The following is a 72,089-nucleotide window of genomic DNA, read 5'->3' as shown; positions in this document are numbered from 1 at the left end:
TCAAACCTAGATTTGTCTAACCATAACACTTTTTTCCAATCTTCCTCTGTCCAATGTCTGTATTCTTTTGCCCATCCTAATCTTTTCCTTTTATTGGGCAGTCTCAGATATGGCTTTTTCTTTGCCACTCTGCCTAGAAATCCAGCATCCCGGAGTCGCCTTTTCAATGTGGATGTTGAGACTGGCATTGTGTGGGTACCATTTAATGAAGCTGCCAGTTGAGGACCTGTGAGGTGTCTATTTCTCAAACTAGAGACTCTAATGTACTTGTTCTCTTGCTTAGTTGGTCACCGGGGCCTCCCACTTCTCTTTCTATTCTGGTTAGAGCCCGTTTGTGTTCTCTGAAGGGAGTAGTACACACCGTTGTAGGAAATCTTCAGTGTCTTGGCAATTTCTCGCATGGAAAAGCCCTCATTTCTCAGAACAAGAATAGACTGTCGAGTTTAAGAAGAAAGTTCTCTTTTTCTGGCTATTTTGAGAGTAGAATCGAACCCACAAATGCTGATGCTCCAGATATTCAACTAGCTCAGAGGAAGGCCAGTGCTGTGCTAACATAATTGTACAAGGGTTTTGTAATCATCATTTAGCCTTTTAACATGATTAGCTAACACAATGTACCATTAGAACACAGAAGTGATGGTTGTTGGAAATATTATCTTTAATGTTATCTTCATTGAAAAAAACAGTGCTTTTCTTTAACCAGTTGCCGATTGCTCACATTGACAGTACTGCGGCAAAGTGTCTCGTTAAGATCTGGCGACGTAGACCTACGTCACCAGATTCTCCCCTCTCTGCGGCGCGCATGCGCCGCCAGAGGCTCACTCCCACTGTATTCAGACACAGCAGGAGTCGGGCCAGGGGAGGAGAGGCAGTGATCACCGCCACTCTTCCCGATTGTCGGGGATCGAGTGAGGAAATCCGCCCGCTTGTGTAAACAAAGCGGGCGGATCTCCTCTGTGACAGACAGTGACAGATTACAGGATTCCGTATAGCTGAACCTGCGATCTGCGTCTCTGTCACACAACCCCCTCCCCCCACACATGTAAGTAAGCATTAAGGCATACATTTAACCCCTTGATCACCAACAGTGTTAACCCCTTCCTTGCCAGTGTCATTATTACAGTAACAGTGCATATTTATAGCACTGATTACTGTATTAAGGTCACTGGTACCCCCAAAAGTGTCAAAATTGTCAGTTAGGGGTCCGATCTGTCCGCCGCAATGTCGCAGTCCCACAAAAAAAAACGCAGATTGCCGCCATTACTAGTAAAAAAAAAAAATAAACAATAAAAATGACAAATCTTTCCCGTAGTTAGTAAACGCAATAATGTTTGCGCAACCCAATCAAAATACGCTTATTGTGATTTTTTTTACTAAAAATATGTAGTAGAAAACAAATTGGCCTAAAATGTTAAAAAATTTTGATTTATACATTTTTTTTGGGAATGTTATATATCAGAATGTAAAAAAATATTGTTTTTTTTTTTAAATTGTCGCTCTTTTTTTCAAAAATTACAAATCGCAGAGGTGATCAAATACCATCAAAAGAAAGCGCTATTTGTGGGGAAAAAAGGACATAAATTGAATTTGGGTACAGCGTCGCACGACCGCGCAATTGTGAGTTAAAATAACACAGTGCCGAATCGCAAAATATAGCCTGGTGAGGAATGGAGTAAAATCTTCCAGTCTTAAAGCGGTTAAAAATATGGTTATTGAGAATTTTTTTTGTCAAGGACATGTAGCTAAATACATTTTGGCCTAAATATATGACAAAAATTGAATATATTGGATATTTTTTAACTGTCAAATTAGAAAATGTCAATTTTTGCACAAAATTTTCGCTCTTTTTTTATTAATATCGCAAAAAATGAAAAGCGCAGAGGTGATCAAATACCACCAAAAGAAATCTCTGTTTGTGTGGAAAAAAAAGGACGTAAATTTTGTTTCGGTACGGCTTTGCATGCCCGCGCAATTGTCAGTTAAAGTCGTGCAGTGCCAAGTTGCAAAAAGTGGTTAAAAAAAAAGGACATTTCTAAGTGACCCCAAACCTTTGAACAGTGGTGTATATATATATATATATATATATATATATATATATATATATACACACTAATTTTTTAACAAATAAAGTGCAACACTGACTTCAGTACAACCAGTCTGCCGATAGATGGATTGAAATTTCTCCAGTTCCTGCTGAACTGGCCCAATTTCAATCCATCTGTGGCCGGCCTTATAAATAAATAAATAAATAAATAAAAGAGGGATGAAGGGAGAGAGAAAGGGATGGAGGGAGAGAGAAAAAGAAAGAAAGAAAGAAAGAAAGAAAGAAAGAAAGAAAGAAAAAAAGAAAGAAAGAAAGAAAGAAAGAAAGAAAGAAAGAAAGAAAGAAAGAAAGAAAGAAAGAAAGAAAGAAAGAAAGAAAGAAAGAAAGAAAGAAGGATGGAGGGATAGAGAAATGGAGGGAGAGAGAAAGAGGGATGGAGGGAGAGAGAGAAAGAGGGATGGAGGGAGAGAGAAAGAAAGAGAGAGAGAGAGAAAGGGGGGTGGAAGGATAGAGAAATGGAGGGAGAAAGAAAGAGGCAGGGAGGAAGGAAGGAAGGCATTTTTAGCAGCTTTTAATTACTGTGGGGTCAAAACACACTTTCTTCTTGCTCAACTCAATCAGTTTGCAGAGCAGCTCCATGCCACAACACCACAGGAAGCCCACGGAAAGTAATGGACAGTGCACTGTGCACCCATTGACTGTGAGACAATAGAAGGTGGTGCAGCCAGCTTCCTGCTACCTCCTCAGCCAATAGGTAGCTGACTCCCAGACCAGCTAGCTTAGTATGTGGGCGGGCCAAGATGAAACCTTTGCGGGCCCAAAGTTTAGGAGCAACTAGAATGCAAAGCCTGCCTGTGGCACAGACCTTATGGTAGCCGGCTTATGCAGAAATTGGCTCTCCCCTGGCCCAGTCTGCACCTGCAAGTCCTGCAGGACATGGTTGCTAACGGGAATGGCGTTCCTGCTCTGGAAAAAGTAAAGGATTGCCGTTTCCATGCATTCCTGCAGGATTTGAGTCCTGGTACAGGCGTGTGCCATCCTACTGCCCCTCCCCTACACGTTACGCCATAGGGACACTTGGATTTCTCAGGGCGATAGTGTTGCCAACTGTCAGTATTTTTACTGAAATCCAGTAAAAAAAATGGGCACTTTTCTCCTGTCAGTAAATGCCAGGAAAAGGTTGCCAGTAAAAGATATAGCTGTGATGCTTGGCTGGCCAAGACCATCAGAGTGCCTGCTACAGAGTGTTTGGGCAGCGTCAGCGGGGGGTGGTTTGGTGGAGGTGATGCCTGAGCGTTTCATGTGATGTCATGGTGCAAGGGAGCCTCATGTGCGGGTCTGCAGGACGGGAGCAAGGTGACCCGGGAGCGGGACTGTCAGTGCTGTTTGGACTGGAGTAGACTGGAGGGACCACCTGGTGTGGAGAAAGGCTGTCCATGTGACTCAGGAGGGGACGTGTCATGTCGCTGAGGTGTCATCATCATTTGCGCTGCTGTCAGTGTCACTATGAGAGTCAACTTCATGTGTGTGTGCCTGCTCATTCTAATTTATTGCCCTTTTGAGTCCTGCCCATGAGCCACTTGCTTACTATATCGGAAATAAAAAATGAATATGTTTTTTGCCTTAATATCTACCTTAAATCACATTGCTAATTGCATATTGTATTTGTTTGTAGCCTAAATACTGAAATTTGCACTGAAAACGAATTTTGTAACTTTTGGAAATGCCAGTAAAAACTTGGCTGTGCTAGTAGATTTTGGGTGTTGTGTCAGTAAATTTCAATCTGGTTGGTAGGCAACACTTGTGGGATTCCTATTGAACAGGTTGGCATTCACTCTATATATTCATCTGGGCCATTGCCTTTTTTTGGAGTCAGAGGTATAAAAGCCCAGGTTAATCCAAATGTTATCAGTCTTATGTTGCTATGCCTTGGAGCTATAGAAAAATGTTTAGCACCGAGTATTTTAAGCAGCAGATAGATTAAAATATCACAGGTGTGAGTGGTGGATGGCAATATAGCGACATTCAACAGACTGATCACCGAATTCACTATATAGACTGCACTTATATTTGATTAAAATGTATTTTAGTTGTATATGGACTTTTTTGAGCACATTAATTGCATGAATTAATTTATGGTTGTCACTTGGACATATGTGTGTGATGATATATGGTATGTATCTGGTGGAATATGTTTAATTCCCTTTTGAACATAAAGGTAATATAAAGATTTTAATTGTTTAGGGGAACCCAGCGCGGAACAGTGATTTATTTGTTATTCCCATAGACACACTCCTAAACCTTGTGGACAGCCTTCCCAGAAGAGTTGAAGCTGTTATAGCTGCAAAGGGTGGGCCAACTCAATATTAACCGCTTCCGATACGCGCTATAGCCAAAGTACGGCTGCAGCGCGGACTCGAATTTCCGGGAGGCCGTCTTTAAACGGCCTCCCAGAAACAGGCTCCCCGCGCGCTCCCGCGAGCGCGCGTCGGGGAAAATCTGTGTAGGCCGTGTCCCTTGGATACAGCCAATCACAGATCATGGTAAATGGCCAATCACAGTGGCCATTTACCACGTGATCGGACCATGCAATGAGAGATGATCTCATATGTAAACATATGAGATCATCTCTCATCGCCAGCTCTCCTTCCTCACACAGAGACTGCGTGTGAGGAAGGAGCAGAGCCGATCACCGGTAAGGGGACAAAGAAAAAATGTAATTAGGGCACTGATAACCAGTGCCTTGATTACAAAAGAGGTAAATAAAATAACACAAGTGCCCACAACCAGTGCCCATAGTGCTGCCAGTCAGTGTCCATCAGTGCCTGCTCATCTAGGCACTGATTAGCAGCACTATGGGCACTGAGTGTGGGCACTGATGGTGCTGGCCATCAGTGCTCATCAGTGCCACCCATCAGTGTCCAGCAGTGCCGCCTCTCAGTGCCCAGCAGTGCCGCCTCTCAGTGCCCAGCAGTGCCACCTCTCAGTGCCCAGCAGTGCCACCTCTCAGTGCACAGCAGTGCCACCTATCAGTGCTCATCAGTGCCGCCTATCAGTGCCGCCTATCAGTGCTCATCAGTGCGGCATATTAGTACCTCCTCATCAGTGCCCATAAGTGCCACCTCATGAGTGCCCATAAGTGCCACCTCATCAGTGCCCATCAGTGCAGCCTATCAGTGCCCATCAGTGCCGCCTCATCAGCCAGCGCACATCAGTGAAGGAGAAACATTTATTTATTTTCAAAATGTACACAATGAAAATTAGAAAAACTTTTATTTTTTCAAAATTTTCTGTCTTTTTTCTTTTTTTTTTTTGTAAGAAATAAAAAACCCAGAGATGATTAAATACCACCAAAAGAAAGCTCTATTTGTGTGAAAAAAATAATAAAAATTTCATATGGGTATAGTGTAGCATGACCGCGCAATTGTCATTCAAAGCGTGAGAGCGCTGAAAGCTGAAAATTGGCCTGGATAGGAAGGGGGTGAAAGTGCCCGGTAGGCAAGTGGTTAAACCCTGCTAACTAAGACTGGAATGCCATTAAAGTTCAAGTGTGTGTAAAGGCAGGCACCCCAATACTTTTGACAATACAGTGTATGTGCATTTATACGGGGCCCACTTGTGTAGATATCTAAAAGCCCAAAGACTGCTGCTGGGCAATTATAAGGGTAGGGTGGTAGTTGTTTGTCACGCCCTCCATGTTTCTCTCCTCATTGGTCGCCAAGTGTGGGTCACATAGGAGGCCTACCCCAGGTTGGTTCTTCAAGGCTAGACTAGGCACCTGTAACAGGATCACTCTACTACACACCTTTACTTCCGTGCCATTTTCATCAATGCCCTGGGACAAGGCTGAGGCTGCCGTGGTGGAATACTCGACTTTAAGGCAGGCCTCCACTTTTAGCAATGCACACCATGTACACTTGCACCATAACGGTTCTCCAGTTATCTCTCAGGTCCCCGTGACAACGTACACCTTCTCTGTAACTTGCATTTAGGAATGACACGCTTAGCCTTGTCCACATCCACCTGTTCAGCCTATCACTGATACCTTGCTCCCAGTAATGGTAAGGGGTCCTCCCGTGCTCCCAGCACGGACTCCTTGCGTGCACTAGACTCCACTTGACTGTTCCTTCTCTGTATAAAAGCTGGGGACCTCTGCAGAACAAAGTCTGCTCCTGTAGCTATGGGAGACGGCCATTCACAGAGTCAACAATAACCCCCTCTTGCAATAGGCTATCCCACCTGTCTCAGGCACACGCCTAACTGCTTAATAGACTTTTGTTACCCTAGGGAACCACTTGCATCTTCACACTGTATTAACTTTTACACTGATGTCTTCATACCCCACAGTACCTTAGTGACCTGAACTGTAGAAAATTGCCAGTTGCTTGCATTACACCCCTTTAGTAACTTCAGATAAGGCAGGAACAACGTTTCAAAAGCTTTACTCAGAAAAGTGAAAAAACATAGCAAAGTCTAGTATGCAAAATCAGCATTTCTCCCTACATCTCTAATCCTAACCCTGGCTATGTGCTGCCCTGGTATACCTGCAAAGGTAAAGCCCATTTACACTGCTCAAAAAAATTAAAGGAACACTTTGAAAACACAACAGATCTTAATGGGGAAAAATATCATGCTGGATATTTATACTAATATAAACTGGGTAATGTGTTAGGAATAAAAGGATGCCACATCGTTTGATGGACATTAAAATGATCAACCTACAGAGGGCTGAATTCAAAGACCCCCCGAAAATCAAAGTGAAAAAATTATGCAGCAGGCTAATTCATTTTGCTTAAATTTTATTGCAGCAACTCAAAATGGTACTCAGTTATCTGTATGACCCTCACGTGTTTGTATGCATGCCTGACAACATCGGAGGATGCTCCTAATGAGATGACAAATGGTGTCCTGGGGATTTTGCTCCCAGATCTGGACCAGGGCATCACTGAGCACAGACTGAGGTGCAACCTGGTTGCATCTGATAGACTGAAACATATTTTCCCAGGGGGTGTTCTGTTGGATTTAGGTCAGGCGATTGTGGTGGCCATTCAATGGTATCAATTCCCCCATCCTGCAGGAACTGGTTGCATACTCTCGCCACAAGGCCAGGGCATTGCTGTGCACCAGGAGGAACCTAGGACCCACTGCACCAGCATAGGGTCTGACGATGGTTTCAAGGATTTCATCCAGATACCTAAAGGCAGTCAGGGTCTATTGTCTAGCCTGTAGAGGTCTGTGTGTCCCTCCATGGATATGCTTCTCCAGACCATCACTGACCCACCACCAAACCAGTCATGCTGAACGATGTTACAGGCAGCATAATGTTCTCGATGGCTTCTCCAGACCTTTTCACGTCTGTCACATGTGCTTAGGGTGAACCTGCTCTCGTCTGTGAAAAGCACAGGGCGCCAGTGGTGGACCTGCCAATTCTGGGGTTCAATGGCAAAATGCCATTTGAGCTCCACAGTGCCAGGCAGTGAGCACAAGGCACACCAGAGGACATTAGGCCCCAGGCCACCCTCATAAAGTCTGTTTCGGATTGTTTGGTTGGAGACATTCACACCAGTGGCCTGCTGGAGGTAATTTTGTAGAGCTCGGGCAGTGCTCATCCTGTTCCTCCTTGCACAAAGGAGCAGATAACAGTCCTGCTGATGGGTTAAGGACCTTCTACGGCCCTGTCCAGCTTTACTAGAGTAACTGCTTGTCTCCTCGAATCTCCTCCATGCTCTTGAGACTGTGCTGGGAGACACAGCAAACCTTCAAGCAATGGCACGTATTGATGTGCCATCCTGGAGGAGTTGGACTGCCTGTGCAACCTCTATAGGGTCCAGGTATCGCCTCATGCTACCAGTAGTGACACTGACCCTAGCCAAATGCAAAACTAGTGAAAAAAAGTAAAAAAAGATGAATAGGGAAAAAAATGTCAGTGGCCTCCACATGTTTTGGAGGCTGTTTCATTGTTGCCCATCGAGTGCACCTGTTGTTAATGTAATTAACACAAAAGCAGCTGAAACTGTTTAATAACCCCCTCTGCTACTTAACTGACCAGATCAATATTCCATGAGTTTCATTGACTTTATGTTATACTCTGATTAGGAAATGTTCCTTTAATTTTTTTGAGCTGTGTATAATCAGGGGATTGATAAGGGGCATTTCCCTGTGCTAGAGTCTTTGGGGAGGAAACCCTGATGACCTTCTACATGACAGCAGTAGCAGACAACAATCCTTCACTCCTCATGGGTGCGATTCACTAACTCTCTCCCCTCCAGGCTTGAGAGCTCGGGACTCTCCATTCAGGGGATCTCTGCTCCGGAGCACTGTCCTTCTTCTATAACACACGATCGGTGGGTCGGACCCAAAGCAAAACCTACCAATGCCAAAGAATCAGGCAATGCATTAACCCCTACCCTTCTGTCCAGGGCAGCTCCAAACTTGCCTAAATTCAACCTGCTTACAGGCTGGCTTCCATAGGGGTTATGTCAGCAGCCCTACACATAATTGACAATCTATAGTATTTCCATTCGCTCCTCCCTGGCTGCTACATATAGGCCTCATGGATTTAGGAATTGGGGGCTGTACGAAGTAAAATTCTGACATATTTCCCAGCCTGAGAGCCACATGTGCTGGTTACAGCAACCTATGGAAATCAGTAGATGTATGCAGAATGTCTGCATGTCCAAAGTTTAAGTAGGGAGGCGAGGGGTGGGATGGAGATGCTGGACCAACACAGACAGTAATTCCCAAAAGAGGAGGGGACTGTGCTAGAGAATTGGCTTTTCTGGATGTAGCCAAATTTACTAACAAGTTCTGAGGCACATTGTGGCAAAAAAAAAAAAAAAAAAACATTTTTGGAAAGGAAAAACCGAAGCAAGCCGGCACTCCTGGCTTCTCCCTCTTGAATAGTGACTCGTAAAAGCCCCCAAAAGCAAGCCGCTTGCAATAGGGACACTGGTAAGTGCTCACCACTGAGCCCTGCTCTATGCATCCAGAAGTCCCCTGCTCTCTCCTCATTGGCTCTGATTGACAGCAGTGGGAGCTAATACCTACCACCGCTGTCTCACCCAATGAGGAAAGACAGTCCCAGGACAGCCGAGGCTCTCGTGCACATCGCTAGATTGAGAGGGGGATCAGGTGAGTGTGAGGGGGGCTGGGAGGGGGGGTAGACCAGACCCAAAAAAATTTTTTTACCTTCATGCATTCTATGTTGGGGACAGGATCTCTATTTTAGATCTTTAGGTTACCTAGGAAATTAGATTGTAAGTTCCTTTGTGGAAAAGAGACTGTTGTGAATGGTTCTCTCTAAAGAATTCCAAAAAGAGTAGCAGTTTTAAATAGAACAAATATAAGATAAAAAGCCTATGTGTAGCAGCCTCCCCAGCACCCCCTAATACTTACCTGAGCTCCATCTCAATCCAGCAATATCCACGAGTCCCGCGGCCGTCCGGGACTCTCTCTCTTGATCGACTGTGACACAGCAGTGGTGTCATTGGCTCCTGCTGCTGTCTATCAGAGTCAGTTAGCCAATCAGGAGACAGAGGGGTGGGGCCAAAAGGCAGCTCCATGTCTGAATGGACACATGGAGCTGCAGCTCGGCTTGGGTGCCTCCATCGCAAGCTGCTTGCTGTGGGGGCCCTCGACAGGGCCAAAAAGGGGGGATTTGGTCTGCTCTGTGCAAAACAAACTGCACAGAGGAGGTAAGTATAACATGTTTGTTATTTTAGAAAAAACTTTAAGTCTTGACATTTACACCGCTCTGCCACACAGCACAGCCCTGTCTAGCAGAAGAGGGAACTTGATTGTTCTCTGCTGCAGTTTTGCTTACATGTTCCCTTTTTACCTCACCCTGTTACTGGGCAGTGAAAAGAAAATCAGCACAATGCTGCTCTGCTCTGTCTCCTTCTATCAGCATGCTCTGTACACTGCAGCACACCTGATTGGCTCCTTATGCTGCTTCTGCCTCTCCCAGTCTAAGTCTCTTTCATACAGGGGATTCTCTTAGCGGTGTACTCACTTTTGTTGCCAGCGGTTTAGACATTAACCACTTTTGGACTGAAAGGATTTGCCCCCTTAATGACCAGGCCATTTTTTGCGATTCGGCACTGCGTTATTTTAATGGAAAATTGCACGGCCATGCGACACTGTACCAAAATAAAATTGATATTCTTTTTTTCCCACAAATAGAGCTTTCTTTTGGTGGTATTTGATTACCTGTGCAATTTTTATTTTTTGTGCTATAAACAAACAAAAAAAAAAAAAGCGACCATTCTGAAAAAAAAACAAGCAATATTTTTCACATTCTTCTATATAACATTCCAAAAAAAACAAAATTAAAAATGTTCTTCCTGTTTGGCCAATTTGTATTCTGCTACATATTTTTGGTAAAAAAAAAAAAAAATAAATCGCAATAAGCTTATTTTGATTGGTTTGCGCACAAGTTATCGCGTCTACAAACTAGAGGAAAGATTTATGTAATTTTTATTTATTTTTTACTAGTAATGGCGGCAATCTGCGATTTTTGCAGGACTGTAACAATGCGGCGGACAGATTGGACCCCTAACTGACATTTTTGACACTTTTTGAGGGACCAGTGACATGACTACAGTAATCAGTACTAATCATATGCACTGTTACTGTAATAATGACACTGGCAGGGAAGGGGTTAACCTAGTGGGTGATCAAAGGGTTAAATGTGAGCCTAGGGAAGTGTTTACTAACTGTGGGGGGAGGGGCTTGTGAAATGACCATAGAGACCTTTGATCCTAAATAGAAGGATCACAGGCGCTCTGTGATCATTTCAGAGAGAAGAAGAGGCTGTGTTTACAACAGCTGCCCGTCCTCTGTCAGCGGGGAGCGATCGTGGTCACTGGTCCCGTGTATCGGCATGCCCGCTGCCTAGTAGGGGGCGGGAGCACGCCGCTGTTGGTGGGCGCTCGCCCCCCGGCACCAAGCGTGCGTCCAACTTAGCGCTACGTCGGTTTACACAGAAGAGCCAGCCAGCCGTAGTTAATGTGTGGCGGGGGGGTCCGGAAGCTGTGAGGGGACAGCAAATTAACACGGTTATACAAGCTGTACACTCACTACTTTACATTGTAGCAAAGTGTCATTTCTTCAGTGTTGTCACATGAAAAGATAAAATAAAATATTTTAAAAAATGTGAGGGGTGTACTTACTTTTGTGAGATACTGTATAATTCCATTCCTACTCTTGCTTTGCATGAAAACAGATTACTAAGAAATGCCTTCAAGTGGACTGCCAGACAAACAGCTAAATATTTATTTCCAGTATTTGTATGGCGTCAGAATATCACACAGCGCTTTAAAGAGAACTGTTCAGATTAGTCCATCCCCAAAGGAGCTCACAATGGAATGTCCCTACCACAGATATACACACAAGGGACAGTCGCAGGAAGAAACAGCACAGTGGCCTAGGGAGATATTATTCCTACCTTGAAGTTTTGGCTCCTACAGTATGTTCACATTTTACCTAGGACATGATTCCTGTACAAATGACATGGGAATTCAGTGCGGTGCAAACTGAGCCATACATTATGTATAGCTCAATTCGCATTGGATCTGTGCAAAAAAAGTGCAGGACCCTTTTTATTCTCTGTACTGGGATTGGATCGCATGGGTGTTCAGACCCATGTGACCTCTGGCCACATACAGTAATGTATACACCAGCTCCCCTGGACCTCTGGCCACATACAATAATGTATACACCAGTGCCCCCGAACCTCTGGCCACATACAGTAATGTATACACCAGCGCCCCCGGACCTCTGGCCACATACAATAATGTATACACCAGCCCCCCCGGACCTCTGGCCACATACAGTAATGTACACCAGTGCCCCCGGACCTCTGGCTACATACAGTAATGTACACCAGTGCCCCCGGACCTCTGGCCACATACAATAATGTATACCAGTGCCCCCAGACCTCTGGCCACATACAGTAATCTATACACCAGCGCCCCCGGACCTCTGGCCACATACAGTAATGTATACACCAGCGCCCCCGGACCTCTGGCCACATACAGTAATGTATACACCAGCGCCCCCGGACCTCTGGCCACATACAGTAATGTATACACCAGCGCCCCCGGACCTCTGGCCACATACAGTAATGTATACACCAGCGCCCCCGGACCTCCGGCCACATACAATAATGTACACCAGTGCCCCCGGACCTCTGGCCACATACAGTAATGTACACCAGTGCCCCCGGACCTCTGGCCACATACAATAATGTATACCAGTGCCCCCAGACCTCTGGCCACATACAGTAATCTATACACCAGTGTCCCCGGACCTCTGGCCACATACAATAATGTATACCAGTGCCCCCAGACCTCTGGCCACATACAGTAATCTATACACCAGCGACCCCGGACCTCTGGCCACATACAGTAATTTATACACCAGCGCCCCCGGACCTCTGGCCACATACAATAATGTATACCAGCGCCCCCAGACCTCTGGCCACATACAGTAATCTATACACCAGCGACCCCGGACCTCTGGCCACATACAGTAATTTATACACCAGTGCCCCCGGACCTCTGGCCACATACAGTAATGTATACCAGCGCCCCCGGACCTCTGGCCACATACAGTAATGTATACACCAGCGCCCCCGGACCTCTGGCCACATACAGTAATCTATACACCAGTGTCCCCGGACCTCTGGCCACATACAATAATGTATACCAGTGCCCCCAGACCTCTGGCCACATACAGTAATCTATACACCAGCGACCCCGGACCTCTGGCCACATACAGTAATTTATACACCAGCGCCCCCGGACCTCTGGCCACATACAATAATGTATACCAGCGCCCCCAGACCTCTGGCCACATACAGTAATCTATACACCAGCGACCCCGGACCTCTGGCCACATACAGTAATTTATACACCAGTGCCCCCGGACCTCTGGCCACATACAGTAATGTATACCAGCGCCCCCGGACCTCTGGCCACATACAGTAATGTATACACCAGCGCCCCCGGACCTCTGGCCACATACAGTAATGTATACACCAGCGCCCCCGGACCTCTGGCCACATACAGTAATGTATACACCAGCGCCCCCGGACCTCTGGCCACATACAATAATGTACACCAGTGCCCCCGGACCTCTGGCCACATACAGTAATGTACACCAGTGCCCCCGGACCTCTGGCCACATACAATAATGTATACCAGTGCCCCCAGACCTCTGGCCACATACAGTAATCTATACACCAGCGACCCCGGACCTCTGGCCACATACAGTAATCTATACACCAGCGCCCCCGGACCTCTGGCCACATACAGTAATGTATACACCAGCGCCCCTGGACCTCTGGCCACATGCAGTAATCTATACACCAGCGCCCCCGGACCTCTGGCCACATACAGTAGTGTGTAGTTCCACAACAGCTGGAGGGCCGTAGTTTGAGGATCTCTGATTTAGAGGTTACCTTGTAATTTGCACATGGAATTCGTTGGATCCTGTCACTTTAAGCACTTAATTTTCAGCACGCCGAGCACCTTTTCAGATGAACTTTTTCACAAATTACTTGTGTGATACATCACAGAGGACCCCTTTTTATCACATTGCTTTAGCACAATATTAGCACTTTATTCTTTATTAATGCACATATGTATTCATTACCACGTTTACCTTTTTATATATATGGCTTGCATTATTAATATTTTATGTCACTTGGCTTCTTTGCTTAGATATGTGGTTATTTTTAACTTTATTCATTGTTACTTGCACATTTCAAATGATTTTAGCCATTTTTGTAGCACTTAGTAGGCATTGATTGGAGTGCACTTTTTTTTTTTTTATTGGAGAATAGCGCATTATCATTGTCTCCTATCCTGATATATAGGATCACATGTCCCTGTAGTCATATCAGAAGCCACACCCCCCCTAGGGTCACATTTAACCCATTGATCACCTATACTGTTAACCCCCTCCCTGCCAGTGTCATTATTACAGTAACCGTGCATATTTTTAGCACTGATTACTGTAGTAATGTTACTGGTACCCCCAAAAGTGTGAAAAATGTCAGTCAGGGGTCCGATCTGTCCGCCGCAATGTCGCAGTCCCGCGAAAAAAAAAAAAACGCAGATCGCCGCCATTACTAGTATAAAAAAAAACCCAATAAAAAAAATGACAAATCTTTCCTGTAGTTAATGCGATAACTTGTGGGCAAACCAATCAAAATATGCTTAGTGCGATTTTTTTTACCAAAAATATGTAGCAGAAAACAAAATTGGCCTAAAATGTTAAAGAATTTATATTTTAAAATTTTTTTTGGCAATGTTATATAGTAGAAAGTGAAAAATATTTTTTCAGAAATTTCACTCTTTTTTTGTTTATAACGCAAAAAAAAAAAAAATCGCTCAGGTGATCAAATACCACCAAAATAAAGCTCTATTTGTGGAAAAAAAAAAAGGCGTAAATTTAGTTTGGGTACAGTGTCGCACGACTATGCAATTGTCCGTTAAAGTAACGCAGTGCCAAATCGCAAAATAGAGCCTGGTCATTAGGGGGGAAAATCCTTTGGGTACAGAAGTGGTTAACTGAAAGTTTTTGTGCATGGAACCCAGCTACAAGGTTGAAGAAAGAAACGTTAAGCCTCGTACACACGCGTCGAAAATTGGCAGGGAATTTTCGTCCAACGACCGATCTGCCGATTTTCGGCTTGTTAGTATGATGCTTCCGACAACCGACTCCGACTTTTCGGCCGAAAAAAAATCTGGTGTGCAGACTAAATTTTTTGTCTGCCGTCAAAACACGTCCGATTTTCGTGCAGTCAGTACAGATTTCGACAGGGAAAAATCTAATGAGCAAGTCTGGGCATGCTCAGAGAAGAAAGAACACAAAAAAAGCAAACCAACACATGACATCACTTCTGAAGTAGATTTTTGTTGGGCGAGAAAATTCGTGTGCAGTCTAGGCACATTCCAACCAACAAAAAACCACTCTGGACAAAAGACAGACGATCGGTCGGCCGATAATCGTTGCGTGTGTACGGGGCTTAAGTGCCTAACCTAAAATTCATTACAAATTGGTTCTTTATCATAGAATTGCATTGTAACTGGAATCTGCTATAATAACCCAACATGAAGTGTATTCCTAACTAGATCATCAACTCTTGCTCCGTCCAGGTTCAGCACTTGACTGCGAAGCCAACATAATCCGCAGAGACAGAGAGGGGAGAACATGCTGCGTGCAATCCTTCACAGAATGATTACAAAAGCTGTATCCTATCCCGGAGACTTTATTTTACCGTTGCTAGGACTCAGCCTATAAACAGAGTCAAGCTCCAGCCTCATTTATTTTAAGTATTTGCTACAGCTGGAACTCAACCATGTTTGGGTGTCTAGCCTAAGCAAGCTCTTATTTGTGAGTCTCCCACAGCGAAAAGGCTGCTCAGTGTAGTTTATAGCCTGGCTTCACATTCCACAGAAGGGGGAGACATGCACGAGACAGTCCACATATGGTTAAAGAGTGCTAAAACTAGAAACAAAAAACACACTTCCTCTTTACCTTGATATAGTCTGTCTGCCAATGCTCCATTTTTGGAGGCAATTAGAAGCCTAGAGACAATGTCAAGACTATGCTGGAAGGAAGTCTACATCAGAAGGCAGGGAATACACAGCAATAAAGCTACCTACAGAATGAGGATTTAGGAGCCAGATTATCCCAGATCTGCTCATCAAATTATTTTACAACACACGTGCTTCATTGGGCAATGTACACGCTTGTTCCTATAAAGGAAGAGACTGGGAAAGCACAGACATCCAACATCATTTCTCAGAGGGGAAAATTACTTTAACCACTTAAGCCCCGGAAGATTTTACCCCCATTCCGACCAGGGGGTATTTTGCGATTCGGCACTGCGTGACTTTAACGGACAATTGCGCGGTCGTGCGATGCTGTACCTAAACGAATTTGGCGTCCTTTTTTTCCCACAAACAGAGCTTTCTTTTGGTGGTATTTGATCACCTGTGCGATTTTTTGATCACGCGCTATAAACAAAAAAAGAGCGTCAATTTTGCAAAAATAGCAATATTTTTCACATTTTTTTATATGAAATTCCCCCCAAAAAAAATGTAAAAATCAAAATTTTTTAACTTTTTCGGCCAATTTGTTTTATGCTACCTATGTTTGGTAAAAAAAATCGCAAAAAGCGTATTTTGATTGGTTTGCGCAAAAGTTATCGCGTTTACTAACAAAGGGAAAGATTTTTGTCATTTTTGTTGTTTTTTTTTTTAACGTGTAATGGCGGCGATCTGCGATTTTTTTTGCGGTACTGCGACATTGGGGCGGACAGATCGGACCCTTGACTGACATTTTTGACACTTTTGGGGTTACCAGTGACATTTCTACAGTAATCAGTGCTATATATATATGCACTGTTACTGTACAAAATACACTGGTAGTGAAGGGGTTAACTTTATTTGGGAGGGAGGGGCTGTGTGTATCCCTAGGGGCGTGCTTTCTACTGTGATTGGCTGTGGCTTCAGCTGTAAGGACACTGATCAACGGATCTACATACTAGATCCGAGTGATCAGTGTCTTAACAGCAAGGAGAATGACAGGTGGCTTGTTTACACAAGCTGCCTGACATTCTCCCTCTCCCCCGCCGATCGCCGAGTGACCGGCGGACATTGGGTCCGCCGGTCACACGCGCGGGGGGGCCGGGACCACGCGGGAGCAGGAGCGCGCCTCCGGGGGCGCGCGCTCGCTCCCTAGACCCTCACAAGCTAGTGACGTAGCCCTACGTCACTTTGCCTGTGAGGGGCTGACTGCCGACGTAGATCGGCGTTAGGCAGTCGGCAAGTGGTTAAGATTTACCCCAATTGTCTGCTCGGGTAATGTGCCCACAAATGCATAGTTGCCAACATTTAAAAAAATTTCCAGGGACACTTTGCAGCACAGCTATCAATTACCACACCCACTTCCCTGAAGCTCCACCCACTCTGCATAATTAATCTCGCCTACTTATCAGATTATAGGGTCTACTCAATATAGAGAGAATTACAGGAAATTAAAAAAGGGAATTTCAAACTTAAGGCCACAGTTAGAGTTGCCACCTCATCCCTTTAAAACAGAACACAAATTAATTACACAGGTTCTGAGGCTAATTTAATGCAGAGAAGGCTCCAAGTGAGTTTCATTACCACCTTAATCAGCCACAGAACCTGTGTAATTAATATGTGTTCTGTTTTAAAGGGATGAGGTGGCAACCCTAGCCACAGTAGCAGAGTTGGAATAATTCTCCCATTCAGCTGCACTACTTCTGCGTAACATTTATGGGCAGCCCGAGTAACAGGCGCTTCCAGGGACAATATAAATGACCTGGGACAGGCTCCTATTTGCAGGGACTGTCCCTGGAAAAAAAGGGACAGTTGGCAAGTATGCAAATGTCATTAACCACTTTACCACCGGAGGATTTTGCTGTCTTACGTCCACGCCACTTCTTGCAATTCGTGCTGTGCGACTTTAACTGACAATTGCGCGGCCGTGCGACGCCGTACCCAAACAAAATTTACGTCCTTTTTTTCCCACAAACAGAGCTTTCTTTTTGTGGTATTTGATCACCTGTGCGATTTTTTGATCATGCGCTATAAACAAAAAAAGAGCGTTTATTTTGAAAAATAATATTTTTAACATTTTTTTATATGAAATTCCCCCCCCCAAAAAAATTTAAAAATCTAATTTTTTTTTTTAATTTTTGGCCAATTTGTTTTCTACTACCTATGTTTGGTAAAAAAAATCACGATAAGCGTATTTTGATTGGTTTGCACAAAAGTTATTGCGTTTACTAACTAAGGGAAAGATTTCTGTCATTTTTGGTGTTTTTTTTTTTTTTTAACGCGTAATGGCGGCGATCTGCAATTTTTTTTGCGGGACTGCGACATTGCAGCAGACAGATCGGACCCTTGACTGACATTTTTGGGGGTACCGGTGACATTACTGCAGTAATCAGTGCTATATATATATATATATATATATGCACTGTTACTGTAAAAATGACACTGGCAGGGAAGGGGTTAATTTTATTGGAGAGGGAGGGGTTAATGTATGCCTGGTGCTTACCAACGTGTGGGGGGGGGGAGGTGACTGTGTGACACAAGGACAGATCGGATGTTCAGCTATGCTGAACACTCCGATCTGTCCCTGCCTGTCACTTAGGAGATCCACCCGCTCTGTTTACACAAGCGGGCGGATCTCCTCACTCAATTCCCCGACGATCGGGGAAGAGCGGCTGTGACTGAAAACAGCGGGAGGAGTCCAGCGACGTAGGTCTACGTCGCTGGACGATAACGAGCCACATTGCTGCAGTAGCAGCAATGTGAGCAGTGGGAAAGTGGTTAATGCAATATTATTGAAAAATGAAACCGCATTCAGTCTGTTCTATGCTTTAAAATGATATTTTTGATAATACGCACCATGCAGAACAAAAACTGACTTAATTTCCACAAGAAACTTGCACTGCTGGACTTCCAATTCATACATAAAATAAAAGCTCTTTTAGTAATCATCTATGCAGGAGCGCACCAGAGAGAATCTTTAGGATTCCTCCTGTATTGAATTGTAGTTTGCCCAAATGTTGAAAAGCGCTGCACAAACTGTTGGCGCTATATAAATCCTGTATAATAATATAAAGAGAAAGGTGAGTTCATATCTTAATAGTATAAAATGCTATGGGTGCCATCTCTTATACAAATAGTCTAGTCTAAGAGTGTGTTGGGTACCACCCTGTATATTACATAGTACTTTAATGGCATTTTTTCCACTGCAAGTACCGGTGTTCCGTGAAAAAAAACCTACCCGTGAGAAATGCCTACCCTCGTCACTTCCGGTTCACGGCAGTGTGTGGAACGCGAGCGGTTACATTAAAACAGCTCGGCTGCAATATGAGTCATCTCCGCTCCTGTCCCTGTCACTACCCTGATTGTGACTAGTAAATATAAAAGCGGCGGCGGGTGTATGAAAAGATAAATCACGGAGCCGAGAGCCGCTTTTATATTTACTAGCCAAGATCAGGGTAGTGACAGGAGCGGAGATGACTCATATTGCAGCACAGCTGTTTTAATGTAACCGCCGCGTTACACACACTGCCGTGATCATTTCATACCCTCAGAGCATGCGCACTTCTCAGCCCTTCAATGACGTATCCGGGGCTGTGAGCATGCGCACTGCTGCGCTGCTCAGCTGTTCCTGACAGGAAGTGACGAGGGTAGGCATTTCTCACGGGGTAGGTAATTCTCACGGAACACCGGCTCGGCTCCACTCGGCCCTGCTTGGCTCGGTTTTTCCACTGCATGGTACCGCATTGGAACGGTACAGTTTGCTTTTCCACTAAAGTAAAGCGTGTGGGATAACAACAATTCTCTGACCAATCAGTGGCTAGTAGTGATAAACAGTCAAGGCTGCATGCAAAGGATTGTGGGATATGGTACCGGTACGCCCCTCTTGGAACCACAACCGAGGTGGTACTGTTTAACTTCTTCACATCTGCGCTATAGCCGAAGTACGGCTACAGCGCAGACTCAAATTTCCGGGAGGCCGTCTTTAAACGGCCTCCCAGCAACAGGCTCCCCGCGCGCTCCCGCGAGCGCGCATCGGGTAAAATCTGTGTCGGCCGTGTCCCTTGGACACAGCCAATCACAGATCGTGGTAAATGGCCAATCACATCGGCCATTTACCACGTGATCGGCCCATGCAATGAGAGATGATCTCATATGTAAACATATGAGATCATCTCTCATCGCCAGCACTCCTTCCTCACACAGATACTGCAGTGTGAGGAAGGAGCAGAGCAGATCAGCCGTCGGGGACACAGAGGAATGTAATCAGGGCACTGATCACCAGTGCCCTGATTACACAAGGTAAATAAAACACACTAAGTGCCCCCCATCAGTGCCCACAGTGCCCGCCATCAGTGCCCATAGTGCTGCCAGTCAGTGCCTGCTCATCTAGGCACTGATGAGCACTGACTCGCAGCACTGTGGGCACTGAGTGTGGGCACCCGCCAGTGCCCATCAGTGCCACCTCTCAGTGCGCATCAGTGCTCAGTGCAGCATATTAGTACCTCCTCATCAGTGCCCCTAAGTGCCACCTCATCAGTGCAGCCTATCAGTGCCGCCTCATCATCGCACATCAGTGAAGGAAAAAATTTATTTATTTTCAAAATTTACTTGCAGAAAATAAGAAAACCTTTTTTTTTTTTTTCAAAATTTTCTGTTTTTCTTTTTTTTTTGTAAAAAATAAAAAACCCAGAGATGATTAAATACCACCAAAAGAAAGCTCTATTTGTGTGAAAAAAAGGACGGAAAACTCATATGGGTTCAGTGTTGCATGACCAAGCAATTGTCATTCAAAGTGTGAGAGAACTGAAAGCTAAAAATTGGTCTGGATGGGAAGGGGGTTTAAGTGCACAGAAGGCAAGTGGTTAAGCGAGCCATACCGTTCGGTTCCATGTAGTGGTAAAGCACCGCCGTACTGTACCGTACCATGCAGTGGAAAAGCGCAAAAGCGAGCCGAACTGTTCAGTTCCACGCAGTGGAAAAGCACCATAAATGTACCACAAGAAAAAAAAAAAAGGCATATACAAATAAAAAACAATTTTATTACCAATTAAAAAAGTAACACTATCCTTAGAAAACACATGAAATTGGAATTCCAGGTTAATAGGGTGATTAATTAGCGCTCAAGATTAGCATGTTAAACAAAAAAAAAAAAAAATCACTTCCTTGGAAAAACAGGATCATCTGCAAATGATCAGAGTACATACTATCAATACATATTCCAAATGAACAGATGAAAAGTATGGGAGATAAGCTGTTCCTGGTTTGGTGCTTTATTGGGGGGGCGTAAAGATACCCTCACCCCTTTTTTTTCCCTTTTCCCATACATCTAACTAGGAACTGCAGATCTTCCATGTTTTTATGTGTTAGTTTGGTATACAGTAAGTCTATATGTATGGTTAGTGATCTGATCATTTGCAGATGAGACTTTCCAGATTGGATAGGATATATATATACACAGTGGGTACGGAAAGTATTCAGACCCCCTCAAAGTTCATTCTTCTTCTTCATGAATGTACACACAGCTCCCCATACTGACAGAAAAACACAGAATTGTTGACATTGTTGCAGATTTATGCAAAAAGAAAAACTGAAATATCACATGGTCCTAAGTATTCCGACCCTTTGCTGTGACACTCATATATTTAACTCAGGTGCTTTCCATTTCTTCTGATCATCCTTGAGATGGTTCTACACCTTCATTTGAGTCCAGCTGTGTTTGATTATACTGATTGGACTTGATTAGGAAAGCCACACACCTGTCTATATAAGACCTTCCAGATCACAATGCATGTCAGAGCAAATGAGAATCATGAGGTCAAAGGAACTGCCTGAAGAGCTCAGAGACAGAATTGTGGCAAGGCACAGATCTGGCCAAGGTTACAAAAAGATTTCTGCTGCACTTAAGGTTCCTAAGAGCACAGTGGCCTCCATAATCCTCAAATGGAAGACGTTTGGGATGACCGGAACCCTTTCTAGAGCTGGCCGTCCGGCCAAACTGAGCTATCGGGGGAGAAGAGCCTTGGTGAGAGAGGTAAAGAAGAACCCAAAGATCACTGTGGCTGAGCTCCAGAGATGCAGTCAGGAGATGGGAGAAAGTTGTAGAAAGTCAACCATCACTGCAGCCCTCCACCAGTCGGGGCTTTATGGCAGAGTGGCCTGACGGAAGCCTCTCCTCAGTGTAAGACACATGAAAGCCCGCATGGAGTTTGCTAAAAAAAAATAAAAATAAAAAAAAAAAAAAAACACCTGAAGGACTCCAAGATGGTGAGAAATAAGATTCTCTTGTCTGATGAGACCAAAATAGAACTTTTTGGCCTTAATTCTAAGCGGTATGTGTGGAGAAAACCAGGCACTGCTCATCACCTGTCCAATACAGTCCCAACAGTGAAGCATGGTGGTGGCAGCATCATGCTGTGGGGGTGTTTTTCAGCTGCAGGGACAGGACGACTGGTTGCAATCGAGGGAAAGATGAATGCGGCCAAGTACAGGGATATCCTGGACAAAAACCTTCTCCAGAGAGCTCTGGACCTCAGACTGGGCCGAAGGTTTACCTTCCAACAAGACAATGACCCTAAGCACACAGCTAAAATAACAAAGGAGTGGCTTCACAACAACTCCGTGACTGTTCTTGAATGGCCCAGCCAGAGCCCTGACTTAAACCCAATCAAGCATCTCTGGAGAGACCTAAAAATGGCTGTCCACCAACGTTTACCATCCAACCTGACAGAACTGGAGAGGATCTGCAAGGAGGAATGGCAGAGGATCCCCAAATCCAGGTGTGAAAGACTTGTTGCATCTTTCCCAAAAAGACTCCTGGCTGTATTAGATCAAAAGGGGGCTTCTGAGCAATACTGAGCAAAGGGTCTGAATACTTAGGACCATGTGATATTTCAGTTTTTCTTTTTTTATAAATCTGCAACAATGTCAACAATTCTGTGTTTTTCTGTCAGTATGGGGTGCTATGTGTACATTCATGAGGAAGAAGAATTAACTTAAATGATTTTAGCAAATGGCTGCAATATAACAAAGAGTGAAAAATTTAAGGGGGTCTGAATACTTTCCGTACCCACTAGATATATATATATATATATATATATATATATATATAAAAAACCAACAGAGCCTTAGGAAGCAATTTGATTGCAAAAAGCTTTTATCTTAAGCACTAGTTAATGACTATTAACGAAGAACTTAAAATTTCATGTTTTTAATATGACTTACATTAGTAATGCTTTTTATTTGTATATTTTTAACTTTGTGGTACATTTAAAGTCCTATTTGATATTCTTACCCAACTCTTGGGCTGAGGATTTGTTCCACCCGAGAGATCTGCAAGTCAGATGTACCCATTGTGTGCAAACAGCTGTGGCCTGGTTTGTACCTTGACCAAACCAATGACGGGGTGCCACTGCCGATCATGTAAATTCGCTCATACAATACTAATGTGCTATTGGGCCTCTGCCCAGCCCATTTGCATTCAAGTATGGTGGTTCCAGCCAAAACAAATTTGTTTATATGCAACTATAGCATAAAACTCTGCTGCATCCATTGCAGTCTAGCTGTCCAAATGAATAAATCCTTAATGCATGTCAGCAGCTGACTAAAATACAATGCACTCCGTTATATAGTGACATTTCAGACGAGTATCCATCTTTCTGACAGAAGGAACACCCACCCTCCCCCAAAAAAAATGCAAAACCCAATTTTATTAAAATTAGTTTGTCAGTGCGATGGGGTTGTAGTAGGGATTCCAAGTCAGAGTGAAGCTCTGTGAAGGAAGTTTAATTGTGTGATTAGTTGGTGTGGAAACGTTTACACTGCACCATGGTACCAATTTTATTTTTGCCACAAAACTGTTTTGGAAACTGCACCTATCATCTATGCCCAAGTGTTTGTCTAGGCATAAGTCAAGGCCCACGGGCAAGGATCCAGCTCCTTTTCAACCATGAAGTCTGTCAACGTTTTAAATATGGACATTGTACCCTACTAGTGCATACGTATTTGAGCTTTGATGCACAAGCAGATTACTAAACTATTCATCATTTGGCCTCTTTGAATGCTTGTTGCATATATAGTATGTGTAAAAGTGCGCTAATTCTAAATTATATATACATTTCTTGTGAAAATATTGATATTCAACAATATCAGGTGAAACAACTCAAATAAATGGGTGACAATACAAATATGTAATATAATCAGTCCAAAGTAGAAGTCTTCTTCAAATGGTGTTTTCGGTGAAACCAAATACAAATGTGAAGTGTTCAACCAAATCAATAGTGACTGAAAATCCCTCCACCTGGTGAATTTCCTCCTTACCTGGCGGAAAAAGGCAAGAGCAATAAGTAAATCCAATTAGGCTATTTATATATTATCCACCACCAATTCTGTGACAAACCACCAGTGTTTAAGAAGGTAATGGCCTCTCACCCAAAATAAGGAACCTTTTGTTTGAAAAAACAGCACTGGCTTGAGAATGGTGTTGGTCCTTTCTCCTTTAAATAAGGTGAGCGGCTTTCCAATTGAATCCAGCAAGGATATATTGTTCCTCCGCAGTGACATGTAAATGAATGGAGGTTAATCGTGCATTACCCTTTGACAAAATGTAATAAAAGATGCACTTACATAAATATGGCAAAAAGCAGGCTTCTAATCGGTCTTAGAGCTGAGGAAATGTGATGTTGGTAATGCAGCACGGACCGCGAGTGACGCAATGACAGCACGCCTTCTTGCTGACGCGTTTCCTCCAATAGGACCATCTGTCGAAGTCCTATTGGAGAAAACGCATCAGCAAGGAGGCGTGCCGTCACTATGTCACTCGTGGTCCGCGCTGCAGCCGGACACGAGTACCAACATCACATTTCCTCAGCTCTAAGACCGATTAGAAGCCTGCTTTTTGCCATATTTATGTAAGTGCATCTTTTATTAATAAATTTTGTCAAAGGGTGCCAATTAGTACCACTAAAAGTAAACCCAACATGGCTGTTCTTTAGGCTCCATTCACACCCGAGCGTTATTTCTAGGTGTTTGGAGGCAGGCATTGACATCTAACAAAAACGCTTGTAATCTGCCAAAAAATAAGCTCCTGCACTTTTGAGCTTTAGGCAACAAAACGCTCATATGTGAACAGGGGCCAATTGACATGATGGGATTTTGCTTGTTGGGTGCTTTGAGACTTCAGAGATGAGCGTTTTGAGCTGAAACTCTCAAATGTGAACAGGGCCTTAGCTGTATTAAGTGTACTTTTGTGACTCTTGTTTCAACACCTGTATGATATACATTTCCCCCCACTCACTAAATTGTATTTGACATGCAAGCAATGCAATGGTCTAGGCAGTCTTTCCAACCAAAGTAGCAGATACCACCAGACAAAGCTAAACACAGATTAGATACATATTTCCTGAAGCTTGGGTGGAACTCCGCTTTAGGTGGCACAAGTGTCAGTACAAGCATCCAAACACATTGGGTTACCAGAAAAATTCACTGGTGGTTTAAGGGCAGCAAATTAAGTAATTTTCTTTAGCTTTAATCATCACTTATACCAGCTTACCATAGTGGTTGATGTGGGGACAGCAAACTTACAGAAACTACCAATGCACACTTGTTTAAGCTACAAGGCTGTTATCTTTATCCTTCATTCACTTAGTAAGCGCTTGACTGAGAACAAGCATGCAACCAGTGGTGTAAAGAATTGTCAGCTCCAGGTTTTGTAACCTTTCAAGAACCAAAAGTTCATTCAAAATTTCTTTGTAAAGTTGGAAATGGGGAAATTTGTCAGGTTTCCACTTCCTGCCCCCATGACACCAGGACAAGAACTATTGTCACTGGAGCAGAAAGTAATAGACCACAATAAAAATGGTATTCAGTTGTAATTTTTCCCTGTGCTTGTTAAACCACTTGCCCATTGCCCTATAGTAGTTGCGTGCACAGCTGCCGCCCTGTAGCAGTAGGTTAATATTTTTTATTACACACATGATCCCGTACTTCCGGGTAGTGGACACAGTCAGTGACTCGCTGCCGCTATGATTCTGCACAGTGGGAGCCGAGCAGCTGGTAAAGCAGACTGTCCGCCAGCACCTGCAGATCATTGTTACAGGCAGAACGGCAGTCACCTCCCAGGCACACCGTTAACCCTTTAATTGCGCCCCTCCCCCATTAACCTCTTCCCAGCCAGTGTCAATAGAGTGAATGCATATTTTTTTAGCACTGATCACTGTATTATGGGTCCAAAAAAAAAAAAAAAAAAAAAGAAGGCCCAGGCATACAATTTAGGGTCCTGTAAATGAACAGGCTACCAGTACCGGCAGCTGTGGTAGGTTATGAATTCTTCCTGTCAGTGTGTAAACTGCCTGCTTGTATGAGGCTTACACTGACCATCTGCAGAAGACCTGCATGGCATCTGAGATCTGCTGATCCCTGGTGCAATGCTTTCCAGTACCGGTAGTACATTTTTTTGCAGGTAAAAGCACTTTTTTTCTTGTAAAGGTTAACTTTTTCTCTCCAAATGGGACAAACAAAAGGATATCACTCAGTACTGGGAAATGAGGGGAATCTCACCATTCTCAGCTCTAATACAAAAGTATTGAAGTTGCACTAGAAATCTTTGTTTTTAACCACTTGCTTATTGGGCACCTTCACCCTTTTCCTGCCCAGGCCAATTTTCAGCACCAGCGCTGTTGCACTTTGGGTAGAGTGTTGCATGATCGCATAACTGTCAAACTAAAATTTAATCATTTGAGATAGAGCTCTCTTTTGGTGTTGGTGGTATTTAATCACCATTGGGTTTATTTTTTGCTAAACAAAAAGACAACTTTTTGAAGAAGAAAACAAATCTATCAGTTATAACATTTGTACATAAGTAATATTTCTCCTTCACTGATGGGTCTGCACTGATTGATTATCAGGACACAGATGATTAGTTCCCTGATTGTCAGTGCAATGTTCCATGTGGATTTGCTGGTTTTCAGTTCTCTCCCCTGTCTGCGTAAAGGGGATGATTTCCAACAACCGGCAAATCCAGTTTACATCCCTGATCAGCTGCGATTGGACACAGCTGAACACCTGGTAAAGAGCCGCCATGATAGGCTCTTTTCCCCGATCACAGCCAATAAACGCCACAGAGGGTGCGCAGGTAGCATGAGCATGTCATGACAGTCAAAAGGCAGCAGTGCTGTAGTGGCCATTCAGCTATAGAGTGGTTGCGAAGGGGTTAAAACATACAGTAAATACTTCTCAATGTAGAAAAAAAATACCCAAAGTAAATCAGTTCTTGAAAAGTCTGTATTGTGAAATATCCTTCAAAGTAACCTTATAGCATCATTCGTTTGATTAATGGCAGACATGTACTACATAATTTATATTTAATAAACTATTTCTTTATTACAGAATTTATTATCTACACAATTACAAAGAAATTAAAACTGTACAGACAACTGAAGACAGAAGGGAGACTCTCTAAAGCCACTTTGTGAGGTGGAAGACGACTTGCGCTGAAAGTATCAGAAGGCAGAAAAAAAAAAAAAAAAAACTGAAGTTTTTTTTTACAAATCCCTCTTATTTGTGCAATACAGCAAGTGTCCTTACCAGCAAGACAAGTTAGCTTATAGGCAAGAAAAAGGTTGGTACCTGATCTACCCCTTACAGTCTTGGCACCAATGTGCACTTTTTAAAATTTAAAGTCTGATCTTTTCGTACCCTACAGCAGCGTTTTGGCACCTGTGACCTGAACACAGCTGACAAAGCCATTCTGTGGGCCAGGCCAATAAAAGGCCCGAATTTGCGATTAACTAGCCGCATCACTGAGAAGACCGCAGCTGCGTTCACATATTTGTTCCACCCACAATAAGGCTGCCTCTCATGTGAAAAGGCAGAAGGTGCTCTTTAAATTCACATACCCAACATACATAAAAACCTAGCCATTGTACCTGTGCAATTATGTTTACCCCATTTTGATCTGTGCAGCATTTAAAGTGAAGGCAAAAAGGGATGAATGTATTACTCAAGTGGTTATGAGGTCAAGGCAGCAAGCATGTGCGTCTGGGAAAGTGTGGCACTAAGCAAAATGTGTCATCAGGTCCGCCGACTGTTCAATGGACTGAAACATGGTACAAGATCAATGACAAAACTAGCTCTCCACTTACAATATGGATACCAAGAAAGCTGCAAGCTTAAATGCAAAACATTACAAGGCTAATCCAAGCAAGAAGCTTCCCAATTTGTGTTTTTGCATTGCACTTGTATCTGAAGGTGTAAGGGCAACTTTCTGTTAATCAATACCATGCAATTAGTCATGACCAGAACACCGGTAGTCAAATGAAGATTGTACAATTTCCACTTCGTGTAGTAGAAACATTGGGCTACTACAACTCCTACATCCCGTAGTAGGATGATGGGACTATGAGTCTGTAAAGGGGTGCTCTCAGATTAAACTATGCACTGATCATTCTAAACCAAGGGGGGGGGGGGGGATCTAGAAGGGCTCTACAAGCTTCCAGTCTAATGTAAACAGAAGAGGTCTGTAATTGGGCAACAAACAGTTATGAACCCATGTATTTTAGAATGGAGACCGAAATCAGACCTTAGTGTCTAGGTACAATGGCAGGTAAACTACAAACAAACATTTAAAATTTAGACACATAAGAGCCCATAAAGAGGGCATATGAAAACAAGCCTGCTTCCTGTTCAGAAGTAGACAATTACATTAAAAAATAGATCAGTCATTTCATATATTAAACATGAACCACTTAAGTCACGCGTTGTAAATATCCTTCAAAGGAAAAGAGTTTGTCGCAGGGTCCAAGAAGAAAGGGTCCTGGAGGTATTTCATAGATAGAGGCATGCAAGTGAGGAATCTGTACCGCTATCTTCCTACCAGCAAGCATTAAGGACAAAAGTGGAGCCTTGGGATGCATAGCACTGGGTTCAAGGTGACCAGTCCATTACAGTCCTGCATGGCTTGTCAGTGATAAAGTAGGTAGCCTTTGAGAGATGCTGGCAGCGGAAGTGCTTGGATTTCATTTAGTCTCTCTTTTCCCAATGCAATACGAACAGACCTTCTACACAAGTCCATTAGAGGCAAAGGTTCAGCTGTAAGAAAAATAAAAATATATATATTAAACAAACCAATACTACACAGTAGAAATAGTTCCGATGAGCTTACACTCCCAACTGCTTAGTTAAGACCACCTTAATGCAAATATACAGTGTGGATACATGGCTGCAACCAAAAGTGTTTGAACTATGCATAATTAATCTTTTGATCCCGGCCACTTCGATCACACAGCCTGATCAAGGACTCACTTCACCTCTACCTTTCGTTTTAGCTTGGACTGACGACTAGTTAGAGTATATAGCAGAAACAACCCCGACCGATTTCAGAAAAGGTGCAAGGTAAATTGTTATCCTGCATTTGTAATTAACAAGGCAACATTTTAATTTAGAAGGCCTGTCTACAAAGTTTTTAGCATAAAAACTCTTCTCATCCAAGCTATTCACCAAAATTCAGGTCGGCCATGAGCGAAAAGGGGCCTGCAAAGGGCAGCTTTTATTTAGTGTTCTGTCCGCATTCAGCTTTTCACACAGCAGCAGGCTCCCACAGCAGTGACTTTAGGTGGATGCAGCATCTGTCCACTGCTGGCTCCAAGACTGAGAACTGAGTGATCAAACACTGCTGACTGGCTCAGTGCTGAGCAGAGAGCTGGTGACTCAAATCACTGCTCTGCCCCATGATCACTGGGCTGTGAACGGTGTGGGAGCAGCTGGCTCAGGCTCTCGCTTGCTGAGAGGCTGAGCCAGGTGGGGGTCCAGGCTCCTGGGTGGATCCAGACCATCTGGTCATGATGTTTCCCCAAGCCTAGACCAGCCCTGTGATGTCAGACAACAGCGGGCTCCAGCAAACTTTACTCTTGTGATCCACAGAAGTACAGCCAAACAAGCTTTGGCTGTACTTTTAAATGCATGTTATTGCACTGTGGTGCCATTCAGGTTGAAGGCAATGCAACCCCAAAATCACACACTGCATTGCCATAAATGGTTTGTGTCTTAAATCATTTGAATTAACTGCCTTAACACACAATCCAAGTTAAACATGCAAAAAACATTTAAAAAAAAAAAACGAACAAGTATGAACTCATCTTATGCCTGGTACAAGTTGAAAATATCGGATGAATAATCGTCCTGGTTTTCTTGCATGCTAGTCTATTGAAAAATAGGTTCCTAAATCTGTTGCAAAAATTCTCGGACAGAATTCAGAAGTGTTGTGAAGTAATGTATTCTTTTGTTTCCGAGAATGGTCTTTGCCACACTTCTACAAATACTGTAGCAGTTACAGGACAATCATTCTGTTATTGTACAAGAAAGACTTTCATGTTTGTCCCTTCGAATAATTTCACATGACTGTTCTGATCGGCTCTGGAAAGCCGTGTACCAACGATCAGATTATTCCCAGCATGCGAACTAGGCATAAATGTACAGCTGTGAGATTAGATATGTACCACCAACAACCTCTCCTTTTGAGATTGCTCCCTGGCTGTCATACCGTTGTGCCACTGACTAAATACATACCACTCAAACTAAGCATGTGTGCCAGGGAAGACTGTAGTATTCCAGCCAAATTCAGTCAAGTAACTAGCATATTTTGGGCGTCACCAACAGCTCCTGTATGTTTCTTTGTCAAAGGCACAGCTATCTAGGTACCTATGGCAAAGCCTTTCTAGGCCTCACTGAAGGAAATCTAGAGCAATACATTGAATTTGCTCCTTTAGTTGGATGATAATTAGGTGGAATAACTTTTCCAGATTTCTATATATGCTCCTTGCTGCCTTTCCTGCTTTGGAGTACAATACCCCACAACTTGGTCTGGCAATATCTTCTGCTTTTAAGTCCTCTCAGTATCCAGGATGAGAATCTCAGACTGCTCATTTGGCACAGGCCAGGGAAAAATTCCTTTGAACAGCCAGGGCATCCACCCCCAGAGTTTAAACCAAGTAAAGCATTTACCTTCATTCACTTCAAAACAAATCCATTTCTGAAAGTAGTTCAGTAGGAGTATTCAAGAAGACTCTGCAAGACTGAACAGACCTGCAATCCCTCAGGGATAACCTCGGAAAGAGATCTGCCTATTCACCAGGCACAGCAAAAAAGTTTGCAGAAGCCTGGAAAGCAAATAAATCCCATTAAATATTGAGATGGCACACTGAGGATAATGGTTTCCTGGCTTGCAAAACCTATATAGCCTGGAAATAGACTTCTAGGTGCAAAAACGGTTACTTAAGTAAACAAAAATAGGAGAAAAATAAATCTAAGGGATGATGGAAAGTGACCATTTATAGAGTCGGTTCACACTGGGGCGACACGACTCTGTACCACTTTGGGGGAGACTTGTGCATTCCCATGCACCACGACTTCAGAGCAACTTGCATGGACTTCACATAATGGAAGTCTATGCAAGTCGCTCCAAGGTTGCCCTGAAGTAGTACAGGACCCTTTTTCTAAGTCGGAGTGACGTGACGCTCCTATTAGAACGGGTCCTGTAGAAGTCAATGGACTGCGAGGGAGTGCGACTTGTCAGGCTGTCAAGTCGCGCTAGTGTGGACCGGGTCTTAACTCCACTGATATTTCCTTATTTGTTACAAAGTAAGGCATCACTGAGCTAGGAATGGCATTCTTGGCCTTTTCTGATCATAAACACCCCCATGAAGAGATCCGACTAAGGATTTCCATCTGAAATTGGACTGGTAATTGGTATGGGTCTTGCTCATCAGTATTTGTCTAAAGACCATCCTATCCAACTTTTCTACCATTTGCAATTTAAACAAATCTGCCAAAATACTGAAGAGTTTTAAGAGTAGGGAAACCCTTAGTGGTATAGTTACAAGATCAATTTAGCTTGGCTACACCTGTTAAACCCCCCCCCCCCCCCTCATACTTACTCCTGCAGCATCGCTGGATAGAGACTGGCTCAGGTTTCTCAGCTGTCTGGTACTCTTTATTGGCTGGGACAGTAGCACGGTACGTTTAGCTCCCGCTGCTGTCAAAGTCAGACAGCCAATCAGGAGAGAGGGGGCAGGGCCGGGTCGTGGCTCCATTTCTTAAAGGACATGGAGTTGTGACTCAGCTCTGGTGCCCCCATAGCAAGCTGCTTGCTATGGGGGAAAACAGGAGGGAGGGGCCACGAGCACCAAAGAGGAGAATCCCATCTGCACAGAGTAGTAAGTATAATGTGTTTGTCATTAGAGCGAAGAAAAAAAAAACAAAACAAAATGCACAACACACTTTATAAGTGCCGGTTCACACTAACGCGGCATGACTTCGGGGGCGACCTGTGAAGTCACGTGCACCGTGACTTGCACAGACTTCATATAATAAATGATTAAAATAATAAGTTGCTCTGATGTCGCCCGAAGTAGTACAGGAACCTTTTTCTAAGTCGGAGCAACTTGAGTCGCTCCTATTAGAACTGTTCCCGTAGCACACAATGGACCGCGACTTGTCAGGCTGACCAGTCGCAGTAGTGTGAATGGAGTCTTAATGTGAAGTGAGCGCTATATGTAAATATTGTTGGTAGCAGCTAGCACACAAAAAAAAAAAAAAAAAAGTATATACAACCCAATAGCAGTGTACATTAAAATAAGTGCAGTGCTAATGATCATAAAAACGTCCAAAAGTCTCAAATGCAGACTAAAAAAAAAAAAAAAAATCACGTGAAGTGATCAGATAATGTGGAGAGATACACCCACATTCCAAAAAGTCCCAATATGTGTAGCAATCAAATCCATTGGCTGGTCTCCCACAAAGTAGAACAGTTCCTCCTGTGTAATACAGAGGATGCCAATTCACGCAAACATCAGGAAACAGAAATAAAACAATCGTGAAACATCTAGTGTTATAAAGGCATCTTCATTGTGCTGCTGGAATCTGACAAGCCCTGTAATGGGGTCAATCATAGTGTTGTATACATGGCCTGTAATGCTGGACCTACGATCACATGGGGCGTACTGCACAAAAAAGCTAACCACTGGGAGCCACAATGATAGTAATATAAGGAGTACATGAACAAATAAGATTTTGGCCACAAAAAGCTCACGAAAGACCGCCGCTCCTATCACAAGGATGCGGCGGTCAAGACGTTAGCGTGTAGGCCCTTGACAACACTTTTTGTTCAAACACGTTGTCACTGGGATCCGCCCATCACTGATGTCGTTTGTATATACATACATACACCTGGAAATTGTTAAAATTCTTAACTGGAAATTGTGAAACCGCCATCATGCCAGTGACCGAAAGTAACAAAACTGCCATATTGTCGGAGATCGGAAGTGCGGTTCATTCAGTAAAGGGATCTGCTTTCCCCTTAGAGCCAAACATAAATGCTACAATATCAAAGGTCGCAAATATATGCAATTACAAAGGGTATGCTTTTACTATACTACTGCCGATTGCCCGCAAGTTATAATCGCGCCCCCACCACTTCTACTCAATGGGCTAAAATTAAACCCAGAAGGTAATGCATAGCAGTATTTTACATTCAAGTATACCGATAATTTGGTAATCATAAAAAGCCAAGTATACATACGGGACATGCAAATTCCTTAAGCAAATGAAAACCCAGCATGTGGGATGTGGGTATAAGACAAGTTACAAAAACGTAATACACTAAAATATCAATTGTACCATACAGACAATTCCATAAAGTATACATATGCACAAAACCATAATATATAAAAATTCATCTAAAAATGCCTCAGTAAAAACCTATAAAATTTAAAAAACTATACAATTTATAGTTCTAAAAACCCTTAATTTTTTCATATTTAATATCACAAGTAAGAAAAATGATAAACCCAGGATCAATGAATGTATATTAGCTCTTATCCAAGAAGCAGTTGCTGTCAAAATCTACATTTAGGCCTTTTAGGGACCCCAGGCAACCAATTTCATGTACTCACCGTCTTTCTAGACACCTCCCTCTTTTGTTGGTGCCTCGCCAATGTGGTTACTATATGAAGCCCAACAAACTTCAATTTACTCACATGCCTCCTATGGAGCCTTCCAAAGTGGGCCAAGAAATGATGCTCCTTAAAACCTCTATGTTGTATACATGTTCCCTTAGTCACGAAGAAGTCTGATGGTTCTCCCAATATATTGTTTCCGACATGAGCATTCCAACATGTATACAATATGCCTGGTATTGCAGGTTATAAGATCATCCACATAGGACTTCTGAGTGGCGTTAGAATGGAATTGGGTACACTGCCGGATAGTTTTAGTCTCTCTGGATATGATACTACAGGGGAAGAAACCCTTCAGATCTATAAAAAAAAAAAAAAAAAAAAGGGTGCTAATCTATCCCTTAAAGTCAAAGCCCTCTTAAATACGACTTGGGGTTATACAGGTAGAAGTCACTTAAGGACAGGGTCATTTTCCAAGATTCCCCAATGTTTCATAGTCCTTTTAACTTGGAAGTGTTGAGTTGAAACATTGGTAATGAACGGGCAAAAATTGTCCTTTACAGGTTCTTCGTTTTGTACTGCGTAATGTTTCCCTGTCGATTTGCTACTGTCTGTAAAAGGTTTCCTAAAATGTTAGGAAGTTATTCATATGCAGAGAGACAAACTACTGTACGGAAATTTACCCAATTCCATTCCAACACCATTCATAAGTCATACTATGTGGAGGATTTTTACATGCAATACCAGGCATATCCTATACATGTTGGAATACCCATGTCAGAAAAAAATCAATTAGGACACCATCAGACGTCTTTGTGACCGACTAAGGGGACACATACATACACACATTATATAAAGGATTTTTGTACTTAACGTAAAATCCATTGCGAAGTTTGACAGCCACAGCGCTCCATGAATCATAACTAGAGGGTTCAACTGCCTCCTTCAGGAGTAGGACTAGGGAGAACAAAAAGACACCTGGCTATGCCTATGGGCCATCCTCAGCTGGTATTTAACCCCCCTTTCTGCTCTAGGTAATCAGTTTAGTAGCAAGCAGTATTTAGAAGTATCAGAACTCCATAAAGGGGTGGGTGCTGTGTCTGTCTAACTCAGAAATAGAATCGGTAAGTACTAAAAATCCCATTTTCTTTCGTTCGACAGACAGCGCTTCATAAATCATTACTAGTGGGACGCCCAAAAGCAGTGCCAAAAGGAAAATGAGGGGTGGGAAAAATAACCCAAGGCTAAGCAGAAGAGCCTATTAACCAGGACACAGGAGCCCCATCTGCAAATAAAGGTAAAACCACACCCCTCAAGAGGGAACAGACCCTCTTAAACCACCTTTAACCACCCTCTTTGGCTGGCAAAACTTTGCAGCCAAAAAAAGCATCCGCAGATACCAAAGTATCTACCTTCTAGAATTTTGTGAAAGTATGCACGGGCGACCAAGTAGTCGCCTTGCAAATTTGCCATATTGAAGCCTAAAGGCGGGAAGGTCCAAGATGACATTACTTAGAGCAGGGGGGGTTGTATACCAGCTGAGGAAGGCCCATGGGCGTAGCCAGGTTTGTTTTGTTCTGCCTAGTCCTACTGCTGGAGGGAATATAACCCACTAGTTATGATTTATGGAGCGTTGTGTCTGTCAATGAACGAAAGAGAAAAGATGTTTTAAAGGAGCTTCATCGGCCCACTTATGAAGGTTCTATAGGAGGGAACATGAGTCAATTGAAGTTTGTGGGGATTGATGTAGTAAAATCACATTGGCGAGGCACCAGCAAGGAGGGAGGTGATTAGAAAGGAGACAGTGGGTACATTAACTGGGTTGCCTGGTCCCTAAAGGCCTTAAATGTAGATTCGGACATTAACTGCTTCTTGGATAACAGCTAAAGAATTATATACAGTCACCCTGGGTTTATAATTTTCTGACCTAACTTATGCACAAAACCCATAGTGTGTATGTATGCATACTTTATGGAATTGTCTGATGTATGGTACGATATTTTTAGTGCATTATGTTTGTTAAATTGTCTGTTTGATAACCACATACTGGGGTTTCGTTTGCATGTCCTGTATGTATACTTGGCTTTTTAGGATTACCAAATTATCTGTACACATGAATGTAAACTACTACATCTATGCATTACCTACATTTTAGTCCATTGCGTAGGAGTGGTGGGGGCCGCTATTATAACTTGCAGGCAATCTGCAGTAATCTAGTAAAAGCATACCTTTTGTAATTGCATGCATTTGTGACCTTTGATAATATGAGGGCTGCAACTAATTTTCATAATTAGTTGGCCAATTAATATTTAGATCAGATCAAAACCTTAAAAAAAATTATATATATTAAAATTATCTATATTCAGTGGTAAATCCAAGCTATATGGTTAGAGAGCAAAGTCTCTAACCCAGTCTGAGACGACAGAAGCGATATACTGTAGATACACTATTAGAGGCTCAATCTGGTAAATATCCGACTCGGATCAAATTTTTTTTTTTTTTTTTTTTTAAATAAAGACTGATTTTCAGACAGAACTGTAATATGATGTATGACAGACTCCCTTGTCATAGGCAAGTGGCTTGGATAAAAGCTCCCTGCGCCTGCTGTCACTTATGCTGGCCATACAAACACAAGGTCTTGAATTTTTTTTTTTTTTTTTTTCTTTAAGAACATTGGTTCAATTTTCAAATCGCTGAAAATGAACGTGGGTTTGACCCCCATTCACAGTAATGGGAAGATTCGAAAGAATAGAAAATTTCTTGGTCAGAGGAATTTTCAGACAATGTATGTAGTTTTCGTTCAGAAATCACATTGATTTTAAAACTGAATGTTAAAAGCAAGTGAAATTTTCAAATGACATTCTTTTATTCAGTGAATGTACGAAGATTTGTTGTACGAATATGCTCGTCCGAAAAAACAATGTGTATGGCCAGCATAAGACTCGGTTCACGCCTATGCAGTTTGCTTTATGCTTTATTGTTGCACGTTTTGCATTTATGCCTTTTGGCCAATTTGTAGGGCAGATTAAAAAGAAAAAAACAACAAACCTTGTATACTTACCTGCTGTGTATAATGGTTTTGCACAGAGCAGTCCTGATTCTCCTCTTCTGGGGTCCCCCTGAGGCCTCTGGCACCTCCTGCCTTCAGTGCCCCAAAAGCAAGCTGCAAACTATAGTATAAAGTGCCCCAATAGCAAGGTAAATAAACTGCCTTTAGAACCACTCACTTCCTGCCCAGGACAACATGTGCCACGAGGCATTGCTCTTCACACATTCACAAGTTCTAAGGCACTTACTGACACCTTTATACAGTGTACTTCACTGTCTTCCGATATGTTAAATTCATTCTGTAATCTGTATGCAGGCCAACTAATCAATATAAATAGTTGACAACTATTTTCATAATCAATTAGTTGTCGATTTGGTCCTATAATATAGCATTGATGTTTGGCGCTAAGGGGAAAGCAGATCCTTTACTTAATGAACCGCAGTCTGATCCGACAACATGGCTGTTACTTCTGGTCACTGGCAAGATGGCGGTTTTACAACTTCCGGTTAAGAAGTTTAGCAATTTCCAGGTCTGGGTATATAAATGACATACAAGAAGTCAGTGATAGGCAGATCCCTATGACAACGTGTTTGAACACAAAACTTGTTGGGAAGGGGCCTACATGCCGACGTCTTCACCGCCAAATCCTTGTAATAGGAGCGGCAGTCTCATGCAAGTTTTTTTAGGCCAAAATATTTTTTATTTGTACATTTACTCGGATCTTAAATAAAAACTATAATATATTAGCATCATTGTGGCTCCCGGTGGGGAGCTTTGTTCAGTAAACCCCATATTATCAGTGATGGTAGGTCCAGTATTACAGGCCATGTCTACAACACTATGATCTACACCATTACAGGGCTTGTCTGATTGCAGCTTTCTGGTGAGTATCGGAATGGTGAAGGGAGCACAATGAAGATATCTTTATAAACACAAGAGGGGTTTCACCATTTTATGGCTGTCGTTTCTGGATATGTTTGGTTAGTGGACTGGCCCCCTCTGTCACACTGGAAGAACTGTTCTACTTTGTGGGACAACAGCCAATGGATTTAGGATTAATACACATATTGGGACTTTTGGATTATACATTTCTTCACATTCTTAGATTCTGATCATTTGGTGGTTATTATTTTAGTAATTTAGCATTGCATTTGAGACTTGGACGTTTTGTAATCAATAGCGCTGCACTTGTTACACAAAACACACTCTTACCTGTCCCAGGATCCAGCAATGTCCTCACCCAACCCCACTCTGCTTGTCTTCGGATGCAGGCACTGGCATCCTAACTGGGCAATGGACTAAATCCTTCTGGCTTCACAGCCGGCTGCCCACTGCACGATGGGTCTTGCAGTCACAAGAAACTGCGGGGGGCGTTCCTGAACTTCACAGTGCCACGGCAATCGGCCAGAAGTTGGTGCCGTTACTTTACAAAATCAGGTACCTGCTAACCCCCCCCCCCCCCCCCAAAAAAAAATCCCAAATATCAGAGATAAGGGGCTCCAGGGGCAGGAGGAAAGAAAAAGAAAAAAAGGAAATTCCCTTTTGGGTAAAGTTCCACTGTAAGGAACTCCAGGAAACCCTGCTAAAATTCCAAAGATGCCCCTTTAGGCTTTTACACGAGTGTTTATGCCATTTAGCATGTTCGTTCTTAATCTTTATTTACAGGTTAAAATTGGGCTGTTTTATTACTCTTTTCGTGCATGTGGCCAGATTCACCGGGCGAGCAAAGCCATGGCCGCTCAAATCCGCCCTACATTCATTATAAAGTATTGCACATGCACGTTTGGTCCACATCTCGGTCATCCCCGTGCACGAAGCACAGCATTTCCAGCCCATTTTGCGCATGCTTTTATAGCAGTGGCAGCGAACATCCGCTGGCTGTTACAACATGTAAACAAAGGGCTGGAAGCACTATGCTTCGTGTGGCCAAGATGTGGACCTAGTGCGCATGCACAATATTTTACACTGAATGCAGGGCAAATTTAACAGCTATGGCTTTACTTGCCCACAGTAAAGATAGCCACATGCAGCAAAAGGACAGTGTCTGCCTATCCACACCCTTGTTCGGCTCTCCTCCCCTCCATGCCACTCAGGAGAAAAAAAAAAAACCCACACAACTCACTTCTGGGATTATATGATAAATAAACCAGGAGTCAAGGGGACTAGAGCTACCCACCACATTTGCCTAGGATAGAGGTAATGAATTAAAATTCATAGAGGTCCGGTCAGTACATTTCATCCAGTAGAGGTCCAGATTTCATGTCCGCTATTGCCCCTTAACATCGCAGATGACCCTTTACATTCCAGCCCCCTTCACATAAAAAAGCCTGCCTTTTACAATACTGCTCCCCATTAACATTATAGCACCCCTTTTATATTTTCCAACATAATACCCCTTCCAATCCAAGCCACTCTAAATAAAAGCAACCCCCTTTACATCAAATCCCCCCCCATTATAGCACCCCCTTTCTATTGCAAAACCTACATTACATCCCAGTCCCTCCTTTCATAGCATTCCATTCTGTACATAGCCCACCTTCATACAGCCCCTCTATCTTTACATCAGTGTGATCATCCCTCCTGCTCCCCTTCTAGTCCTACCTTTCATAGCAGAGGGCAGGAGGAGCAATCGGTCCGGATCAAGGGCAGAAGCTTCCCAACTTCTTCTGATAAGGGTGGGATGGGTTGCTAGGACTGCCCCATGTCATAGCAATCAATCGGCCGCTTGTTAACTAGTAGTGGGACAGCTCCTGCCCTCCATTCAGCCTGACTGCTCCTCCTACCCTCTGCCTTGCTGACAAGACAGCAGCAGGAGGGAAGAGGACACCGGCAGCTAAATTGCATGGCCGTGGTAGTCCAGAAAGGACTGTCACCTGGTTTAGTTTTGGGGCAGCACTACAAAACTTTCCATTTAATAAAAAACAGATAGGAGACAGGTTCTAGAGAACATTTTTGGGGTTCAATTTACAATCAGGGAATTAACACTGCACTGTTTTGTTTGCACAGTTCCCTTCCACAATGTGAAACCATTTTTTATTGAGCCTGCCAAAGACTGAGCAAATTTCCTTTAACCATGGGTTGAGCCGGGGGGGGGGGGGGTTGTCGATTGATAAGTTGGGCTAGGGGGGAACCATCCCCACCTGAAGACAGTGATTAGTGCTAGTGGCTGTAAGTCACTAGTGATCAGTGCATGTAAACTCTGCTGAACTGGTTGAGAGTCAAACCATCTATAGGCGGCCTCAGTTGCAATTCTGATATTACACTTCAAATCATTATTTGTATTAGTCCTTGCAGCCTTAAAATGTATTAGTGACATAATTCTGTTCTAATCAGAATAGCCTGCAAACTCCCAGAGCAGTTTGACAAACCACCTTTGCTGTAAACATGGCTTAGCCACCACTGGGGTGTACTGAACACAGGAGACTTGCTCTGCCCTGAGAGAAGTGGAGAACCAGTCGCCTTCCTAATACAGCAAACTGCTCTGGAAAGCCGGTGGCCACATTGCATGAAAAGGGCAGTCAACATAATGCTAGAGTGAAGCAAAAAGATAGTGAAAAAACTTACGGTCAAGTCCATTGATATAACGCATCTTAATTTCACAGTGGCCCCAAACTGCACTGACAACAGGATATAGTTTCTTTCCCTTTAGTCCTCTAAAAGCAGTGCCCATGTACTGTCCATCAACAATGAAACTCAGCGTACCATCATCCATGTCTAGTACCACCAAGAAAGAATCTGGCACAATGAAGGTTTCATCAGCCTCCAGAAAAGCAGGGTATGTTCTACTTGGCTGATTTTTACCATCATGGTATAGTTTGTTCCTTCCCAAGTCCCAGCCCCAAGACTTGCCATTGCTGCCTATTAGTGTGGTATATCCTACAGAATGTAGTGGTGCGTCTGCTGTTGCTACTCCCACGACAGCATGAGTCCCCCGCTGTCTCATGACCCACGTTATTTCCCATACATGTAGGCCCCGCGTGTAACCAACTTTGCCACGAATGGCATCTGTACTTTGTGCCACCGGATGCCGGTGAAAAACAAGTTTGTCATCTTCTTTGACAAAAACATTGAGCGACCGATCATTATTATTCCACGAGTGCTGAAGCTGTACTTCATAAGGTACTGGTGGCATATCCAATAAGAGGTCCAAACGAGCAGGTTTACAGTAGTCCAGACCCTGGAGATCTTGCTTTAGCGGCCTGTACGTAGGGTCCCTCATATCCACTGTCTTTATGCCTCCTGTAACCTTCTGACCCATAATCCAATGCAGTTTTACTCCTAGTGTTCCAAAGGCAAGGTCATCCAGATGTTCAGCCCCCTCGTGTTCACTGTCCAGTAAAAAGTTCCCAGGAGCTTAATGATTCAGGCCAGGCTGTCCTAATACAGAAAAAAAAAAAAAAAAGGAAAGTTAATGATTGAAGGAGCATACTCCATATTTTACTATACTGTAGTGTAAATAGACCCTAGCTACACTGAAGCAAAAGAGCAGACAAGGACAGGGCAGAAGCTACATCTTAGGACAAAATGATGCTGAGAAATTAACCATTAAAAAGAAGTTCACATTCTGAAAAATGTGAATGGCAGAAAATATGTACCTTGCTGTTCAGTTTCTTGCTTCAAGTGGGTAAAGGCTTCAAGGTCTTTACCTTCCCCCCACAGACCCCCCCTCAATACTCTCCTGAGCCGCCTCTTGATCCAGCAATATGCACAAGAGGCTAAGCTGTCACGAGACTGCCTCTCCTCACTGGCTGACATAGCAGCGGGTCCCTATTGGCTCAGCAGTGAGTCCCTATTGGCTCACACTGCTGTCATCAGCCAGTGAGGCAATGAGGGCAGGGCAGAGCCCACGTCTTATGGACGCATAGACCAGGGCTTGGAAGTGAACATGCAGTGTCCCCAGGGAAAGTGTCTCTGGGTGCACTGCTCAAGCAGGAAGAGCCAGGAGCGCTGGGGTGCGACCCAAAAATAGGGGCTACTCTTAGGGGTAAAACACCCCACAAGCTTAATATCACTTTAATGTTTAAAGACCACAGACAAGTGCAGACCATGTGGAAAGATCCAGCTCTACAATGTAATTCTATATAAAGGAATAATATTTTGAAGCTTATAGATTCAATATAATTTGGAAAAGCGGAAATCCAGACAGAAGCAGCTAAATACATAACACATCTGAAATAAAATGTTTTGGAAGACAAAGGCCTCACATATGCAAACTGAAAATGACCCAACTACGCATGGCAGGAACCCCTACTGGACAGCAAAGCCAGGGTCTACCCTCTACTGCAACACCACCAACCCTACTATATCATTCTGACTGGACAAAGCACACCGTCTACACCTTAGCAGAACCCAACTGGCCCCTAGTGTAGGCCCTTTATTTCTTCATCCATTGCCTTAGTCTAACCTAAGGCCCTTGGAGAAAATACAAGTACTGTTTACCGAGTAAATTAAATGGTTGATCTTTAAAAAGTCTACACAATACAGCTCAGGAAAAAAAAAAAAAAAAAAAAAAAAAAAAGGTTATTTGCATTTGGAACTATATTGGAGCTTAAAAATGTGCAAAGGGTAGTACAGAAGAAGCATGTAGCTAAGCAGTCTTGTCCAGCTTGATTTTCCAAGCTGCTGAAAGCCAGGTTGTTGCCCATTACTGCACTTTGTACTATTTAATAAAGTAACTTTCTCCACAGGCTGTATACTGTATGTGAATCATGTAACTGACCACATCGCTGACTGTCACCAAATACCAGTAAAGGTTCCTTATTTGTGCAGCTGCTGCTGACTCAATAGCTTGGGAAAAAAAAAAAAAAAAATGAAGATTAACTTTAAATGTAACACTGTTAACCACTTGCTGACCAGCCGTTGTACTTCTACTGCGGCAGGTCAGCTGTCTCACGAAACAATGTACCTGTACGTCGTTTCACAAGACAGCTAGCAGGGGCACGAACACACCAGTTAGCCATGGGGGCCAATCAGCAGGTCCTGCAGCCGCAAATCGCTCCCCGTGGAGACAGAATGGCGGTCTGTCGATGTAAGCACGACAGACTGCTGTTCTGTCAGTAATGAACACAGGGATCCTGTGTTCCTCCCATTCTAGGAACACAGGTCTGTTCATCCAGCAAGCCTATCCCACACAGAAAGCACGCCCTAGGGACACATTTAACCATTTGGCAGGGGAAGGGGTTAACACCAGGCACAATCAGTGTCCTAAATACAGTAACCATGCATATTTTTAGCACCATTACTGTAGCAATGTCACTGGTCCCCCCCAAAAGTGTCAAAATCTCAGTTAGGTGACCGATCTTTCCGTAGCAATCCCACTCAAAAAAAAATAGGATTTTTTATTGGGCATGTTTTGCAGCAGGAAAGTAAAGAATGTTTCAGAATTGTCCCTTGTTTAGAAGGCAAAAAAAAAATTAAGATTTTTGTCTTACTGTAAAATCCATTTCATTGATGGACACAGCTCCTGATCCTTAGCAATTGGGTTATACTGCCCCCTACAGGAGTAGGATACTAGGCAGGAAAAAGCTTGACTACGCCTGTGGGCAGTCCCAGGGGAACTCAGCTATAGGCACTCCGTTTCGTTATAAGTAGCGTCAGAAGAAAGCCAACTCCAGAGGAGCGGGTGCTGTGTCTGTCAATGGACAGAGAAATGGATTTTACGGCAAGTCAAAAATCCAATTCTCTTTCGTTCATTGACAGACAGCTCCAGATTCTTAACCACTGGGACGTTAAGCAGTGTTAAACATGAGGGGTGGGAAAACAGCAGAAAATCCAAGGCTAACCATAGCCAACCAAGTAACATGGAGCTCACACCCTTAAAGAGGGCCAAGTCCTCTAAGCAGCAGCCAGCAAAACCTTGTGGCCAAAAGAATCCATAGATGCCAACACATTCACTTTAAAATTTTTTGTAATAGTGTGCACAGACGACCAGGTAGCAGCCTTGCATCACTGACACTTGAGGACGGAAGCCCAGAAGACACTAAGCGCCCTAGTAGTGTGCTCCTTGACTAGGAAAGGAGGAACCTGACCCCTGATGCAATAGGCCTGAACCACAGTCTGTCTGATCCATCTGGAAATGGTCGCAGAAGCGCAACCCTTTGTGTGGTCTCTCCGTGCACACAAATAGCTGGACTTCCTAAAAGACTCCAAAGCTGCCAGGTACACCCTATGTGCCCAGAGCACATCCAAGGCAATTTCCTTTGGATGTTTTGCCTGGGACACAAGGCAGGCAAAACAAGGTCTTCATTCAAATTAATGTCAAGAGACACCACCTTCGGAAGGAATGACTGACAGGGCCGAAGCACCACCTTATCCTCGTGAATCACCAATAAGGTGGACAGGATAACTCCGCCAGTTCCGAGACACTGCGCGCAGAGGTGATGGCCTCTCTTTGGTGGCTACCTTCTGGGGCAGCGCAAGCAGGGAAACCTCCCGAATATGTTCAAAAGGGAGGCTTCTGTAGAGCTGACAGCACCACATAAAGATCCCAGGGCAGCAATGGAGCCCACACTAAAGAAACCAAAATGTCAGACCCTGAAGAAAAGGTTAACCAGGGAGTACAAGGCTAAAGGTAGTTAAAGCGGTTGTAAACCCAAAAAAAAACCTGCAAGACAAAGGCATAATCAGCTAGTATGCATCGCATACTAGCCCATTATGTGTAACTTACCTTAGAACGAAGCCCCGACACGGACCCCCGGACATCGCTGCAGGCGCTGCCATGATCCCTCGCCGTCTTCTGGGTTCGGCGGCTCCGGCGCGGTGATTGGCCAGAAGAGACGGCTCCGGCGCAGTGACCGTGCCGGTTTAGGAGATATTATTTGTACCTACAGGTAAGCCTTATTATAGGCTTACCTGTAGGTAAAAGTGTCAAAAAGCGGGATACTACCACTTTTAAGTGGGGAAAAAAAATAAGCTAAAGCCGATACCTAGCTCTTGATGGTACTCCAGGCCAAATTTCTGTGCAACCCCTGTGGAGGGAAAGCTAGATTCAAGCCACCGAGATGGAGCGAGGATGAACCCCAAGAGACACCATGCAATGTACATCTTCCACAAACAATGGTAACTCTTCCTAGAAGTAGATTGCCTTACTTTCAACAGCGTAGAAATCACCGACTCAGACAAACTCCATCCTTCAGCCCCTGGCATTCAACAGCTAAGCCCTCAAATCCAACAACTGTAAAGCAGGATGGAAGATTGGTCCTTGGGGTTTCTTCGAGGATCTGCTTTCCCAAGGAGCATAGGCAACCAGCCGTACCCGACCGGTGTACCAAGACCGACGAGGTCAGTCTGGACGGAATCCCTTCTGGTTTGATCCTGCACAGGCGTCGTGGCAGAAATTTGAGAGAGCTGGAACTAATTGGCCAGCTCACCTTAAAATACCAGCTACACACCAAGCCGCCAGGACACTACTTGTACCCCCCTGGTGATTGACAGACCATGGCATTGTCCAAATTAATTCCGGATACCCCTGAAGACAAATTGTCCAATGAGCCAAACAAAGGCTGATCACTCAGATTTCCAGAACATTAATTGGCAGTCCAGACTGCCAGAATCAAGACTCCCTGAGCACATCTGTGCTGAGGATGCCTCCCCACCCAAGCATCTGTGGTGACAACCGTCCAGTACAGGGTGAGAAAAGGATTCTCCCTGTTGAAGTGCCAGAGAACAAAGCCACCTAGCAATCATGGATCCTGGTCCCATTTCACCAGAATCTCTTCAGCAGAGATCTTGTGTAGAACTGTGCAAACAGACGCCTGAAGGGTGGACACCATCAGGCCCAGCACCTGCATGCAAGCCCGGAGGGATGACAGTCTGCTAAACAAAAGCTGAAATGCGTCTTGCAATGTCTGGAGTTTTCCCGGAGTAAGAAACACGCTGAGGTGAGTCCAGGGTAAGACCCAGGTAAGTCCAGTTTTTATGGACAGAACCAAAAGCAGACTCCTGAAGGTTTAGAAACTAACCAAACTTCCTCAGTTTGCAGAGCAATCTCCAGTTGTCCGTCAGACTTAGCTCACAGAAGATATAGTCCAGGTACTTCAGTACTGCGATCCCCTACTGACTCAAACCATGCCAGCACCCGGGCCAACACTTTTCAGAGGAGCCGACTCAGGCAAACAATGCATTATGCAACCTGCTTTTGAGGCGTTCCGTTTTAATTAAAACCTGCAGCAGCTCGCATGCACACGTGCGATTGCTATGTGGGAAATGCAGCGCCTTCTGTGCGTTTCACGCATCTGTGTGAATCTACTAAAAAGGTGTAAACCCAGCAGCAAACCTTGCATTTTTTTTTTTAAACAAAATTGAGAGATTTGTCATCAAGGCCCCTTTCACACTTGTGCAACGTGTCCTGCAACTTGGGACTGCAAAGTTGCATGACAAGTCGTACCCCATGATTTCCAATGAGTACCATTTATACCTGTGCGACTTCAAGTCACAGCAACTTCAAAGTAGTCTTTGCACCACTTATTGAGACTTAAGAGCCATAGACCACAAGATTACACAGGCATGGTTTCAAGTCGTGTCGAAGTCAAGTGGCAAGGTCGCACGTCGCACGTCACACAAGTCAGTCAGGGTCAGTTTTAATGCGGGGGGGGGCTTTAACAACTCGGCAGGGCTAACCCCAAGTGTTGCAATTTCAGTCCCCAAAAAAAAAAAAAAGGATGCATTTCAGAGGAAATTCAAGAGCCAAGTGCATTTCTGGATTTTCAACCACTATTTCTGTACATGTAGAGGGGAAAAACACGGAGACCATGCTGTTCTGTATTGCAAAGAACTACTGCATTTGTTAGGATTGTTGCCTGACATGCACTTTATGTTTTTCAGCTCAGGACACCAGAAATCAATGCATTCATTATATTGCTAATTTTACATATACAGGTTTGACAGTTTTTTTTGCCAGTTATAAAAATCATAGGAAACCAATACCTCACAGTAAAGCTTGAGATGCTGCCAGGGCTGAAGTCCATTCAATGGGGGTGAAGTGAGAAAAAAAAAAAATTTGGACAGCGGAAAGCTATTGCTTGCTTATTCTTTGTATTACAACATTTAAAAAAAAAACAAAAATGTACATTTTGGATTGCACAAGAAGTTTATGTTAACAAGGTCAGAATTACTAGATATGATCATATCAGAAGACCTTTAATCACTCAAGCTAAACTTTACACTGATGGGTAATTGGTTTCACGGATATAAACACAGGTGTCTCCTAAAGCAATACTAGATATCCATCCTCCATCCCCCCCACCCCCCCCCCCCCGGGGACATGGACTGCTTTTCCAGGGACAACACTGCCTGCTCCATTCAGTGCTCCTCTCACCCAACTTGCCACCCCCAAGCCAGCCTACTCTGACCTAGGATTCTGCAAAGACAGCCTTTCTGTGCCATCCCACATCCTCCCCCAGCCTGGAAGAGACCAGCTACAGGTCAGCCTCCCAGGAAGGACATACACAGGAAAGCCAGCAAGAACTACAGTAGTCTGGAGGATGGCAAGGAGGGAGGCCAGGGGGGCTCGGACAACTGCCCAGGCACCTCTCCTCACATTGACAAGGCACGTGCAAGTCAGGTGAGCACTGAATGGAGCCCACAAAGCTACACCGACCACACCATCCCAACACACTGTCCTCTTCCTGAGATTTGTCAAGCCCTGGGTATACTTTTAGCTTCAGTCACAGCATATGCAAGACCATGACTGCTGCCTCTCCAGCTAAGGGATGGGGGGGAAGAGAGACTTTGGGGGCGGTAAAAACATGGCTCAACCATATGGCTTTAACGTCTGCTGCATGCATGGGACACTCCTTAATTTCCATGGCCTGCCCAACAAGAAAGATATGCAGGGAAAGAAATCCCTGACCCTTTTTTTTTTTTAAACCACTTCAATACCAGGCACTTTCACCCCCTTCTTGCCCAGGCCAATTTTCAGCGCTGGTGGATTTTCAATGACAATTGTGCGGTCATACAACACTGTTCCAAAACAATAAGTTCTCGGGCACTCATGGGGCCACATTGACAGGCATTCCCGATGGGAATGGGTTTGGCATCCATGATGGGTCTGCACTGATGCGCAGACCGGCTCTCCTCTACTCGTGCCTTGTCAGTGCGAATAGAGGAAAAGCCGATAAAACAGCACTTCCTGGTTACAATGTGACCAGCTGTGATCGGACACAGCTGATCACGTGGTAAAGAGCCTATGTCATAGGCACTTTACCAAGATCAGAGATGTGTGTCAGAGCGACACGCTGCACTACCAAACGCTGCTTTGTACACCCTTGAGGGTAAGTGATTACCCTGTTGGACATCACGATGCCCAGTCAGGATAATACAACCACCCTACGGCCATCATTCTGCATACAGTGTAGTGGGTAAATTGCGTAGTGGGTAAATTGCGCCAAAAAATAAAAAAATAACACCCCTGCATGTCTGCTAAACAGCAGCGTGTTTGCCTGCGCTCAGAAACATGCGCAATTTTACACACATTCCCCAACATACATTAATGTGAACCAAGTCTTAAGCTGGATACACTATACAAATAAAAAAAAAAAAAAAAAAGTGTTTAGATTTTTTTTCCTTAGGTTTGACCTCATATGGTTTTGGTAAATCTAAAGACAATGTACAGTGTATCTAGCTTTAGGCTGGGATGTCTCTAGACTGCAAATTACTTTCCCTGATTAGTGGGCTAATTCACAGGTGATTTTCAGGTCATAATAGTGACCAAAAGCCAGCAAAACCTAGATAAAAGATAAGCTGGATAGACACTGGAACAGTTTGTCTGGGCAAAATAAACATCCAGCACATCTTGCACATTTCCCAGTGATTGGTCATTATCCACTTCCCGTCCTTAGGCCAGATCAACTGATACATCCCTGTACATGCAACATTTTAAAGGAAACAGAACATGGACAAATATGCAACAATGTAGTACAATTCAGACACACCTTAAAACTGGCCTAGTTACAGAGAACTGGAAGTGCTACTTATAAAGCCATTATGTTTATCCAATAGCGTTATTTTCTGTAATTGGACAGGCATAGCATCGGCATCGTCTACACACAAAGGAGCCGAGACCAGAGCGATAGAGCTCCGGAAAAATTAAAATTATGCTAACGGGGGGGGGCTCTATACTTTCATGCCCTGGGGGTCCCCCACCAGCACGCTCTGCTCCCCCCCCCCTGCTGCGTGCCCCATAGCAAGCTTTGGGGGCACTTGTATGAGCTTGATCCCGAGCCTTAAAGGGTTAGTTCACCTTTAGGCTACATGTACACGGGACGTTTTATAAAGTCCTTTGAATGCTGGAATTTAACAGCTATGTAAAGGATGCTTAAAAGGTCCATTGTGTCGTGTTTGCAGCTGCGTTTAGCCGGTGTTTGCACTCAGATCCGTTTTTAGAGGTAAAATCATTCCCCTTTAAACAGGAAAAATGAAAGCGCTAAACGCGGGTGATTGCGTTCGGCCGCGTTTTGCATTTGAAACGCCAGTAAACACACGTTCTGAACATCCTGAACGCAAATAATTGCTTTCCAAAAAATGACACTGAACTCAACTGCCTCTAAATGACTGTAAACGACTCAGTGTACATGGGCAGATAAGATAACAGAGGAGGGCTCAGGGGCTTCTGAAAAAAACGCCCAACTGCTCCTAAACGTCCGTTTACAAGTAGCAGTGTACATGAGGCCTTAGAAGAAAACCATCTAACCAATTAAAGGGTGCCAGTAGATAAAACTAAATTGACCAATAGGAAATAACACTTGTCAGTCGTAGGTCATTTTTGTACCTTTTGAGGCCTGCTCTGCTGGAAACCTCCCAAAGATAGAATTCCCCCGTCCCGTCATGCTTGGACTATGCCAAGACTCTCCCAAACGTTATTTACAAAGCTTTTGGCCTTGCTACATATCAAAATCTGTCAATACATGAACCGAATATGTTCAATTCAGCTGAATCACCAGGTTTTATGGCCAAAGACTAATCACCATTTACCCATGTAAAGCAAAGAGGTAAACATTCGTTTATATAAACATTTGTACAATCTTCCTATCATTTTACAAACAGAATCTTGAATAAAAGCAGCCATTATCTAAATTGTGTAACTGACTTTTGACCCTTAAAGCAAATAAAACTACCGTTATCACCAACACTCAAGATTGTCGAGTATAAAAGAACCGCAGTAAAAAAAAAATTTACACTCACCGGCCACTACTTGGTACACCTTGCTAGTACAGGGTTGGACCCCCTTTTTGCCTTCATTCATGACAGATTCAACAAGGTGTTGGAAACATTGATATCATGCAGTTGCTGCAGATTTGTCGGCTGCACATCCATGATATGAATCTCCTGTTCCACCACATGCCAAAAGGTGCTCCATTGGAGTGAGATTTGGTAAACTGGAGGCCATTGGAGTACAGTGACCTCATTGTCATGGTTAAGAAACCAGTGGCTAGAGGATCTGAGCTTTTTGACATGGTGCATTATCCTGCTGGAAGGAGCCATTAGAAGATGGGTACACTGTAGTCATAAAGGGTGGACATGGGCAGCAACAATACTCCGGTAAGCCGTGGCATTTAAAAAGGTGCTCAATTGTCGGATCACCCTGATTTAATGCGGGAACCCTGTGAATACACTGCAGATTCCCGCATCACACTCGACTCGCAGGCAGTTCACAATGCCATATGCAACCTGCTGGGAGTGTCAATACAAAGTTAATGACACCCCCAGTTTTGTTCGCATGTTGCAGTCCGAACTCTCAACTCAGAAAGGAATCATCGCATGCGATCCGATTCTGGTGCGGACCAAAAAAAAAAAAAAAAAAACATCCTGCACGACTTTGGTCTGAATGCAATGCAAATTCAGCCATATAATCTGTATGGCTGAATTCACATAGCACGCAATTTGCACAGCGGTGCGAATCACATGCAATGTCAGACATCACTATAGTGTGAACTGGCACTAAGGGGCCCAAAGTGTACCAAGAAAATGTCTCCCACACCATTACACCACCACCCTGAATCACTGATACAAGGCAGGATGGATCCATGCTTTCATACTGCTTACGCCAAATTCTAACCCAACTATCTGAAAGTCACAGCTGAAAGCGAGACTCAGACCAGCCAACATTTTTCCAAACTTCTATTGCCCAATTTTGGTGTGTGCGAAATGTAGCCTCAGGTTCCTGTTAGCTGACAGGAGTGGGACCCGGTGGGGTCTTCTGCTGCTATAGTCCATTTGCTTCAAGGTTTGATGTGTTATGAATTGAGATGGTATTCTGCATACCTTGGTTGTAACAAGTGATTTTGAGTTACTGTTGCCTTTTGATCTCGAACCAAAAGTCTGCCCATTCTGGTAAGGCATTTTCCTCCACACAACTGGCGCTCACTGGATATTTTCTCTTTTTCAGACCACTCTAAACCAGGGATCTCCAAACTACAGCCCTGCAGCTGTTGCTGAACTACACGTCCCACTAAGCATTGTAAAACTGACATCCACAGATATGACCAGGCCTGATGGGAAGGGAATTGTTGTCCATGAACAACTGGAGAGCCATAGTTTGGAGACCCTTGCTCTAAACCCTAGCGATAGCTGTGTGAAAATTTTAGTAGATCAGCAATTTTTAAAATACTCAAAGTAGCCCGTCTAACACCAACAACCATGCCACGTTCAAAGTCAATTAAATCCCATCTCTCCCATTCTGATGCTCGGTTTGAACTTCAGCAAGTAGTCTTTACAACGTTTAGATGCCTAAATGCATTGAGTTGCTGCCATGTGATTGGCTGATTAGCAATTTGTGTTACCAAACAATTGAACAGGTGTACTAAAGTGGCCGGTGAGTATGTCATTTACACACACACAAAGGGAGGCTGTCAAACAGTGTAAAAAGGGAATTTCTACACCGAACACATGATCAGCGTTATCAAATTCTGTTTAAACATTAACCCCTTAGCGCCGACAGAACACATATGCGGCCTAAGCTTTACGGGGTTGTACTGGGGTGATGCCTGCAGCTAGAGGCATCATCCTGGTACTTTTTAGGCGGCGGCTGGCTTACTTGTAAATGACAACCAACGTGGCTTAGCAGCCACATGGCTCGCCCAGGTCTCCCATCCCACCAGTAGACCCCAAATGACACTTCCACCGGGTGGTTGAAGACCCGGGAAAATAAAACCCGTAAAAAAAAAAAAAAAAAAAAAAAAAAAAAAAAAAAACTTGACTGCTGTGCAAATACCGTGACAATATTGCAACAACCACCATTTTATTCTCTAGGGTCTCCATAGAGAAATATATACATACGCACACACACATACATACATACATACATACATACATACATACATACATACATACATACATACATACATACATACATACATACATACATACATACATACATACATACATACGCACACACTAAGTAATTTTCATGCAAAAAAATACTGATTTTAACTTGCAAACAAACGTCAGAAAGAGGCTTAGGCTCCAAGGGTGCTCCAAGTGACCCTGCTGCAAAACTTAAGGCTAAAAAGTAAGCCACACATGAATGCAATTCAGCCAGAAACAGCAAAATGTTGATGTACATATGAGCAGGCTGATTTAACACATGTCAATCAGCAACACTGACCATTGTATTCAGATGGTGGGGTGGGTGAAGATTCTCCCCACTGTCAGAATACAATAGCACAGCGGGAAAGAATCCCCATCGACCTTGAATGTGTGTATGGGGGAATCACTCTTGGTTCAGGCTCCTGTATGGTCTCCTCCAGCTTTGTCCATTTCTCTGTAAGGCTGTTAGAAGGTTGGAAGTAGGAATGAGCTACAAGGGGGCTTAATCGGCATCATCCTCAGTTCGATAGCTACAAGCAGTACCAGCACTGGCAGACAGGACTTTATTCACAGATTGCTGTTAATAAATGTGGCTGTACAGGGAGCCCCGCAGATCTGTGCAGATAACATGTGACAGGAGGTGCAGGCTGAGGATACCCCCCCTGTCCTCATGGGGTGATCTCCTTTAACCACTTGGGGACAGCCCACCATACATACTGCAGCAGGACAGCTGCTTTGCGCTGATCACATACCTAGTACATGATACACACACCTGTCGCCCGGCTGTGCAGGGATTTGCAGCAGCACAAGCCAATCAATGGGTGCCAGCCCCTTATTGGTCACCAGCACTCACTGATTGGCTTGGATGATTACTGAAGAGAGCCCTGTGCTTGTACAGCAGCAGACTGCCTTTGTTTCTCCCTGCAAAGCCGGAAGTAAAAACCAGCACATTGCTCAGTAAAAACAGTACATAACACCTTGATCACCCTTAGATGTTTAACTCCTTCCCAGCCAGTGTTCGCACAGTGAGTGCATATTTTTAGCACTGATCACTATTCGTGTGACTAGTTCCCACAAAAAGTGTCAGTATGTCTGCCGAAATGTTGCAGTCACGCTACAAGTCACTGATCCAAGGTTGACCTTTGCCTCCAAGTTTGTCACCAACTGATCAATAAATTGTCAATATTTTCAAGTCATGGTGCAATCTTTCATAGTCTATATGAATATTGATGCTCTAGTCCAGAACAGGGAGGAAATACCCCAGGACACCATGTGTCTCAAAACGAGCATGCCCCGTTGTCAGGCATGCATACAAGCATGTGGGGGCCATGCAAACTACTGAGTACCATTTTGAAATTTCAGCAACATGAACTGGCCTGTTGCATAACTTTTTCACTATGGTTTTTGAGGTGTCTTTGAATTAGGCCCTCTGTAGGTTGATAATTTCCATTAAATGTGGCATCCTTTCGTTCCTAACAATACTCTGTCCATATCAGTACAGATATCCAGCATGGATTTTTCCCCATTAAGATTTTCATTTTTTTGAGCAGTGTCTAAAACGTTTGCTGTGCCATGAGCGCTGTGACTCTGCAACGTAGATTTCTATCTTTATTGGGCAAAATACTTTACTATGATAGTCAGCTCCATCTAGTGGAGATAATGAAGCATTTTCCCAATTCACTATTCTGTATGAACAAACATTTGACCTGGAGTAAAATAGCCCAACATCTGTTTTTGCCCCCATTCACAGAACTAACAGGACAAAAGGCTCTACAAATGTTTTACCAAATATACCCTTGGAGCTTGTAAACCGCTCTAGTCCCTCAAGTGACTCTTGCCTTTGAGATCTTCCATCACCCCCCCCCCCTCCCCAGACTCCACGCCTACAATACACTGTAGAGACCCCTGTACTAGTGCAATGAAGTTTTTAGCCTGAACTGTGGCCCTTTGCCTTTTTCTGGCCCTTAGGGCACTGTCTCTCCCACCGATACACGGACCTTTCCTTCCACTAACAGTGGACACTTCCCAGCCCACTGACAATAGGGCATAATCCCCCCCCCCCCCAATATAAACTAGGCATTAATACTCCAATAATATAAAATTATGGGTTATCAATTCCTTCTGACCACATGTGCCATTTTATTTTTTACTCCCACTGACCAAACCTAAGACACTAATTCCACTGGCCAAAGTCTGGACCCCTTAAAACATCTGGACAGAAAACTGGCCCTTTGTTTAAAACATTTGGAGAAGCCTGCCCTGGTATGAACACACAACAACCCCTTCCTCTGACACATTTTACGCCCTAGAAAAGCATAAATGTAGTGTTAAGAGTTGATGCTGAACAAGTTGATTTTTGCCTAAAGCAGAACTAAGTGCAGCCTGCCTAAAATGTAGTTCCAGCTCCTGCTGCCCACATTGCTGAACCCAAATCTGTAGAAGAATTGTTCCAAGTTTGCTAAAGCCTACTTCTGGTGAGTGAATCTAATATACCCCCCCCCCCCCCCCCAGCACCCAGTGGATGCAGCCAGGGAGTCAGCCTACCCCCAGAAATTAGTTTCCAAGCAAACTTCAGGGAGCAATTCTTCAATGGAGTGGCATTTGACAACACGGAGCAGAAAGACTTCTATTCTTTACAAAGTAGCTCGGTTTCCAGCCACCTCAAGAAATAATTCTCACCACAGTAAATAAACTATGGACATAGGAGCAAAGTTCCCCAACATATAAAAAGACCCTTTGCAGTGCTCCCAATAGTTCTTTACAATGCAAACTTATGGGTTTACCATCCTAATGAACAGAGTGCTTTGTGGTTGATTGGCTAGTGCTTGAACATACTTGTAGGCAAACAGTTCCAGGTCCTTTTTTCCATAGTTACACTGGTCCATCCTGGCAAAGGTCATACCTGTGGTATATGGAAGGAGATAATCACTACAGTAGTCACTGCTTCTATATTGACGGATTGTCCATCAGCACAGGCACCATTGACAGAATGCTTTGAGTACAAGGTGTTCTGATTGGACAGGGTGGAGAGGAGTGGACAACATCTCTACCTCATCCAGTCAGAGCACTTCCAAATCATTGAGAAAAATGAAGAGTTTTGTGAATGGCAGCCATGCCAATCAAGTGACCATGTGTTCCAGTATGCAGCTGCTCAGCTTGGGACTCTGCAATCACTGTAGTAGTGGTGAGTGATTGTCCCACAAGTATGGCACATGTACACTTACATCGATTCAAGCTGGGTCACTGGAACAATGCAAAAGCCATACCTGGAATCCAACTTAAATGTTAACAAATAAAACCCAACATGGTAGAGCAAGAAGAATCTTGGGGCCATTATTTAGTCTCCATTCAGTGGAGGGCAGATGAAGGCAGGTTTTTCCACTCCAATTTGGAACATGTATTTGGTACATTATGGTATAATTCAATCATGATTTCATGGCAATGTATACAAGGCATTCCCATTTGTGATTTTGCACAGTTTCTGAATTGGCTGCACACATATATATATATATATATATATATATATATATATATATATATATATATATATATATATATATATATATATATATATAAATAAATAAATAAATAAAGGGGGGTGAGCACACCAAATTTTAAGCTCAACTCAAGCCAAAACGTTGGTTTTGGACAAAGTAAATAGCAAAGCGCCTCTAAGGTTTATTTACATGCTCCCTATGAGGTCTGAGAACCGGAAGTAATGGGAAATCTCTTCAGCTGAAGAGTCTTTGTAAAATGGGGAGGGCCCTTGTCAGAATATTACTCCCGAGTAGGGCTGAACGATAGTCGATGTGATATCGACTATTGTTCTGCGGGCGTGGGTGATATTCACAATATTTAGCATAGGCAGGGAGAAGTCGGGACTCGGGGGGGGGGGGGGGGGGGAGGACTCACAGCGCTGGCACATCCGTTTTTCTTTCGGCTGTGATCGGAACTCCGCCCTCCAGCCCGATGCAATCCAGGCCTCCCAGCTCTGCCTCTAGTATCCAGCCGACCATTACTCCGCCCATTGTCTCTCCTGGCTGCATCCGGGGCGGGATCAGGCCGTAATGTTTTGTAAATAGATTCAATGGAGAGACAATGGGCAGAGCAGGGCAGAGTAATGGTCGACTGGAGACAGCAGAGCTGGGAGGGCTGGATTGCATGGCGGCGGAGAGGCTGCAGAGCGCTACAGTGCAAAGCAGGAGAGGGGGGGGGAAAGACGTCCGGAGCATGGCGGAGGAGCACCGGGGGACAAAGGCTGCTACCATACTACTGCTGGGACACTTCACTCAGCCCGCTTCCTCTACACTCTGGCTCTGACACAAACTCAGGCTGTCCGGGCGGGAGAAGTTCTACAAGTGTGACGGATCCCCTGGCGGAGAGCTGAGCTCTGCACACTGATCCCTCCTTCGAATACTGTCCGGGCGCTGTGTATACGAGCTGGCACTGGGTGCGAGGATGTTCTTCTACCTCCTACCACCACTGTGAGTCCCAACTCTGCTTAATCCACACTGTCAATGTCTTCTGCATTCCACTCAGAGAAATATTGCGATATACATCGTTAAAAACCAAATATCACAATGTACTCTTCCCCCCTCCCCCCCCCCAATATCGTGCAGCCCTACTCCCGAGTGTCTTCCTGTCCTGACAACTGCCCCTCGTTTCTTGTCCTGCTGTCACAAGGACCGAAGCAATGACTCAACAAGGTCAAGGGAAGCAGTAAAGACTTTAAATAGGTGTTTACTCATTCCAAGCCTTCCCAAGTCTAAACACATTGGTTGGAGGTGCACAGCATGCAGTTGCTGGCTGCAATTCTCCATTATTGCCATGATTCTCATTGCACTAGCCAGGCTCTCCATTGTTAAACCTAACAAAAGAAAAAAAGTGTTTATTTTTTATTAGGCAAATGGATACAATGCTGCCAACTCCTGCCAGCATTTTATTGCTGAGAGTTTCCCTTCCCGTACTTCCAGGGTGATAAAAAGGTTATCCCCAGAATAGAAAGTGAAAGGAATCCAAAAGAGCCCCGGATAGCCATAACACATGACAGGGGTTCTAACCTTTCCCCATTCTATCCAAAACAAAAAAAGGTTTTCCCGAATAGAAACATCTAAAGCAAAACCATGCTCTCGTTCTAGACTGACCTGACAATACAATCTCCTATTCTACTCTGTAGTGCAAGGGCCCACCAGACTGGATAGATGAGGGGTGATCTATTGCACAGGTAATCAAATTGCATACTGCATGGGCACCTTTTGACAACAGTTGATCATTCTAGGCTTTTGGCCACAATTGCTCTGCATAAGTGTGACAAAAATCCAATTTACTTAGAACTCTGTGTGCATGACTATGTACCAAGTAGACCATGGCTAAGAATACGGCAACGGTCATCTGGCATGTATGACATCTGAAGATAAACTATTGTTATGACCCTTTCTGCAATGACTGGTCACCAGATCCATGTGACTTGGACAGAATTCTTATATTCTTGGCAAAAAATGCCATTATATTTTCAGAATAGGGGGTTTGGTAATGCCTATTCCCTACCAGGAAAGCTGCTTTTAGACAAAATGCCTAGGACATATGATCTTGTCCCAGTCTGGCTGGTTACAAAATGAACCAACATTCTTCTGTCTGAATGCAAATTGCAACCTCTCATGACCCCTCTTGGTCATCAATTCTCAGGAGGAAAAAGCATTGGATACTCCATCCATTACCACCCTCTAATTCTTTCAAAATGCTGGATTACTACCGATATAACACCAAATGACATCTATATTGGTAACCCCCTCCTAAAGCAACGGTTTTATTTTAGGCCCCTTTTAGATGGAGCGGATCAGCCCAAGCGGATCTGCCTGCTTAGCGGGGGATTTCTCCGCTGATATGGTCCACGTCTGCAAAGCACACACCCCACTCTCCTCTATGGTGTGGTTGGATGGAAGCAGACTGCACATCCGTTTCCATACAATTGCCATAAGGTCCGCCGGACAGATGGGAAATGTATCCCCATCCGTCTGTTTTTAGCGGACCAGATCAGATGCCGGCGGGTGTCAGAGGACACATGTCCGTTGACATCCACCATCCCGGTACAATCAGGTCCCTCTGGAAAAACAGACAGGCGGACCAGATCGTTCTGCTGGTGTGAAACGGGCCTTAGTTTGCATGCAGGTGAAAAATCTAATTTAAATACAATGAAAAGGGGGGAAAAAAAAAAAGGGGGGGGGCCTTGACCTGTGCCGCATCCTGGTATACTATAGGGAAGATTGGAGAACAGACCTGCTTGTGGTGGACTTAAAGGCACTCACATGGACAAACCTAAAAAATGAGACAAAAATAGGATGTATGTATGTATGTATGTATGTATGTATGTATGTATGTATATATAAATACAATTTGTCCATGTGAGTGCCTTTAAAGTCCATCACAAGCAGGACTGGGTTCTGCAATCTTCTTCCCTAATCTAAATACAATAGCCTGGAATTTTTGAGCTGATGCAATCAAGGAAGGGTTAGCATATTAATTTTAATAACACATTACACACATATCTAAGATAACTTACACTATAGTGTTCTTAAACCCCAATGTTCAAACAAAACAAAACTGCTATCCTCAGCACTTACATGGTCTGCTGCTGGCTCTTTTCTTTCAAAGATTGCCTTCCTTCTAGCTTTAGGACCCGTTTCACACTTGTGCGACTTGGGACTGCAAAGTTGCATGACAAGTGATACTGCGGCCGTGCAGGCTGGTTCTCCTGGTGGGACGGGAGACACGGGTGAGCCGCACAATGTGACGGGGGGGGGGGGGGGGACACACACATCCCCCTCCCGATCCTTGTAATGACAGCCGAGTGGCTTCTCAGCCGCCATCGGTTGTCATTACAAGACAGCCAACCATCGGCTATGGACGCCTCTAGCTGCAGGAATCACTTCGGTACAAGCACTTTCCAAAATATTGGTCACCTTGGTGGCTGATTCCGATATATCGGGGAAAGTGCAGTGCAGATCGGCCCTCAATACATTGGCTTTGCTGATAATCGGTCGATCACTACTTCAAAGTAGTCCCTGCACTTTTTTGGTCAGACTTTGATGCTTGTAAACTTTGAAGTTTGTAAACCCAACATTTCATATTCCCGATAAGTGCCTCCAGTCCTCTTTGTATTGCTTCCTTTATGTGAAATTACACAGTGGTCAGTTCTCTAGCTATGCTGGGAACTCCGGCTGCTCTCCTCCAATGATCAGACTTGTACCAACATACCCCCCCCCCCCCCCATCAGCCTTTTACTGGGAAGGTTAGTGTACTGCTGTTTCTCCTTCCTAAGTGCTTATGCAGAGAGGAATGTGATAAACTAGAAACGGATCAAAAGCAAACTGCATAGGTGTGAATCAAGCCTATGGAGCCACATGTAGTGGAAACAAGGGTTTAACTACTTCCGGTCCGCGCTATAGCCGAAAGACGGCTGCAGCGCGGACCCACATTTTCGGGAGGCCGTCTTTAAACGGCCTCCCAGACACAGGCTCCCTGCGCGCTCCCGCGAGTGCGCATCGGGGAAAATCTGTGTTAGCCATGTCCCTTGGACACAGCCAATCACAGATCGTGGTAAATGGCCATTTAACACGTGATCGGGCCGTGCGATCATCGCCAGCACTCCCTCCTCACACAGAGACTGCAGTGTGAGGAAGAAGGAGAGCAGATCAGCCGCCGGGGACACAGAAGAATGTAATCAGGGCACTGATCACCAGTGCCCTGATTACACAAGGTAAAAAACATACACAAAGTGCCCACCATCAGTGCCCATAGTGCTGTCAGTGCCTGCTCATCTAGGCACTGACTGGCAGCTCTATGGGCACTGAGTGTGGGCACTAATGGTGCCGCCCATCAGTGCCACCCCTCAGTGCCACCTCATCAGCGCACATCAGTGAAGGAGAAAATTTTCAAAATTTACTCGCAGAAAAGAAACTTTCAATATTTTCTGTCTTTGTAAAAAATAAAAACCCCAGAGGTGATTAAATACCACCAAAAGAAAGCTCTATTTGTGTGAAAAAAAATTATAAAAATGTCATATGGGTACAGTGTAGCATGACCGCGCAATTGTCATTCAAAGAGAGCGCTGAAAGCTAAAAATTGGTCTGGATGGGAAGGGGGTTTAAGTGCACTGTAGGCAAGTGGTTAAAGAGGTTGTAAACCTCAGAATTTTTTTTTTTAAGGTACACCTGAAAGACAAACACATAAGCTAGTATGCATCGCATACTAGCTCATTATGATATACTTACCTTAGAACGAAGCCCCGACCGCTCACCTCTCCCATGGGTGACATGTTCTGTCACCCTTCTTCCGGGTTCGCAGCATCCGGCCATCTGATTGGCTGGACCTGCAATGACGTCACTCCTGCGCATGCATGCGGGAGCTGACGGTCACAGCACAGGGCTCTGAAGGAACAGCACCAGTGGCCGTTCCTTCAGAGCGCATGCGCCAGTGAGGTCACTGGCTGCATTTAAGGCAATTCTCTCCTAAAGGGTAGATGTTTAGGAGATATTTACAGTACCTTATCATAGGCTTACCTATAGGTACAAGTTGCAGAGGAGGGTTTACTTCCTCTTTAAGTACTTTCCCCAATCCCCACTAACGAGAAAAAAAAAAAAAAAAAAAAAAAAAAAAGGACAGACGGACCCAAGCAGATGACAACCTTGAAGCAGTCAGATGGACGTAGGACATTCTGCATTGTGTACACTACGCAAGCATTTACATCACAAAAAGTGAAAGTTGCACGACTTCAGATTTCATCTATCACCCGCATTGTCCACTTACACTTCCTGGAATAAAACCGGTACAAAATCGCTTAAGACGTACAAGAAAGTCAAGGAGAATTAGGTGAACAAACATTTAGCAGTAATAAAACATGTTAGGCAGGTTAACAGTTTCCTTCCCACTAAGGCTCATATGAAGGTCAATTAATAAGCAATCAGGCAGGCCCTTCAGCTACATAGCTGAAGAAACACAAAGCTGTGGTCTGGCCCCACCCACTTATTGGCTCACTGTCTGAAGGGCTCCCCCTGCTGTCTCAGCCAATGAGTACCCAGAGAGTCAAGGCTCTTGTGCACATTGCTGGATCGTGATGGGGCTCAGGCAAGTATTAGAGGGCAGCTGCACACCGGTTGTTTACTTTCATGTTTAGAATGCAAGGTTAAAAAACCTTCTGCCTTTAGAGCCTCCTGTACACTGGTGCTGAAAGGAAAAAAAAATTAAGCCTAGGCCCTTTTTTTTACTGATCTAAATGCAGCCCATCGCTTCCACTGCACAGGAATGTAAACATGCACTGCATCCAGTGAAAAATCATTTACAGAATCCCACGTTACTGGTCAGTGTTACATGTGCGAAAAATGTTAATTTTAGGAGTTTAGAATTGCATTCTGGGAGCTAAATTGTATTGCACGCTCAAAGTAAAAGTGAGATTCAGCCAGGAATACTGGTGTTCCCCTTTCGGATTTCCCCTTTAATCATCTCAGTGTACTACATAAATATTTTGCTCTAGGAAGAAAAAAAAAACCCACAAACAAACATGTTTATAAACAAGACAAACCTATCAAGAGCTTCCTGGAAAGGTGCTCACTGCAGGACAATCAGTCAGGATGTCAACCATCCCCTTCTACTGCCAGAAGATCAAAGAAAATGTCATCACAATCGCCATTGTCCCCAAACCTATGAACCAGGACACCCACCTATCACCTATTCCTGAAGGATTCCATAGTCTTACCTCCAGGCTCTGCAGATTTCCAGAGATCTATGCTAACCTCTACCATTATCTTTATTATGATAAGTCCAAGGATTCAACAGTGTGCTTTATGGGAGGAAAACCCCAGCATGACACAAGCCAGCCCCTGCTCTTTCCCTTATGTAGGAAGACATGAGGTTCAGGTACCAGCTATTGTTTTTATAACTACACCCAGGAATACTCAGAGCCCACCCATACTAGACAAGTTGCTTTGCATTTTGTTGCATTCTTTAAAAAACGCAAAACATACATTTTTGAAAGACATTTTTCACCAATGCAAGCTCCAGTTTGGACGCAGTGTTCTGCCTATTACCATTCAGGGCTCGGCGGCTGTGCGTTACAGAAAATGCCCACTGGTGCGATTCATTGTTACAATGCACTTTATTTTTACCTTTTTTGAAATGCCAGAACCAACCTATGAACTTGGCTGTAATGTGCAACAATTGAGGAATGCTGCATTTACAGGCAACATCTGTATGGGGGTGAGCAGGGTGCTTAGAAGCCATTGATTACTATGTGCCCCAATCAATGCAGCTTAAGTGTGAACGAGCCCCCTCCCAACTGAATGAAATAGACAGTGTGGCATGTAAGGAAACCCAACACCATCTTCTACCAGGCTCCAGCATTACCACAGACTGATGTCCCATCCCTAATGGTAGGGGGGGGTGATTGTCCTGTATCCCTCAGGCTGGGAGGACACTGGTAAGCTAGAGGCGTTTTATCCCCCATCCATCAGGGAAGACGCTATCATTTATTCCACAAGAGCATCCTCAAGATCCTGACCTCATCCCCAGGCCAGGACGACACCAACCAATCACCTGCTGAGTCCCAGCACTCCTGACCAAGTACTGCAGCAGCAGCTGACACAACGGAGACAGAAGTCAGGCCAGAATGTAATCCGGCTCATCCATCATCACTTAGCCAATGAGATTAGGTGTCATCTCTCACCAGGGGTCCAGGTCTCCTTTCACCATAGAACTGGTCAGTTAATAGGAATCCCTTCAGAGGAGGTCACTGGGAATTCTCTGCACCCCCAACCTGAGAGCCAGGAAAGTCATGTACTACCTCTGAGGTCACCAGGAATTCACTGCACCCCAACCTGAGCGCCAGGAAAGTCATGTACCACCTCGGAGGTCACCAGGAATTCTCTGCACCCCCAACATGAGAGCCAGGAAATTCATATACCACAATGGAGGTCACCAAGAATTCTCTGCACCCCCAACCTGAGAGTCAAGAAAGGCATGTACCACCTTGGCGGTCACCTGGAATTTTCTGCAGCCCAAACCTGACGAGCAAGGAAAGTCATGTACCACCTCGGAGGTCACCAGGAATTCTCTGCACCCCCAAACCTGAGAGCCAACCAGAAAATGTATGGGGCCCTCAGGTCACCGGACTATCTCTGTGCCCCCTCCCCCATAGAAATAGCCTGGTCATACATGGTACCTTCTGGAGGAGATCACCAAGCGCCAACTGCCCTCAAACAGCAATTATGTCCACCTACAGCCCCTCAATATGGTTTCATCATTGACAACCCCCCCCCCAAACCTACAAGCAGGCCATGTATAAGTATAAACACCCTCATTAGCTCCCCTGTGTCCTCTACACCCCCAGTCTGAGGTCATGTCCATGGATAGCAGCCCCAGGAGGCCTCCAGACTCCATCAAATCCCCCCACACAGAGCAGTCAGATCATGTACCCCCCCTCCCCCAACCCCCAGGAGGTCTCCTGGCTCCATCACAGCCCCCCACCCTGAGAGTAGTCAGATCATGTACCCCCCTTTCTCCCCCCAGGAGGTCTCCTTGCTCCATCACAACCCCCCACCCTGAGTGCAGTCAGATTATGTATCTCCCCCCCCCCAGGAGATCTGACTCCATCAAAGCCCCCCACCCTGAGGTAAGATCATGTATGTACCCCCCTTTTCTCCCCCCAGGAGGTCTCCTGGCTCCATCACAGCCCCCCACCCTGAGTAGTCAGATCATGTACCCCCCCCTTTGCTCCCCCCCAGGAGATGTGACTCCATCAAAGCCCCCAACCCCGGAGAGCAGTCAGATCATATGTGTATCCCCCCTCCCCCAAGAGGTCTGCTGGCTCCCTCAATGCCCCCCACCCTGATTGCAGTCAGATCATGAATGGTCCCCAAGGTCTCCATGTCCTCCTCCCCTCTCTATACACAAAGCCCTCCCCGCTCCATAGACTGCGGTGATCACCGGGCACACACATAGCGGACACTGCACAGCGTCTACTCACCGGGGCCTCCCCGTATCTCTATGCTGACAGTAGCGGCCGCCCTGAGCGGTCACACCGGCGGCCCTGGCACGAATGGGCACCGCTGCAGGGCTGAGGCCAGCCAGCCAGCCAGCTCCCCGCCCTCCTCCTCCCCGCTTACACCGCCCGTCTCCACTCACTGGCAGCGGCTCACTCACCCCGAGGCGCCGACTGAGGAGGCGGAGTGCAGCTGGGACACGCTCGCGAGAACAGCAGTCACCTCAGAGCCACGCCCTCCCGCCAAAGGCTCCGCCTTTCAAATTGCCCGTAGAGCGGAGGCATACACCAGCTTCTACTAATAGCCAGACGAAGCCCCGCCCATCCAGCTGTTCTCCCGCCCAAAAGCTCGCAGCCCCCGCCCATCTACCGTAGACCACGTGTAGCGCTGCTAAGCAGTTGTGTTATTAACCCGTACTGCTCCGGATTGGCCGGAGGAGGGAGAGCGGACAGTGCGGACCTCTATCGGCTCGTCCATGGAGTCAGAGACACAAATACCCCTCCCCTGTACAATGGTGGTCATTAAATGATGCCATCAGTATATGACAGCAGACATTGGTTTCATCCATAGGCGCCCCTGATGTGTCCGGTTATGTTTGTACATTCATATATATGGGGGTTGGGGACCTTAATACATTTTTTTAGGGGGAGATTTTTGTGCTTGGGTGTAAGTATTTTACAATCTAAAAATGTTTTCTTTAAATAAACACTTTCCCTCCGGAAGATTTACCCCCCTTTATGACCAGGCCATTTTTTTGCTATTCGGCATTGTGTTACTTTAATTGACAACTGCGCAGTTGTGCGACGCTGTACCCGAATAAAATTGATTTCCTTTTTTCCCACAAATAGAACATTCTTTTGGTGGCATTTGATCAGCTCTGTGTTTTTTTATTTTTTGCGCTATAAACAAGAAGAGAGATCATTTTGAAAACAAAAAATATATTTTTTACTTTTTGCTATAAAACATCCAATAAAAAAAATGTAATTTAATCAATTTAGGCCAATATGTTTTCTACTACATGTGTAGCACCCTCCTAGGTGGAAGCTAGAGAAAAAGTATAGTTATGAATCCTGTCTGCTTACTGGGGGGGGGGGGGGGGCTGCAGGTAAATCTATATTGTTCTCTGCCTATCAGAGAGCAGGATCTGTTAGTGAGGAGGTCTGTTCAGGATGCAGCTCATTCTGTCTGGAGATTGTTTCACGCTGGTCCAATAGGGAGGCATGTTGGACAGTGGGAGGACACCTGACAAATGGGTGTATAGGCTTTTTATACAGTCCTGATGATTGGCAGAGGAAAAGTGCCTTGGTGCATGCTGGGATACTGTATAAAAGCCTAAAGCACATGTTTTGTCTGGATAGCGGAGTCCCGGAGGGAGGTGCCGGCTGCTTCCTCCTCTGTAGAGGTGCCATGCGGCCTCGGGGGGTCAACCCGAGGGCCTGGAGAGTAGAAGTGAGGAACTGAAACTGGAGGTCCAGAGAAGCTGACTGAGAGGGGGGGACACAGGAGGATTTGTCTCTTTAGTACAGTGAGTACAGAATCTTGTGTCAAGGGGCCTGACCTAAGGGGCCGCCCCTGTTCCTAGGAAAGTCAGTGGACTGGTGTCAGTTTCCAAATTATATAGAACTCCTCAACCAATGTGAATAGTTCAGTTGGAGCATCCCACTTTTCCCTTCTCTTATCCCAATTCCAAATAAACACAAAAAAAAAAAAAAAAAAAAACACCCCTAGACTGTTTATTTGTGTGATGAGCCATCAGGAGAAAAAAGGAATTCATGGACTATATCTCAAGGTGACCGTGTGCTGGTAATCAGAGGAGCCCAACAAGTCACTATGCAGCAGGCCCTGCGGGGACAGTGCTACACGTTTTTTGGTAAAACAAAATCCCAATAAACGTATATTGATTGATTATAGCATCTAAAAATTATAGGATATATACAGGGCCGGCGCTACCTATAGGCAAGGTAGGCGCCGGCCTAGAGTGCACTTCAGTCAGGGGCGCTCAGTGGCGTTGCTATGGGGGTGAGGGCTGCGGGCATAGCTCCTAACTGTTCCATCACTTGGCTCCATTGAATTTCCTGACAGGGACATGCTGGCTGTACACTTCTCCCTGCAGCTCCCTGCCAGCGCTGATGACTCTGCCTCCCCCACTGGCACTCTGTGTTCCAGGGCAGACTGACCAATCGGGTGCGGCCCTGGACGAGCAATGAGTCAGGTGGCAGCGGGGTGCGGGACAGCACCCGGCTCCAGGAGGCAGCGGTGGCAGAGAGGAAGAGCAGCGAGGGCAGGACCTCCCAGGACTGATGGACAGGCTACCGGGGGCTGAAGAACGAGAATGGGCGGAAAGTGCAGGCAGCCAGGGACAGCTGCATCTGCCTGCAAACGGATCCCCTGGAAGAAGCAGCTCCACGACCTGTCCTCACCCAGCTATGAGAATGGGACCTGCCAACTGTTGGTATGGAAGGTACTGTACTGTCTGTGTCACATACACCTTCCCACAGACAGGGGCTGCAGACAGTGCAGGGGTCTCTCTCACTTCCCTCCTCTTCATTCACCCCCCCTCCTTCTCCCCCTCCTCCTCTCCACCCCCCCCCCTTTTCCTCCTCCTCTCCATCCACCCCTCCTCCTCCTCTCCATCTACCCCTCGTCCTCTCCATCCACTCCCCCCCTCCTCCCCATCCACCCCTTCTCCTCCCCCCTCCTCTCCATCCACCCCCTCCTCTCCATCCACCCCCTCTCCCCCCCCTCCTCTCCATCCACCCCCCTCTCCTCCCCCTCCTTTCCATCCACCCCTCCCCTCCTCCCCCCCTCCTTTCCATCCACCCCTTCTCTCCTCTCCTCTCCATCCACCCCTCCTCTCCTCCCCCCCTCATTTCCATCTACCCCTTCTCCCCCCCTCCTCTCTATCCACCCCCCTCCTCTCCATCCACATCCTCTCCATCCACCCCCCTCCTCCTCCTCCCCCCACCTCTCCTCTCCATCCACCCCCTCTGCTCTCCATCCACCCACTCTCCTCCCCCCCCTCCTCTCCATCCACCCCCCTCTCCTCCCCCCTCCTCTCCACGCCCCCTCCCCTCCTCTCCCTCCTTTCGTCCACCTCTTCTCTCCCCCCCTTCTCTCCCCCATCTCCATCCAGCCCCCTCTACTCCCCCTCTTCCCCTCCACCCCTCCTCTCCGTCTCCTTCCCCTCTCCATCCACCCCCCTTCCTCTCCATACACCCCGTCCTCTCCACCTCTTCTCCCCCTCCTCTCCTCCCCCCTCCTCTCCATCCACCCCTCCTCTCCTCCTACTCTTCATCCCCCCCTTCTCAGTACCTAGCGCACACCCCTTAACCCTGCACGCAGTATGTAGCACACCCCTCAACCCTGCACTCAGTACCTAGCAAAGCCCACAACCCTGCACTATCTAAAAGGCACACCCCGCAATCCTGCACTCAGTACCTAGCGCACCTCTCAACCCTGCAATCAATACTTAGCGCAAACCCCTCAACCCTGCACTCAGTACCCAGTGCACCCCTCAACCCTGCAATCAGTACGAAGAGCACCCTGCAACCCTGCACGCAGTACGTAGTGCATCCCTCAACCCTGCACGCAGTACCTATCGTACCTCACAACCCTGCCCTCAATACTTAGCGCAAACCCCTCAACCCTGCACATCTAGGGCAATCAAAGGGTTAACTGTGTGTATAGCCAGTATACTGTGTGCTACTTTTCCTACTGAAAGAGATGGATTTTATTCCCCTTTGCAGGGACACAAAATCCATCCCTTCCTCCCTGTCAGAATGGAGATCTGCTTTGTTCACATAGTCAGATCTCTGTTCTGTGTGTTTTACCGATGATCACCGGGTGCCATTGGACATCCAGTAACCAGCTCCTGCAGATCAGCGGCCCACCGGCGGTGTGCGCACCTTCCCCTTAGGCAGAGGTGCAGAATCACGTGTATACAGGTGCATCTCATAAAGTTAGAATATCATCAAAAAGTTAATTTATTTAAGTAATTCAATTCAAAAAGTATATAGATGCGTTACACACAGAGTGATATATTTTAATCATTTATTTATTTTAATTTGATGATTATGGCTTACAGCTAGTGAAAACCCAAAATTCAGTATCCCTGAAAATTAGAATATTACATAAGACCAATAAAAAAAAGGATTTTTAATACAGAAATGTTGGCTTACTGAAAAGTATGTCCATGTACAGTATAGTATGGACTCAGTACTTGGTCAGCGCTTATTTTGCATGAATTATGGCATCAATGTGGCATGGCATGGAGGCGACCAGCCTGAGGCACTGCTGAGGTGTTATAAAAATTTTGCAAATGAAAAATCTTTCTTCATAAATTCTGGCAAAATTGTATTCTGCTACATTTCTTTGGTGAAAATAACCCAAATCAGTGTATATTATTTAGTCTGTGTGAAAGTTATAGAGTCTACAAACTATGGTATATACAGTGGATATAAAAAGTCTACACACCCCTGTTAAAATGTTAGGTTTCTGTGATGTAAAAAAATGAGATAAAGATAAATCATTTCAGAACTTTTTCCACGTTTAGTGTGACCTATAAACTGTACAACTTTTGAACAACAAACTAAATATTTTAGGTGAAGAGAAGTAAAAATAAATAATATGGTTGCATAAGTATGCACACCCATAAACTAATACTTTGTTGAAGCACCTTTTGATTTTATTACAGCACTCAGTCTTTTTGGGTACAAATCTATCAGCATGGCACATCTTGACTTGGCAATATTTGCCCACTCTTCTTTGCAAAAACACTCCAAATCTGTCAGATTGTGAGGGCATCTCCCGTGCACAGCTCTCTTCAGATCACCCCACAGATTTACAATCAGGTTTAGGTCTGGGCTCTGGCTGGGCCATTCCAAAACTTTAATCTTCTTCTGGTGAAGCCATTCCTTTGTTGATTTGGATGTACAGTATCTCACAATACAGTCTATAGTCAAGCATGGTGGTGGGAAATTGATTCTGTTGAGATGGAAAAATGCTGAGCCACCTAGGGTACAAATTTTTTACAGTATGGTGAACAGAGATATACCGCTTTATAAGTTGATTTATAAGGGTTGGGCTTGCCCTAATAAGTTCTCTAAAATCTGGCAGTCCTGGGTGAATATTGAGGATTCCTTTTGGAAAGATACTCCATTATCTCAATGCACATAGAAAATTGGACATGGTTGAGACAAAAGTCCTCTTGGTAATACCATCTGAAAGGTATCTTCTCGTTTCCCCCGGTGGGGACATAAGGTGGGTGGAGGCTGGTGTGTATGTTTAAGTGTTGTATGTACTGTATGTGTGATAGGTTGGTTGGCTGTCTTGTTGTTACACCTTATTTGTAGATACTGCAGAGGGTGGTGTTTCTTATTGGGCTAGTTATGGCCCTACCAATGATGTGCATTATAACTCCCTAAGGGGATGCAATCCTCTCATTTCAACCCCTTAGTTACTTATTGGCCTTTTACCGCTGCCAGCACTGGGGAGCTACAGTTCATTGAAGGAACTATGAATGCCAACATGTACTGTGACATACCGAAGTAGAGCATGATCCCCTCCCTTCAGAAACTGGACCGCGGGGCAGTATTTCAACATAATAACGACCCCAAACACACCTCCAAGACGACCACAGCCTTGCTAAAGAAGCTGATGGTGATGGACTGGCCAAGCATGTCTCCAGACCTAAACCCTTTTGGGCATCTGTGGGGCATCTGCAAATGGAAAGTGGAGGAGCGCAAGGTCTCTAACATCCACCAACTCCATGATGTCGTCATGGAGGTGTGGAAGAGGACTCCAGTGGCAACCTGTGAAGCTCTGGTGAGCTCCATGCCCAAGAAGGTTAAGGCAGTGCTGGAAAATAATGGTGGCCACACAAAATATTGACACTTTGGCCCAATTTGGACATTTTCACTTAGGGGTGTACTCACTTTTGTTGCTAGCAGTTTAGACATTATTGGCTGTGTGCTGAGTTATTTTGAGGGGACACCAAAATTTACACTGTTAGGGTCCATTCACACTAGCGCGACTTGTCAGGCGACTTGGTCGCCTGACAAGTCGCGGTCGGTCGGTCGGTCGCCATTGAGTAGTACAGGACCTGTTCTAATAGGAGCGACACAAGTCACTCCGACTTAGAAAAGGGTCCTGTACTACTTTGGGGGACCTGGAGGCGACTTGCATTGACTTCAATTATATGAAGTCCCTGCAAGTCGTGCCGAGGTCGCCCCACAAAATCCTGTCGCGGCAGTGTGAATGGGCTGTTATACAAGCTGTACACTCACTACTTTACATTGTAGCAAAGTGTCATTTCTTCAGTGTTGTCACATGAAAAGATATAATAAAATATTTACAAAAATGTGAGGGGTGTACTCACTTTTGTGAGATACTGTATGCTTTGGGTCATTGTCATGCTGAAAGATGAAGTTCCTAGCAGAAGCCTGAAGGTTTTGTGCCAATATTGACTGGTATTTGGAACTGTTCATAATTCCCTCTACTTTGACTAAAGCCCCTGTTCTAGCTGAAGAAAAACAGCCTGAAACCATGATGCTGCCACCACCATGCTTCACTGTGGGTATGGTGTTCTCTTGGTGATGTGCGGTGTTGATTTTGGGCCAAACATATCTTTTGGAATTATGGCCAAAAAGTTAAACTTTGGCTTCTTTACCCAATAACACATTTTCCCACATGCTTTTGGGAGACTTCAGACTTGTTTTTTTTTTTCCATTTAGCCGGGCTTGGATGTTTTTCTTCGTAAGAAAAGGTTTCAGTCTTGCCACTCTACCCCGTATCTCAGATATATGAACAATATAGGAGATTGTTGTCACATGCACCACACAGCCTGTACTTGCCAGATATTTCTGCAGCTCCTTTAACCACTTCTGGACAGGAAGGTTTTACCCCCTTAGTGACCAGGCCATTTTTTGCTATACGGCACTGCGTTACTTTAATTGACAATTGCGCACTTGTGTAACGCTGTACCCAACTAAAATGAATGTCCTCTTTTTCCCACAAATAGAGCTTTCTTTTGGTGGTATTTAATCACCTCTGCGATTTTTGTTTTTGCACTATAAACAAACAAAAAAAAGACAATTTTGAAAAAAAACAAAAACACTTTTTAATTTCTGCTATAAAACATTCCCAATTAAAAAATGTATAAAATAAACTTTTTTCATCATTGTGGGCCAATATGTATTCTGCTAAATATTTTTTGTTAAAAAAAATACCAATAAGTGTATATTGATTGTTTTGCGCAAAAGTTACTGCATCTACAAACCAGGGGAAAGATTTATGTATTTTTTTTTTTTTTTTACTAGTCATGGCGGAAATCAGCAATTTTTAGCAGGACTGCGACATTGCGGCGGACAGATCGGACACCTAACTGACATTTTTGACACTTTTGGGGGGACCAGTGACATTACTACAGTAATCAGTGCTAAAAATATGTTATGATACTGATATGTATGATACTGGCAGGCAAGGGGTTAACACCAGGGGTGATCAAATAGTTAAATGTATCTCTAGGGGGTGCTTTCTAATTGTGTGGGGGATGGGCTTGCTGGATGAACAGACCTGTGTTCCTAAATAAGAGGAGCACAGGATCCCTGTGTTCATTACTGACAGAACGGTGGTCTGCCGTGTTTACAATGGCAGACCGCCGTTCTGTCTCCATGGGGAGGGATCGCGGGTGCCAAACGGACATTGCAGCTGCCGGACCCACTTATTGGCTCCCCCGCGCCCCCACTAGCTGTCCTGGGAAACGACATACAGGTACGTTGTTTCGCGGGACAGAGCCGACCTGCCTCAGCATAAGTACGGCGGCTGGTTGGCAAGTGGTTAATGTTGCTGTAGGCCTTTTGGCAGCCTCCCTGACCAGTTTTCCTCTCGTCTTTTCATCAATTGTAGATTGACATTCAGTTCTTGGTAATGTCACTGTTGTGCCATATTTTCTCCATTTGATAATGACTGTCTTCACTGCGTTCCATGGTATATCCAATGCCTTGTAAATTCTTTTGTACCCTTCTCCTTTCTGATACCTTTTATCAATGAGATCCCTCTGATTTGGAAGCTCTCTGCGGACCATGGCTTTTGCTGTAAGATGCGACTAAGAAAATGTCA

General features: G+C 44.6%; 1 protein-coding gene across 2 annotated transcripts; it reads right to left on the bottom strand.

The window, feature by feature from the left end:
- Positions 1 to 28,108: 28,108 nt before the first annotated feature.
- SPSB1 (splA/ryanodine receptor domain and SOCS box containing 1) lies at positions 28,109 to 64,164 on the bottom strand. 2 transcript variants are annotated; one of them, XM_082273072.1, is made up of 3 exons: positions 63,956 to 64,164; positions 40,201 to 41,013; positions 28,109 to 28,725 (listed from the first exon to the last, which is right to left on the bottom strand). In XM_082273072.1, the coding sequence occupies exons 2-3, from the start codon at positions 40,892 to 40,894 to the stop codon at positions 28,598 to 28,600; spliced, it is 822 nt and encodes a 273-aa protein (XP_082129198.1). In that variant the 5' UTR covers positions 40,895 to 41,013; positions 63,956 to 64,164; the 3' UTR covers positions 28,109 to 28,597. The 2 variants fall into 2 exon arrangements, with proteins under 2 accessions (XP_082129198.1, XP_082129199.1); XM_082273073.1 differs by having other exon boundaries at positions 40,201 to 41,008.
- Positions 64,165 to 72,089: the final 7,925 nt, after the last annotated feature.

This window comes from Pelophylax lessonae (assembly GCF_965119305.1).
Source record: "Pelophylax lessonae genome assembly, chromosome: 12".
NCBI lineage: Eukaryota > Metazoa > Chordata > Amphibia > Anura > Ranidae > Pelophylax > Pelophylax lessonae.
Note: the sequence above shows the minus strand (reverse complement) of the source record. Positions and strands in the feature narration are given on the sequence as shown.

What these genes read in the sequence shown, in the direction of transcription:
- SPSB1 (XM_082273072.1), bottom strand. Translation starts at nt 40,894, where the DNA reads ATGGGTCAGAAGGTTACAGGAGGCATAAAGACAGTGGATATGAGGGAC. An exon ending in TTATATCAATGGACTTGACC is followed by an intron (nt 28,726 to 40,200) that starts GTAAGTTTTTTC and finishes TTTTTCTTACAG; the next exon opens with CTGAACCTTTGCCTCTAATG.